The following is a 72,089-nucleotide window of genomic DNA, read 5'->3' as shown; positions in this document are numbered from 1 at the left end:
AATTCAAGTTATCAAATGCCTTTTCCATGTCCAGCTTGCAGAGAAGTCCCCTCTTTTTCTGTTTAAAGTAGTAATCGACTATTTCATTGGCTATTAAAGAGGCATCCAGAATTTACCAATCTTCTAAATTGGCATGCTGAGGTTGATTAATGACTCCTCCCTACACTTTTCTTAGTCTCCTAGCAAGTACCTTAGCCAGCAATTTATATAGACTTCCAAGCAAACTGATCGGTCTGAACTCCGTGATGTCATAGGTACCCACTTTCTTCGCAATCATAATTTATTAATACTATTGAACTCATTCCCTATAGCTGTGGTGAATAATTAGTTGAAAATATGTTTTCATAAAAAAGATTGCTGAATGTGAAACTTGTTAGAGAACTGATCAGTTGAGGTGCTCAGGAAATGACGGACTAGATGAAACCGTTAACACGTATCCTTTGACAGAATGTTAATCATTGAACCTTGAAGTATCTTGAAAGCAATGGAAGTTAGTCCCATGGTAATACTGGTCTATCTAGCAACCAATAGAATGGACCTAGATTGAAGACGATGATGCACATGTGCTTGCTCCACACAAGTTTTCAAAAATGATCTTGCCATCCTTACATGGGCATTCAGCTATTGATAATATTGAGAACGTTAAAAAGTGCATGGACAGATGTCCAATAAAGATAGTCAATGATTGAAGGGGCAGCAGTGAAGAAGAGTATATTGGTTACGAGAACATACTGGTTATAATGTTTAAGAAGTGATTCACCATCTTCCAGTTAAGCCTTTAACTCCCAATATTTTTTCATTCACTAGAACTATATGATCCGCTAACAACGAACTTGTCTGCTTACACTAATTTTACAAAGAACTTAAACCTTTCAATTACCTAAGTCAATTCTAAGTTACATTTCCAATCCAGATGAATTTTTCCTTTGAGATCTGGATACTATACAATGGTACATCACCAAATGAACAAATTATCAAATATGTGTGTTAGAATATATGAGGGTATTTGAGTCATTGTACATGTATTTAGAATATACTGGATTGTATTTAGGGCTGTAAGTGAGTTTGGTGTGAGGGATGAAATAAAAAAAAAGATTTTCAGACATAGTTTCTCTCGTATCATGGTATCGGAGCCAACGGTGCCGATCGCGATTGTGCCTTGGTGGTCGCAAGTAAGTTTCTGTTAGATGGTTTTGGTTTTCTTCTTCGTTCTGGTCTGGTAGCGTTGAAGAACTCACGGTCTTGGTTCTCTTCTTTGTTCGGATCTGGAAGTGTTGCAGAAATTACCTTCTCTCTTCTTGGTTCTGTTTCTGGGTTCTGGTTTCTGTTTCCAGCTGTGGGTTCGACTCAGATTCAGTGCCTAGTGCGACTGATCTGGTTGTGTATTTGTCTGCGCAGTTGCGCGAACTTATTGTGCGAATTTTTGTGTGTTCTGTTTCTCGGCTTTGTTCGGGTGTGTGAGCAGATATTTGTGCTGGTGATTTCTGTGTGCATTTCTGTGGGTTAGTGAGAGTGTTTGCAAGTCAGCATCAAAGTTGGTGAATTGATTTCTGGTTGTTCTGGTTGCTTTATTACACGAACTATTGTTTTCTTTGATTTGTTTGTAATGGCTGGTCCTAGTGAGACAAAGACATTTACTGAGATTATTACCACTGGGCGTCGAATTACTGATAGGAAACTAAATGGTGCCAATTATAGTCAATGGAAAAGGGTGATTAGAAGATATCTTTCAGGCATTGATATGGAGAACCACTTGACTGAAAACCCACCAACAGAGCCTATAGCAAGGGCTCAATGGCATAAAGAAGATGATAAATTGTTTACTATGATTCAGCACACTATCGAACACTCTGTTGATGACATGGTAGGTCATTGTGATACTGTCTGTGAGTTGTGGCAATATTTGGAGTCCCTATATTCCAGCAAGCAGAACTTGTCCCATGTTCATGATTTGTTATCTGGTTTATATCGTGCTGATCAGAAGGGGCGAACATTGGTTGAATATTATACTGATTTTAAGCGAATGTTTGAGGAGAAGAGGACCTTATATCCCATAATAGCTGATGTGAAGAAAATGCAAGAACAAGAGGAGGAGATCATGGTTCAGTGCTTCCTTGCAGGGTTGGAATCCGAGTATGATGTGGCTCGGTCTCAAATCCTTACAGGCTCTACTCTTCCGTCACTAGCTGAGGTGTTCTCTCGGCTGCGCAAAGTTTGTAAGGATGGTAAAGAATCTGGAGTATCTGCTGGTTCTGGTGATACCTCTGCTTTATTGGGTTGGACACCACCAGCTGGTGGTAATAGAGGTGGTCGTAGTAGTGGTCGAGGAGTACGTGGTGGTGGTCGTGACAATGGGGGACGTGGAGGTCCCAGGACATGCTATCATTGTGGAGAGCAGGGTCATTTGAAGAAAAATTGTTGGAAATTGAATGGTAAACCATCTCCGCGGTTTGCCAATGCTGCTACCCAGGAGGGTCTTATGCCCACTCCTACCGGGGCTGTGTCTTCTTCCATAGCACCTAGACCTGATGGTCATATCATGATTTCAGCTGATGAGTATGCTCGGTTTGCTCAGTTTCAAGCTACCCAATCTACTGCCAACCTTGTTCAGTCAGGTAATCCAACTGCATGTCTTTCTTCGTCCTCCGGTGCTTGGGTCATTGACTCTGGAGCCACCGATCACATGACTAGCAATGCAGGTATCCTTTCTTCATTTCAATCTTCTGGTAATAGAGGTGGTCGTAGTAGTGGTCGAGGAGTACGAGGTGGTGGTCGTGACAATGGGGGACGTGGAGGTCCCAGGACATGCTATCATTGTGGAGAGCAGGGTCATTTGAAGAAAAATTGTTGGAAATTGAATGGTAAACCATCTCCGCGGTTTGCCAATGCTGCTACCCAGGAGGGTTGTAACACCCCAAATTCTTCACCATAGGTAGTTACACGGCACGGTAACTATTCGTGTATTCCCAGATACTCGGGTCCACACAATTAGCATACCGTAAGCCTTAATTATCGGATTACATCATCCTAACATCAAAGTTTCCAAATTTCTTAATAATCCATACAATCGTCCCATAGCAAATACGTACTTATGGACCTAATACCGATAAAAGTTCTTACATCCGTTTATGAGGTTCTAAATTTATTACAAAACCATGAACCGTATTATGCCTGGATCCCTTCACTTAGCACTTCCGAATATCTACATGTATGAAAGACATGTAGGAGGGTTAGCCAAGCTAATCATAGAACATATATATATAGTCATTTAATTTCTTTAACTTTCGAGAAATTTTAACAATTATATAAGATCACTCATAATAGGAAGAACCAAATCAATATGCATATAGTCTAACAGGAAACAACATAATATAAAAGACGAAATGTCATTTTATAGAAACGTAACTCAAATTCACAAGTCATGAAAAAAAAACATTCCCCGTCTGACATTCCAATTGTATAGTAATTCACGTATTCCCAAGTACGATTTTCCCGGATTCGTCAATTCGGTTAGTAAATGGGAACTCCACCGGTATGCTTTCCCGTCGGAAAGATCGTGGCGAAATGTTTCAAGGGTGTGGGAGTATAATCGCTCCAACCACACCATCCTAGTCGCACCACGGGACTAGTTGCAAACCCACAACCGAGCCAAGGTTGAGGTGGCCATGTGCACAGGCATGCAATGCTTATATCCGTTAATTCCGAGTAACGAGGAACGCAGTACAGGGAGTTTGAAATCATTTTGTCACTAGTATCAATCAAAGGATTTAATGACATTCAACACCTCATAAATTTCTTAGCACAACATCCCTTTTAATCAAAGCATGGCATGCAGGTGCATTCACAACTCAATTCATTTGTAACTCTAATTACGAAATCGTCAATCTATACAAGCTTGGATTCAAATTCTGAAATGTCGTGCACATATAAAGATATGTATAGCGAAATTTCGTATCATTTTTTTTCATGGTTCTCAATCGGCATCTATGACACATAATAATTGGACACATATCAAATAGTGTATTTCCGTATAATCATAATAGGAAAAACTTGCAAATCACGTCAAAATATTTTAGACATAGTAGCGACGACAAACCTTACATAATCACATCAAGTAGTAAATATATTCACTTAAAATCTTTTTAATATTTTAGCAACGGCAACCCTCACCTTTGCCGACAATTCAAGTTTGAGCAGGGCCTTTCCCTTTTCTTTTATCGTAAACAAGGCTTGGTCCAACGTCTTCCGTTCCTAGTCAAATCATTTGCTTTTACTTCAACAAGTGCACAAGCTTAATGAACATATTAAGTATATTGCTACTTGTATGATATGAGTTTATTAAGCTTTAAGATTTTGGTTCAGTGACCGTATATTCCTAGTTTTGAAAACAACGAATTTCGCCTGACTTGACTATATCATGATCTTAAGCCAAATCTTGTTATACTCGGTTTACCACACATTTATATCCAAAATAGATAGAGCTATGTTAGTCAACATTTTTATATACTAATAGTATATCATTCATCATATCTATATTTCCTATTCCCGTTTATGCAGGTTATTGGGTACAAGGCTTCTAGATTATTTCATGCATGTGATAATTTGTTTAAGGTCACATGATTCATGAAATACATGTATGCAAATACCAATAATCAGTGTCTCCATTTATGATCGTTACTCTTAAAGAGACATCACTTCATCCTGACTAGTATTCTATAACCTCCAAATTTTATCATGCATCTTGGGACCCACACATTCCCTCAAAAAAATCAACATGCAGGTTCAGTTACTTGGTTTCTAACTCATATTTCGGTTAAACTACTTGAAAGATGATCAAGTCCTTGGTTTCCTGCACGATTTCTTCGTGTATTTCATTATATAAGAATTAGTTTGATATTCTAAATTCCTCGGCAGTCCTGCATGCAATCCTTATCTCCATCCGGTCTACACATGCATGCCATGATCCCATCTAAATGCATCATGTCCCTATATTGATTCGTATAACATCAATGATTTTGAGTGTCTTTACCTTTAACCTCTCGCTTTCTCCTTGTGCACGAACTCCTCTTCGTTCACTGGGTTCTCCTAACCAGAGATTGTATTAATACTTATCAGAGCCTCGGTTGTAAGCTCCTAACTAACCAAAACAGGAATGGACTCTTTCTTACCTTGATTGTTTTTCTTCTTTTCTTTTCTTCTTTTTTTTTTTCTCTCAGTAATACGCTTGAGTTCTTCCAAATCCTAGCAAGGAAATATCTTACACCTTCAGTGGCTCATCCACATTATTTTTATCAAATTTTTAACAGGAAAGAAACTTACCTGCACTCCTGAGTATTACTGCAACTTGACTCTTCTTCTTCTCGGGTGTTGCTTTCACTCTTACTCTTACTCTATCTTTCTTTCATTCTCTCTCTCTTGCTAGGTCTCATATGCTTGTGTACGAATGGGTATCTCACTTCCTCTTCTCCTTTTTAATCTCTATTTGGTCTTCGTCCAAGTGACGGTTGGCGATCATGCAGCCTCCTAATCGATTACCCTGTGTAATTTCACTTCTCTATACACGGCAACCCACTCTCCCATATCTATCACTTAGATTTTTTTCTTATTTTTGGTCTTATCCCCATTTGTCCTCATGTGAGGCTTACTAATTTGTCTTATTAGGGACTAGTTACCTATAACATTCCTTTATGCAAATCCAAAGTCTATATTTGCTACCATTATTTTTCGTAACCTTATATGTTCATGCATGCATTTATTATATAAGCTTAACGTACATTTTTAATTTATTGTCATACATGCATGATAACATACTCCTAATTTAATTATTCAATTATCAATATTATATATGTGCATATATTTTCGACACGTATGTAAGATTCTTTTTTTTTTTTTTTTTTTTTTTACACGTACTTGGTAAAAATTTCCATATGTTACAAGGGTCTTTTGCCCACTCCTACCGGGGCTGTGTCTTCTTCCATAGCACCTAGACATGATGGTCATATCATGATTTCAGCTGATGAGTATGCTCGGTTTGCTCAGTTTCAAGCTACCCAATCTACTGCCAACCTTGTTCAGTCAGGTAATCCAACTGCATGTCTTTCTTCGTCCTCCGGTGCTTGGGTCATTGACTCTGGAGCCACCGATCACATGACTAGCAATGCAGGTATCCTTTCTTCATTTCAATCTTCTCCCACTCTGCCAAATGTTACTCTAGCTGATGGTTCTAATGTTCCTGTACTTGGTAGTGGTACAGCCTCACCTACTTCCACCTTATCTCTATCGTCTGTTTTGTGCTTGCCTCATTTTCCTTTTAATCTATTATCAGTGAGTAGAATCACTCATGCTTTACATTGTTCTGTTCATTTCTTTCCTGATCATTGTGTGTTTCAGGATCTGGTGACGAAGAAGATTATTGGTAAAGGTCATGTGTCTAACGGTCTGTACGTTCTTGCTGCTGATTGTTCACCAGTGCCCCGACCGGTTGCTTCCATTAGTGCTACCTCATTCTATCAGTTGCATTGTCAATTTGGTCATCCTTCGTTAAATGTTTTAAAGCGTCTTTGTCCGTCTTTAGGTTCGGTGTCTCCATTAGAGTGTGAGGCGTGTCAGTTTGCTAAACATCATAGGGCGTCTTACATTCCTCGAGTCAATAAACGGGCTGCGTCCCCATTTGAACTAGTTCATTCAGATATTTGGGGTCCTTGTCCAGTTGTGTCTCAATCTGGATTTCGTTATTTTGTTACGTTTGTTGATGATTTTACCCGAGTAACTTGGTTATATTTAATGAAAAAACGTTCTGAGTTATATTCTATATTTTGTGCCTTTCATGCTGAAGTTAAAACTCAAAATAATGCTTCACTTCGCATTCTACGTAGTGACAATGCCAAAGAGTATTTCTCTGAGTCTCTTTCTTCTTATCTTGCTCAGAATGGTATTGTTCATCAGTCATCATGTGTTGTCACTCCACAACAAAATGGAGTGGCCGAAAGGAAAAATCGTCATTTGATGGAAGTTGCCAGGGCCTTATTATTTCATATGAAAGTTTCTAAGATTTTTTGGGCTGATGCTGTTCATACTGCATGTTATTTAATCAATCGTATGCCCTCTTCGGTTCTAGACGGTCATATACCTTATGCTGTTCTGGTTCCCTCTCAGCCTCTATTTTGTCTTCCCCCACGTATATTTGGTTGTGTGTGTTTTGTGCAGGATGTCCGACCTACGGTTACTAAACTTGACCCGCGTTCTCTGAAATGTATCTTCTTGGGATACTCTCGTCATCAAAAAGGGTATCGTTGTTTCTCTCCTGATCTAGGTCGATGCTTAATTTCAGCTGATGTTACCTTCTTTGAATCTACCCCTTATGTCAGTGGTACTTCTGCATCCTTTTTTACTCCTGAGGATGATTTTCTTGTCTACCGTGTATCTGGACAACATTCTCTTCCTGAGTCTTCTCGTCCTCCCATCACTCAAACATATTCTCGACATAGCTGGCATCGTCCTGTGGCACCACCTATAGTGAATTCTCCAATGGCACCTACGGCAGACCTTGACACTCAGCCTTCACCTGCATCTTCTTCTCCAGATCCAAATCCTCCTGCTCCTGATGCTAGTCTTGATTTACCTATTGCTCTTCGTAAAGGTAAACGTTCTTGTACCTATCCTATCTCTTCATTTGTTTCTTATAACAGTCTATCTCTTGTCTCCCAGTCTACTATTTCTTCTCTCGATTCTACTCCTGTTCCTAAGTCTGTTTCAGAGGCTCTTGATCATTCTGGGTGGCGGCAGGCAATGGAGGATGAGATGTTTGCTCTTAAGGAAAATGGTACTTGGAATCTTGTTTCTCTTCCCAAAGACAAACATGCTATTGGTTGTAAGTGGGTTTTCACTGTTAAAGTGAATCCCGATGGTTCTGTGGCCCGTTTGAAGGCTCGGTTAGTGGCAAAAGGCTATGCTCAGACATATGGCGTTGATTATTTGGAGACTTTTTCTCCGGTTGCCAAGATTGCTTCTACTCGCTTATTTATTTCCCTTGCTGCTATCTATCACTGGCCTTTACATCAGTTAGATGTTAAGAATGCCTTTCTGCATGGTGATTTGGTTGAAGAGGTGTACATGGAGCAACCACCTGGGTTTGTTGCTCAGGGGGAGTCTGGGAAAGTATGTTTTCTTCAGAAATCATTATATGGATTGAAACAGTCTCCCCGTGCTTGGTTTGGGAGATTCAGTGAAGTGGTCATTGAGTTTGGGATGTGCAAAAGTGCTCTTGATCACTCTGTCTTCTACAGACAATCTGAGTTAGGGTGTATTCTTCTGGTAGTTTATGTGGATGATATTGTGATTACTGGGAGTGATAGTATGGGTATTAGTGCTCTTAAGTCCTTTCTTCACACTAAATTTCAAACAAAGGATCTTGGACCTCTCAGATACTTCTTGGGCATTGAAGTGTCACGTAGCAAGAAAGGTATCTTCCTATCTCAGAGGAAATATGTACTTGATATACTTAGTGAGACAGGTTTGACTGATGTTAAACCGTGTGAGGCACCTATGGTGCCGAATGTGAAACTGGCTGCTGAAGATGGTGTTCTATTTGTTGATCCAGAACAATATAGGCGATTAGTTGGGAAACATAATTACCTTACAGTGACGCGTCCAGACATTGCTTTCCCAGTAAGTGTGGTTAGTCAGTTTATGTCATCTCCTCGAACATCTCACTGGGATGCAGTTATTCATATTTTGAAGTATCTTAAGGGTGCTCCAGGTCGCGGTATTGTTTATAGGAATCATGGTCACAGTAGAGTGGAAGGAACAGGTTGTGGTGTTCTTTATAAAGATCATGATAATCTTGAAGTAGAAGGATTCTCTGATGCTGATTGGGCGGGATGTCCTATAGACAGGCGGTCTACTACAGGTTATTGTGTCTTTATTGGAGGAAATTTGATATCATGGAAAAGTAAGAAACAGAATGTAGTTGCACGGTCGAGTGCTGAGTCTGAATATAGAGCCATGGCTCAATCTATTTGTGAACTTATGTGGGTGCGTCACTTGCTTGAGGAAATTGGTATGAAAGACTCGACTCCCATGCAATTGTGGTGTGATAATCAAGCAGCTATTCATATTGCTTCTAACTCAGTGTTTCATGAGCGTACAAAACATATCGAGGTTGATTGTCACTTTATTCGAGAGAAACTCCAACAAGGAATGGTCCGGCTTAACCATGTTAGAACTGGGGATCAAATAGCCGATATATTTACTAAAGCTCTACCAGGGAGCCGAATAACTGATATTTGTAACAAGTTGGGCATGATTAACATCTATGCTCCAACTTGAAGGGGGGTGTTAGAATATATGAGGGTATTTGAGTCATTGTACATGTATTTAGAATATACTGGATTGTATTTAGGGCTGTAAGTGAGTTTGGTGTGAGGGATGAAATAAAAAAAAAAGATTTTCAGACATAGTTTCTCTCGTATCAATGTGCAATCCATATGAAGCACTCTGTTTTGGGGCCGGGCACATTCTATTCTTTGTGAGCAGAAACTGCAAAAAAATAAATAAATCAATAATGGTCTCCAGGTTTGGATCTTTAGTACGCTATAGCTAAGGGTCAGGCATGAATCTTGGTTGAGGAGCCCTGTGTTGAGTAATATTTGCATCAACCAGGGGGAAGAATTAACAACACATTAGTTATATAACACTTTAGCTTAGTTGAAGTGATGGCAACTTGTTTGCAATTTATTTGCTTGTATATAAACACTTAAGCGTATGTGGTTGAAGTGATGACAATTTTATAACTATAATTTGATTGATAATGTATCTTAGGTCGAAGATCTTACCCACAAATGCCAGCATCTTGAAGCCAAACTTGAAAGAACATCGAAGCAATTGAAGGTGGTCAGTGCTATAGCAACAGATGAAGCTGAGAAATGCAAATCTGCAAAGGAAGTTATAAAGTCTCTGACTGCTCAGGTTAGATGATTTTTCTTTGTCCTATAGCTTTTGATCTTATTATAACAGTATTTCTAGATAAGATTTTGATGTTATAAGTATAACTTATAAGAATAATCTTATTTGGCTTTGGAAAAACTTCACATTTTGCTTCAAAGAAAAGACTATTTCTTTTATTATAAGGAATATTTAATTCTTGAAGTGGCACATCTAAAATTATATAAAATATACTAGCATGAAAATAATGTAATTCATCATATTTGGAGCTCTCCTATTTTTTTGTCCATGTGATTTGTGACCGTTAAAGATCAAGAAATTGTAAAAAAAAAATGGTAGCAAAAGAGCATGCCTGCTCAAGCGGGATAGAGTACCCCGTACAATAAGACAAAGATTCCTCGGAGAAGAGACATGAGTCTCTTTGTGAACCAACTGATTAGAGGGAGAGGAAAAGATGACTTAGATTTGTTGGGCGAAGATATTGCCTTTTTTCAAACAAGCTAATAAAGCAAAGTTGAGATGGACAAACTTGTCAGATGGATTTTCAAGAGGGTGAAGGAAGAAATTTGAGATGTGAATTTTGATTTTTATGAGGGCTTTTTTTAAGGGTGTTAACCGGCCCCTCAAACGTACTTTGGCCTTTATGTTTTCTTGGATATAGAGAAGTTAGCATTTTATCCTCATCATTCTAATTTAATAACTGGAAGATTACACGGAGAAATTATGAGAATAGATGATGTGGTGAAACATCACAATTGATGGACACATCGACCTTTTCTTTCTTGAATGTGCTCTTCTGTTGTTAGCATGTTGAGAACATCATACTTGCTAACATGGAAAGATGACAAGATATTCTTTTTCTCATTGTACCTATTAAGATTAGTTAATTTGTCATTCAACCCTAGAACCACTCCCACATAAGGTCCTCACTTGGGGCTACAATAAACAAACACAAGGGCTCACACTTAGGGCAACAACAAATGGGAATTTAAATTGCAAAAGCTAAGGTTTGAATACAAAACCTCGCTCTGATATCATATTAAGATTAGTCACTTTGCCATTCAACCCAACAAGCTAACTTGTTGGGTTGTTGCATTTCACATCGTTTTATACATATTCTAACAGTACCCATATAGTCTTCTCCATCAAATATCCTACTTAGTCACAATTGTTTAGTTTCTACTTTATTTTTTTATTAGTTTCCTTTGTTTGTTTAGGCATGATCATTATCTTCTTCTAATAGAATATCAACAATTATCATTATGTACGGATCATCATGCATTATATTCAGACAATGGATGGATTTTAGAATTTCACATTAATAATGAGAAATAAATTGAACGTCATCTAGTGAATTTGCGGGGTGATATTATCTAACCACTCAGAAATTAGACGAACTTATTCAAATGTTACCGAAATTATATACTAGTTTTCAAAATATCTGACATGAATGAAATCGTGTATCTCAAGTTTTCGTCCTTGGAAATCATTCATGGCAGAATCCTTAATGCATGTATGTATGCCTTTTTGTCTGACTAACGCTTTCTATAGTTTTAGACAAGTGATTTGTGATAATGGTTTACTTTATTTAGACCTTCAGACTGGCAAAATAATATTTCTAATGGTGTCAATTTCTTATATATGACATATATTTTATATATATTTATGCATGTGTGTCCTTGTCATGTCTGTGTCCTACAAATTTTAAAATTTTCATGTTGGAGTGTCCCATGTCCGTGATAGTGTCCATGCTTCCTAGACCTTATGAAATGGAAATGGAGTGTTTTATTTTTATTTTTTTTAAAGTAGGATTGGGAAATTAAAATGTTGTGTGATTGATATTTTCCTTCCAGATTGTGAGAATGATTTTCGTCTGCCTCTCTCTCTCTCTTATTTCCTACCTTCAAAATTGATACTTTGATATTACTTTCTGCAATTATCTCCCTTGATTAGGATAGAATTTTAGTATTTATGATGGTTGATTGGTCTTACAGTTGAAGGAGATGGCTAAAAGAATGCCAGATTCTCGATGGTTTAGATTTTGATACTAAACATGCATCCTGTTGAGAGTGTATACTAAAAGCCCGGATTTTATGTATACATTAACTATTTGATTTTATGAATAAAATGTTTAGTTGTATTTTCAATTGAGAATGATGAATGACATATGTGTCTATTATTTAATATAGTATATGAATTGGTATGTAGAGCTATATGCGTGCATACAGAAGATAAATTGATAGGTTCTTATTAAATATGAGATTAGGTCACAACTTAGATGGAGTTGGACACACCATCGGTATAGTTGTGGTGCGATATTGGAGATGGCTTATCTTGGTGACAGAAAGCGAGAATTGTTTTACCCTATCGTAGTAGTACACTTTATGTGTATTGACCGGACCAAATATAAATCAATTGTTCTAACTGACTGTATGAACAATTGTACATTTGTATATTTGTTATTGAATTGTTTACGCTCTTAATTTATTGATGATTATCATTGTGTGTGCATATGGTGTATGAGACTTTGATTTTACCAATGGATGGGGTCTAAATTAAAGGCCAATAATTCCAGGAAAGTTGGGTCACCGCATTATATGTATGATGGAAGGTAGTTAGTCAATTGAATTTACGTCCCTATCGGGATTGCAAATACCCTCTTGAGGTGGCTTATAGGGTTTGGATTTGTGCATAAACTTTGCAAGCGGATTTTAATTAATCCGGTACAAGCAAACGAGTTAGCGGATTTGCTCAAGGATTATAGATATCGGTTAAATATATGATGTCAGTGACATGTATTTAATTGATGGGTATTTGGTACTTAACGTGAGGAGGTGAATTAAACAATTATAACTTGAGAGACTCAAATTGTAATTTGAGACAATATGGGAAGTTACTCAACATTAGTTTTTTGGTGGAAAATACTAATAGTCATATTTAAAAGTATAACCTTGTATGATGGGTTTGGACTTTTAAATATGGTGTAGCCCCATATATTATTTCCCTTGTAGTTCCCCTACTTAGTCCAAAATAAGAATTGAGTTGGATCAAATATGTTATGAACTAAATAAGAGAGAATTGAGCTTGTTGTATTGCACAAGCTTATGACCGGCCCACTCGAGTAAACCTTAGAGTGGGGGTCCGTCAAGGGTATTATAAATACCAAGCTTGGCCGGCCATACAAGAGAGACAAGAGAAAAATTCTTCCAAGCTATTCTCTCATTTTAGTTCATTAATTTGTGCCAGGTAGCTTACCAAAGTCTCTGGATCTAATCTGTTTGGATCAGATATTAGGGTTTCTGTCTAAGCTTCTCAAGCATTTATCAAAACCATTGATGCTTCCCTTTTTTCTACTCAGGTATCACATCCTTTTATCACTGTTAATATACGCTTTAGTGGACTTGATTCGCCAGTATTATCCAAGTAAATTTGGATTGATGTGCTAAGACTTTGCAATTTTCTACACCTAGGTACAAAGAGAGACCTTTGGAGGTGGGTTCAGAGAGAAAGAGAGTAGAGTTTGTAAGACAAATGTCCTACATCATTGTTGACCTCCGCCTACATCGTTGCTTCGGTGCATGAATCTTCGAAATTCTGGGACAAAGACAGGAGTGGGGTTGAGTTTGATGTTTTATACTAATTATCATCAATAATCTGCCTTACAGTTTTCCCATGGTTCTATGCATATTTTTGTTTCTCATATATTCTCTAATGTCGATCTTTCTTCTTTGTATGTTTGTTTCTTTCATCATTTTTGTTACATAGTCAGATCGATGACTATCCTCAGTCGAGAATCGAGATCTACGCCTGAATCAGTGACGCTAGCCATGACATGGTAAGTTTGTTTGAGTTGCCTGAATCTTTTCTCTCTGTTCCTTGGTGCTATTTTGATGTTTAGTCTGGTGTACTTTGCTATTTAAAACATATTGCAATTGAGGTTGAATTCTGTTATATGTGCTATTTGCTTTTTCGTTCCTATTTTACAGCCTACTTGAATACGTGCCCTATCGATGTAAGATGGCATTCCTATGCATATGACATAGCGGAGAATCGAATGGCCATGTAAATGGATGACCAATCTGTCTGATTCAAGCCTCCAAGCAATCACCTATGGTTCGAATATGATCTCATGTTCTTCCACCTGAGGGAGAGTTGCGTTGAAATCCATCTCTCAACCTAGAGATTGATATTGTTTGCCACAGTTTGATGATTTTTTTTTTGTGCAGAGAAAGACAACAGTATACAACAAATATTACACTTATGACAAGGGTAGAGAATTTCAAGAATGGAGCTTAATATCACATGTTTAGTATACACTTATGTAGTCATGGGATAATTTTTGCATGGATTTTTAGTTTGTAATTTTTATCGGATGGTTAATGTATCATTAAAGCGAGTTTAATTGAAAGGAGATTTATTTTTTGCATCTTTATTCAAGTAGATTGTAGCTGATCGTTGATGAAAATCTTTGCAGGAACATTTTTTATCGCGACTGAACATAATGATGAGTTCTTTACCGAAAAACATGGGAGAAGCAGGACAAGAACAAACAGCTTTGGTAGGATACAGGGAGAAGTATCCAACGGTGAAGTTATAAACATGAGAGTCACTTTCAAGCCAACGGCAACAATCGGAGTATGTTTTGATATCTTAACTGCTATTCCCCTGCCCATTTTCCTTTCTCACACATGCAGACTGATTTATTTTTAACTTTGACTCAAGTCTCGGTTTGCTGAATTTTTCTGGATTTGTAAGGGAAAATTGATCTTCAGTATTGATAATTTAATTTAGTGATAATGATGTCTGATGGGTATTATAATTTCAAGAAGACTGATGATGTTTCAAAGGAAGTTTGTGGCCCACCTTAGTGGAGAGTAAATGCAGATTTCTTTTAGAAATAATCTTCTTAGGTACCTTTGGATGTTGAGGAATTTATAGTCTCGCAAAATGATGGACTGCTTCCATCAGTTGATTTTTCCTGTGTTATTTTCATAACAATTTGTACTCCCCACGAAAAATAATAACAAACCCACAGCAAGGCAAAACCCAGAAAAACCATGCCCGCATCAAAGCATGGGTCACGCACTAGTATAGATATAAATCAGATATAAGATATTAACATAAACAAATAGTTGTCTGTTGTATCAATATTACAATAAAATCCAAACACAAAGTCAAAATAGAATTAGAAATCTCACTACTTGTGTATTGCAAAAGATAACTCCACTGTGCGCATAAAAATGCTACATTAAGCATGGATTTTTAAATAAGCTATATTTTTAGTTGTTCTAATAATTTTTTTATTCATTTATTTTTGTAATTGAGTTTCAGTGGGCTAAAACTTTAAAAATATAAAAATAACTGATTTGGGAAACATATTTGCAATTAAAATATTTTTTACTTTGCTGTAAATGTGTGGACAAGTTTTATCTTCTTTTGAAACATTCAGCATAAATAACATGTATATTTGTCTATTGCTGTGTCCGGGAAGTGTCAAAGTCGTGTCCTGGTCATGTCATACTGCACCGTCCTGGCTATTTTGTCATAATTTATTGCGGTCATCTGTAACCTCTTATAAGTTACTTATGTCCTACTTCAACTTTATTTATTTTCTTTCCTTCTAATCTGTCTGAATGTCCTCAACACAACTACGTTAATAAGTTAAAGGTCAGCCTGCATTGGAATGTGGAATGAACAATCGGTGAATGAGTAAAAATTCCAAATTGTGATGTGATGGGTTCAGAGGATGATCACATTTCCAGTTTTTGTTCTCACCTATAGATTTTCCCCTTGCTCCTGCACCTTTGATGAACACAGTTGGGTGGGCAGTTGGGCCCAGATGTCATCCTGATAAGAACCGATTAGTCTCCAATAGATATATTCACAAATACTAGCAGGAAAATTAACACAGTAACCAGATTTCACTGTAATACTCACTAGATCTATTACAACTTGCTAAAGAAACGACAAATCACGCTAACAAAGATAGTAGCAACTTCGAGGGTGCTAAGGCCTCCAAAACACACTTCTCCGTAATTGTCTTCCTCCCCCTTTTCCGAATGATCCCTCCCAACAGAAACCCTATCCAACCTTCATTCAGAACCCTTCGATCACATAACAAAGAGTGGTTCAGATCGGTTCCCTCGAATCCAGCACTTCTCCAACTCTGGGCTTGGGCTTCTTTGTTTCATACTGAATAGATATGGGTCTGCGTTTATCAATACTCCCCCCTAGAGCTTTAACCTTGTCCCCAAGGTTAAAATCTGGAAACTATTCTTCAATATCAACCACTGCCTCCCAAGAACTCTCATAGTCTGGTAACTCATGCCAACGGATTAACACTTCCTGCTGCCCATTCATTAACTGGCGCACATCCAGCACCTTGGCAGGAGTCACCAACAGTTCCAAATCGGAATTTATACCTGCCGGTAAAGGTTGGCTATCCGTAGTATCCGACAAACATAATTTCAACTGTGAGACATGAAACACTGGATGAATGAGTGATCCCGGAGGCAACTCCAAACGATAAGCAACTGCTCCAATTTTTTCAACTATCGGGTAAGGCCCATAAAATCGAGCACTCAATTTCTGGTAGGGACGCCGAGCCAAAGACATGAACTTATATGGCTGCATTTTAAGAAAAACTCTATCACCTACTTGGAAATTCACCTCTCGCCTCTTCTTGTTGGCATGTTGCCGCATCCTAAGTTGGGCTTTTGACAAAATTTCTTTAAGATCCTCCAAAGCGGAATTTCTTGCCCTAAGGAGAACATTCAAATCCTCTATGACAGCCCCATCATCCACAAATTTCAGCAACGTTGGAGGTGGCCTCCCATATAAAGCCTGAAAAGGTGTCATGCCAATGGTGCAATGATAGGTAGTATTATACCAATACTCAGCCCATGCCAACCATTTAATCCATTGCTGCGGTCGTGCACTCACAAAGCATTGTAAATATTCTTCCAAACATCTATTCACAACTTCGGTTTGGCCATCGGTCTCCGGATGATAAGAGGAAGAAAAATGCAATTGGGTGCCGGACAAGGAGAAAAGTTCCTTCCAGAAATTGCTGAGAAACACGCGATCTCGGTCTGAAACAATTGACTTGGGAAACCCATGTAAACGAACAATTTCTGTCACAAATAATTCAGCTACCTCCTTCGCCCCTAAAGGATGCCCTAGGAGAAGAAAATGAGCATATTTGGTCAAGCGATCCACCACTACCATGATCGTATCTTTTCCTTTGACGCGAGGCAAACCTCCAACAAAATCCATAGAAATATCCTCCCAAACAGCGTTGGGGATAGGTAAAGGTTGCAATAACCCTTGCGGTTGCAAGGTGGAATATTTGTGTCGCTGACATATTTCACATTTCGCTACAAAATCTTTGACAGTTGTCCGCATACCCTGCCAATAAACAATGTAAGAGAGCCTCTTAAGAGTCCGAAAATAGCCCGAATGACCTCCTTGAGGGGTGGAGTGAAATTCCCGTAGAAGAACTGGAATTCGAGGAGAGGCACGAGGTAACACCAGCCTGCCATGATGCATCAAACACCCTCCTTTGAGTAAATAAGGTGGCCTACTAGTAGGATCTAACAACAGAGATTGCACAATGTTGTTGAGCATCGGATCAGTCAACACCTCCTCATTTAAATCTTCAAAATCTGCATAAATAGGAGATGAAATTGCAGAAAAATGCAAAGGCTGTAGCTGCTGGTTTTCCTCGCCAGAATTAATATTTTGAGATGTTGGCAGTGAACTAACAATTGGTTGCCAAGAATCTCCTTCTGCCAACGGCAATTTCTCCTTCCGCGACAATGCATCCGCTGCTTTGTTCTCCAAACCAGGTTTATATTGTATCTCAAAGTCAAAGCCCATGAGCTTGGTAATCCATTTGTGTTGGCCTTCTAACAACAAGCGTTATTCCATGAGGAAACGTAGACTCCGTTGATCAGTTCGGACTATGAATTTTCGACCCAATAGATAATGCCGCCATTTGTTGGTGGCAAAAACAATTGCCATGAGTTCCCTCTCATAAACAGATTTTGCTTGAGCTCTAGTAGATAAATGCTGACTGAGAAAAGCGATGGGATGCCCCTCTTGCATTAATACTGCCCCCAAACCAATCCCACTTGCATCGGTTTCTATGATGAATTGTTTTGAAAAATCCAGAAGAGCCAAAACAGGAACAGTGACCATGGCTTCTTTCAGCTGCTCAAAAGCAGCTTGAGCTTCAGCATGCCACCTAAAAGAATTTTTCTTTAACAAGGCTGTGAGAGGGGCTACGATTTTCCCATAGTTACGAACAAAACGGCGATAATAACCCGTCAACCCCAAGAACCCTCTCAAGGACTTCACCGATTGAGGGGGAGGCCAATCCTGCATGTGTTGGATCTTTGCAGGGTCAACCGCAACACCTTGAGCTGAAATCACATGGCCCAAGTACTCAACATGATGTTGAAGAAATGCACACTTTCACCAATTCATAGGCGTCAAACTTGAAATTTTCAACTACTCACTATTAATAGTATCAAATGACTAATTTCACACTCAGCATTCTACAAATAGACTCATGAATGGTAAGGATTCATTCATGTCGGTTCTTCTTGTTCTAGGAAACTCATCTTGACCCTTACCAAGGCGACTCCATTTTCAATAATATTGAATTATACTCACTCCCACTGCGCCCAAGTCGCATTTTGAGCATTGTAATTCAAATAGTCTCATCTCTACTCGCCCTCCTAGCGCTAGAGGCGGTTGCTCGTGTGAGTAAGCCAATCTATGTCTATTGACACACTTCATAAATTATACTATCAATACTCACAGTGTATTCCATAAATAAATGTTGAATAATTTAATGGCATTCAAATATTATTCAACAGTTGCAAGTATTTACATGGTCCATATAACATATAACATTCTATATCACATTCTACGTAAGCCTAGGGATCTCACATGTTTAACAAATGCGTCCCTAGCTATTGGTTTGGTAAGTGGGTCAGCCACCATATCATGTGTAGAAATGTGTTGGAGGACCACTTTCTGTTCAGCAATTGCATCTCTAATATAATGATATCTCATCCTGATGTGTTTGCTCTTTCCATGGTATTTGGGATCCTTAATTACAGCCAATGCAGCGGTGTTATCGCAGAAAATTGTCACAGGTTCTGACCTTGATTTGACAATTTCTAAATGCTGCAGGAAACTCCTTAACCAAACTGCATCTTGTGTTGCTGCGGAACAAGCTACGTACTCAGCCTCCATCGTGGACAGGGCTATACAGGATTGCTTCTTGCTACTCCATAGTATTGCACTACCATTAAGCAAGAAAGTATATCCTGAAATTGATTTAGACTAATCTATTTCTCCTCCCCAATCAACATCAGAATAACCGATCAGTCGCAAATCCTCCTTTCCTTGGTAACATAGCATGTAATCTAAAGTCCCTTTTAGATATTGCAAAATCCTTTTGACTGCTATCCAGTGCTTTTGACCAGGGTTTCGATTGAATCAACTAACCAACCCAACAGCATACCATATGTCGAGACGTGTACACATCATTGCATACATCAAACTATTGGCAGCACTGGCATATGATACTCTGGACATTTTTTCTCTCTCTTCTGGAGTCTTGGGACACATATCACGACTTAGGCTCAAGTTCTTATCAACAGGAGTATCCATCGGCTTGCTATCTTGCATGTGATAGTGCTCTAACATTAGCATCATCTCTTATGATCTTCACACCTAGCACGTAGCTAGCCTCACCCATGTCTTTCATTTCAAAGTTCAATGATCACCATTTCTTAGTGGCATCAATCAATTCTTTGTTATTCCCAGCCAACAAAATGTCATCGACATATAAGGACAAAATTATGAAACCATTACTTGAACATTTTAAATACACACAATGGTCTTCTTCCATCATCGTAAAGTCATCCCTTTGGATTGCTTGATGAAACTTGATGTTCCATTGCCTAGATGCTTGTTTAAGACCATATATGAATCTATTTAGCTTGCAAACTTTGCACTCTGTCCTTTAGACTGAAAGCATAAAGGTTGATCCATATAGATTTCCTCATCTAGTTCCCCATTGAGAAATGCAGTTTTCACGTCCATCTGGTATAATTCTAAGTCCATGAGTGCGACTATTGCTAGGATGAGACGAGTTGAAGTTATTCTCACAACTGGTGAGAAAGTATCGTCATAATCAATTCCCTCTTCTTGAATGTATCCTTTTGCTACTAACCGAGCCTTATATCGATCTATTGACCCATCCGCCCTTCGTTTAATTTTTAGAATCAATTTACTTCCAATGGATTTTTGACCTGGCGGTAAATCAACCAAGTCCCAGACTTGATTAGTTTTCATAGACTCCATCTTTTCTTCCATAGCTTTAATCAATTCCTTTGCTTTAGGACCAGATAAAGCCTCATTGACTAATTTAGGCTCTTCATCATCCTGTGGAGTAATCATGAATATTTCCCCCTCAATCTCAAATCGACGACGTGGCACTCGTTCACGAAGACTTCGATGAGGTTGAGATTGCTCGTGATCTTGCTCTGTACGAGTTTGATCAGGCACTATGTCGCTCCCACTTTCCCCAAGAGGATTAAGAGTTTCCTTTAATCCCTCTACTGGCATAGGTGCGCCATTTTCTAGATTTTCCATTTCATAAAATTGGAAATCTTTGTCAATCTCACCTTTCACAGGAAAGTCCTCTTCTAAGAATACAACATCACGGGACTCAATTTCTGTCACCTTCCCATCAACTTCTTCACCAATAAATACGAATCCTTTAGAGTGAGAAGAGTATCGAATGAAGATACATTTTTTCCCTCTAGGACCAAGTTACACTTTTTCCCTCTAGGATGAAGTTTCCCGTGGTGATGGGAATTATTGTGAACACAAGCTGCACACCCCCAAGGATGCAAATTTCCTAAATTAGATTTTTCACCATTCCATAGCTCATATGGGGTGGAGGGGACAGATTTAGAGGGCACACGGTTAAGAATGTAGGCAGCAATCAATATTGCATCTCCCCAAAAGGAAATTGATAAATTGGTTTGCGCCATCATTGACCTAACCATGTCTAATAGGGTCCTATTCCTTCTTTTTGCTATGCCGTTTTGTTGCGGAGTATAAGCAATAGTTAGCTGTCGAGCTATACTCTTTTCATCACAAAATTTTTTGAATTGGTCAGACAGATATTCACGACCTCGATCGGTCCTTAAAGCTTTAATCTTTGTGTTTAATTGATTCTCCACCAAATTGGTGTATTGTTTGAAGCAGTCCAATGCTTCAGACTTGTGTGAAATCAAATAAACATGATCAAAACGTGTGAAATCATCTATAAAAGTGATGAAATATACGACACTATGCCTAGCCCTTACATTCATTGGTCCACATTCATAGACTCCATCTTTTCTTCCATAGCTTTAATCAATTCCTTTGCTTTAGGACCAGATAAAGCCTCATTGACTGTTTTAGGCTCTTCATCATCCTGTGGAGTAATCATGAATATTTCCCCCTCAATCTCAAATCGACGACGTGGCACTCGTTCACGAAGACTTCGATGAGGTTGAGATTGCTCGTGATCTTGCTCTGTACGAGTTTGATCAGGCACTATGTCGCTCCCACTTTCCCCAAGAGGATTAAGAGTTTCCTTTAATCCCTCTACTAGCATAGGTGCGCCATTTTCTAGATTTTCCATTTCATAAAATTGGAAATCTTTGTCAATCTCACCTTCACAGGAAAGTCCTCTTCTAAGAATACAACATCACGGGACTCAATTTCTGTCACCTTCCCATCAACTTCTTCACCAATAAATACGAATCCTTTAGAGTGAGAAGAGTATCGAATGAAGATACACTTTTTCCCTCTAGGACCAAGTTACACTTTTTCCCTCTAGGATGAAGTTTCCCGTGGTGATGGGAATTATTGTGAACACAAGCTGCACACCCCCAAGGATGCAAATTTCCTAAATTAGATTTTTCACCATTCCATAGCTCATATGGGGTGGAGGGGACAGATTTAGAGGGCACATGATAGGTATGATAATACCTATTGTTTTTGGTAGAAATATCCCCCTCTTAAGCTTTCTTTTGATAAATAATAAGTGTATTTATGTGTTGATTTGTATTTTGATAGGTTGATTGCGGTTTGGATGAAAAGCGACGGAAAAAGGGCTGAATTGAAGAAAATGTCCACCGACCTTCGTGTGTTCAAATAGTCATCACTTTCTGTCACATTATTGGAATTGAGCGCAACAAAAGGAATTGGAAACTAGACATCTCAAGCTTTCCGTAGAATCTAAATTCATGCAAATCGGAGGTCATATGGAGAAGTTATGGTCATTTGAATAATGTGCCTAGGGGTAACGCGCCTAGGCGCGCGCCTAGGCGCACAAATTGTGCACGCCCAGGATCACTCCTGCACGCCCAGTCTAGAGAGTTGGACTTGAATTTTAAGTTGTGCACGCCTAGGATTGCGCCTAGGCGTGCGCCTAGGCGTGGTGCGCCTAGGCGTGAAAACAACGCACCTAGGCGTGAAAAGCAATTTTCTGGGGTGTTTTAAGTCGCGATTTGTCCGAGCTGCGAGGCTTTTTGGACCTAGAACTGATATTCTGGGAAGCGAAACCAGAGGGGGAAGGCGATTCTTGGAGCTAGGAGGAGAGATTCTTCAGCTCAACTTGGATCTACTCAACTAATTGGGTTTATTCATGATTTTCTCATCTCTCCTTTTGTGTTTTTCTCTCATTATGTGTAACTAAATCTCTTGTGCCAAGGCTAGGATGAAGCCTTGGGTTTGATGACTTTGTTTATGACTTGATTTACATACATATGAGTTGATTTGAGTATAAATCTTGTGTTTCTATGTTTGATTGCAATTTCTTCATGCTTTTGGTGTTTGGCCAACACTTTAGGTTTTTGGATGAAATTGTTTGGAGAATTTGCTTAGACAATAATATGTCAAGTAGATTATGCTTCTTGAAACACTTGATTATGAATGTGTCTCCCTTTAATTAGGTGACAATTTGTATGAATCCTAATCTCCATAGAACTCCATGAATTCCTATGCATGTTTAGACCAATAAGATGGCTAGAATGTATTTAGGAATATCCGACCTAGACCAATAAGATGGCTAGTAATCGATTTTAGGGAGATTTGACTTAGATGCGCTAAAACCGACTTAGGTACGGATTCGTTATGCCCGAATTAGGAAATGTGTGTGTGAATTTGTGTCATCGCAAGTTATTTCCCAAGGGGGATTCCAAAGCCTTGGTGTTTATCTCATTTGCATTAGTTACATCCTTATTCAAAGAAAATACCAAAAATACTTTACTATTTGCTTGTTTTAGTTTAATTACCCAACCAAACAATCTTGAGTTGAACTTTACTTTTGTTTGCATTGTCCATACGTAAATACAAGTATAAATTTGGATTAGATATAACACCGTCCCTGTGGATTCGACCCTTGCTTATCATTGTGCTGTAGTCGCCGACTAGTACACTTGCTAGTAAGGTTAATTTAGACCCAACAAGTTTATGGCGCCGTTGCCGGGGATGGTTGCTTATATTTGATCCATTCGTGTTTATATACATAGATACTTACATACTTAGTTTAGCGCTTTATTACTTGATAATTAGTGATCCTTATACTTTTCTTTCTTGTTTGTAGTTCATGCAAGGAAGGCGTTCTCAAGATACAGAAATTCTTCCTGTTGATCTAGACTTGGAACGTGCACGAAGGAACAAGAGAGACAAGGATCTTCTTGAGGAGAAATCTTCCTCTCGTTCTATTTCTCCTACATCCTGCTCTAGTTCGTCTAGTGACAAAAATTTGGGGGAACATTCTGAACAAGCGAGCATGGCTGAAAATCGTGAAGAAGTTGACAATAATGCCAACAATGCAAATGCTCCTGTCACCATAATGGACTACTCTATGCCACAATTCTCTACTAGACAATCTTGCATCGTATTACCAACCATTCCGCCAAATCTCTCTTATGAGCTTAAATGCCATGTGATTAACATGCTCCCATCATTCTCAAGAGCGGAAAATCAAGATGCTAGTGATCACATTGATAATTTTCTGGAGATTTGTGGCACTCAAAAAATTCAGGGCATATCTGAAGAGTTCATACGGTTGAAGCTATTTCCTTTTTCTCTTAAGGAAGGTGCTAAGATCTGGTTCAAGACTTTGCCACCAAATTCTATCACTTCTTGGGATCAACTTTCTGCTAAGTTTATTCAGAAATTCTATACTCAGTCAAGGACACAGAGGCTTAGAGATCAGATTTTCCATTTCAGGCAGAACAAGGGAGAACCACTTTTTAAGGCTTGGGAGCGATATAAAACTTTATTGATTGGTTGCCCACATCATCAATTCTTGCCATGGCAGATTATATCATACTTTTACCAACATCTGGCTGATGAATGCCGCCATAGGTTAGATGCAGCTGCTGGAGGAAATATTATGGCTAAGGAACCGACTGAGGCCAATGAAATTATTGAGACTGTGGTGGCAAATTCCTCACAATGGGATAATCGTGATCTTGATGCTCCTAGACACGTGGTTTATGAGGCTAGTGCTTCAAATTCAGAGATGGCATCTGTGGCTAGGAAATTGGATGCGGTAGTGACTTTGCTGAGTAGAAATCTGGAGCCTTGTGGCATTTGTGGAGGCACCGATCATCCTACTCATGTATGTTCTAGAAGTGGGACATTTCCTGAAGCGGAAGTTAATGCAGTTCAACCTTTTCATAGGTAGCAGAATGATCCCTTTTCTCACACATATAACCCAGGATGGAAGAATCACCCCAATTTCTCCTATGCTTCACCCCAGAATTTCAATCAAGGGCCCAGACCTTGGCAAGCTCCACGACAAGAACCACCTTCTCAAGATGCAAGGAAGTTTACTATGGAGGACCTTATTTCCCAACTTGCTCAATCACAAGTCACAATGCAACATTCCCAAGCAGAGATGAGCAAGTCAATGACTCAGTTGCAACAAACTGTTTCCAGTAATACTCAATCTATCGCAAAGCTTGAAATGCAAGTAGGACAACTTGCTCATGCCTTGAGTGAAAGACAGCCAGGAAAGCTACCGAGTCAACCTGAGGTAAATCCTAAGCAGTATGAGGATGCTAATGCTATTACTATTTTGCGAAGTGGGAAAAATGTGGATAACAAGATTGAGTATAAAAAGCTTGAAGGTGAGAATCATGATGAGCCTATAGTGGTGGAGCCAAGTGCCTCCAAAATACCTCACGTTGAGAAGGAAAAGCCGGAAGTAGAAGAGTATGTTCCAAAAGTGCCTTTTCCATCTCGTCTTGCCCCAGCTAAGAAAAGCAAGTATAATCGGGATATTTTTGAAGTTTTGAAGAAAGTGGAGATTAATATTCCACTCATTGAGGCAATTAAGTCTATTCCCGCATATGCAAAATTTTTGAAGGAGTTGTGCACTAACAAAAGGAAGATAGGTGATCATGAAGAAGTATTTCTCTCCGAAGAAACGAGTGCTATTTTACAAAAGAAGCTCCCGCCCAAATTAAAAGATCCGGGTAGCTTTACCATTCCTTGTATTATTGGAGAGAAAGAAATTGAAAAGGCCTTGATGGATCTTGGTGCAAGTATAAATATCATGCCTTATTCTGTTTACACTACTTTGAAGATAGGTGAGTTGAAACCAACTTCAGTCACTCTCCAACTAGCTGATCGCTCTTTAGTGCATCCTTTTGGGTTAGTTGAAGATGTTTTAGTAAAGGTGGGTGATTTTGTTATTCCGGTGGATTTTCTGGTGCTTGATATGGAGGGTGAACCTAATCCGACAAGAGATGTACCACTCATTCTAGGCCGTGGTTTCATGGCTACCACAAAGACCATTATAGATGTGGAAAAGGGCATGCTCACAATGACAGTCTTTGACAAGACCATTGAGTTCAAAATCTTTAAGGCTATCAAGAGTCCGGATGTCATTAGAGAATGCCTTCATGTTGATATGGTAGGCAATGAGAGAGTGAATTTATTGACAAAAACAGCTTCAAGTGATGAGGTTGTGGAATATGTGGTTGGTGATAGCATTGAAAGCAAAAGGACTCCATCATCGCCAATATCCAACGAGCTCTTGGCTACTTCCCTTTTTACTAGCAAGCTATCTCCAACTTTGAAAGGCGTGCGGACAAGAGCAAGGAAGTTGAAAAAGGCACGGTCCAAAACAATGTTGAGAGGTAAAACAAGTGCTCCTTTTGAGACATTGAAATTGTCTATCCATGGTACTTTCACAATAACGAATTCTAAGATAGAAAAAGGGTGGAAATTTGTGGCTCGCCAACTTGAATTCTGTGGGCCAAATGTTTCGGGGATTCTGAATGGAAAGTATCCTATGCACCATCCTCCTTGATTTGTTTCCCAAGAATTGTTGTGAAGGTGTTGAGGCTTGTGGTGATTTCTCCAAATCAGTACAACTACGTCTGGCTGAAGACATTAAACTTAGCGCTACTTGGGAGGCAACCCAATGAAGAAAGTTTAAATTTCTGGGCATTATGTTTATAGCCAGACCATGCCTAGGCGCACCTTATACACGCCTAGGCGTGTGGGTATAAAAAAATAAAAAAAAAATAAAAAAAAAAAGGGTTCATATGCTCGAAAGGGTTCATGAAAACATTGAAGAATTGTGGCTAGGCCAGTACCCCAGTCCACTTGATGCATGACTCCAACCCCAGGTTGTATTGTTTCAACTTGTCCTCTTTTTAGTGCATTATTACATTGTTATGTTTTGCATTGAGGACAATGCATTCTTTAAAGTGTGGGGTGGTGGACTGCATATGGAGTATCTTGTGCAAAATTTCACATGATTTTTGTAGTAGCTGAATTTAAAAAAAAAAAAAAAAAAAAATTCAGTGCTTGAATCTTGCATATTTATGGGAATTTTCTGTTGAATTGAGTGCTATATTGAAATGCAGCTAATCTTGGTTTGTGGAACCCATCATATCCTTCTATATGCTTGACGTCTACTCTATTGCACAATCACTGTAATTCACCTGCACGAGAATGTGTGCTTGTGGGGTATGACTTGGGTGAATAGATGTTGGATGTGGACTTTCTCTAAGATGATCTAGAACACCGTGTTAGTTATATTCTTGGCACTAGTTAATTACATGCATGTTAAAAAAAAATGAAAAAAAAAATAAATTTGATGATGATTAAAAGCATGTTCCGCTCTTGTGATCTTGCCGAGTAACCGGGGCTCTTGTCTAACCAACTCGAGTTTCGCGTAAAAAGGTAAGACAATCATGATGAACATACTAGTCTAGCTTAACTTCGAAGCCTTTTCAACTCGAGTGATTGATCCGAGGCGTGCTTTATCACATAATGCCCTAAACCAACTGGTTGGGAGTCATTGGTTGAGAACTCGTTACATGGGTTGACTAGAAAGCTTAAAGGAGTGAGCATTGCACGGGCCTAGTAAAAAAATAATAATAATAATAATAATAATAAATAAAAAATAATAATAAGAAGAAGAAGAGAAGTATGTATATAAATAAAAGTGCCTTGGTATTACTACTTGACTGTTCTTGAAATTCTTGGAATGTGACTATGTTTGGCGCCTATGAACTCTTGGAAGCCAAATAATTATACATTTCTTCTTTGCACGCACTTAATGTAGACGAAGTGATTGAGTAGACGGATAATCTTCACTTAGTATATGTTTGGATGAAGTGTGGGATCTCCACATCTTTTTGATTGCATGGCATTGATGTATATTGTTTCGATTCTAGCGATTTCCCTCACATATGTTTGATTTGAGTTATCTTGAAACGTTTGTGGGTGTCGTTCTTGTAAGCCCTCAGGAGACAAAACTCCTCCACTAGGGACACCTAGGGGTTTAACGGCTTGTTGCATATGCTAAATGCAATCGCGATTCTTGCGTTAGTGAGTTAGGATGTTAGTTGTTAGATGTACTTTGTTTAGTTTTACTTGAGGACAAGCAAGGTTTAAGTGTGGGGTGTTTGATAGGTATGATAATACCTATTGTTTTTGGTAGAAATATCCCCCTCTTAAGCTTTCTTTTGATAAATAATGAGTGTATTTATGTGTTGATTTGTATTTTGATAGGTTGATTGCGGTTTGGATGAAAAGCGACGGAAAAAGGGCTGAATTGAAGAAAATGTCCACCGACCTTCGTGTGTTCAAATAGTCATAACTTTCTGTCACATTATTGGAATTGAGCGCAACAAAAGGCATTGGAAACTAGACATCTCAAGCTTTCCGTAGAATCTAAAATCATGCCAATCGGAGGTCATATGGAGAAGTTATGGTCATTTGAATAATGTGCCTAGGGGTAACGCGCCTAGGCGCGCGCCTAGGCGTGGCGCGCCTAGGCGCACAAATTGTGCACGCCCAGGATCACTCCTGCACGCCCAGTCCAGAGAGTTGGACTTGAATTTTAAGTTGTGCACGCCTAGGATTGCGCCTAGGCGTGCGCCTAGGCGTGTGCCTAGGCGTGGTGCGCCTAGGCGTGAAAACAACGCGCCTAGGCGTGAAAAGCAATTTTCTGGGGTGTTTTAAGTCGCGATTTGTCCGAGCTGCGAGGGTTTTTGGACCTAGAACTGATATTCTGGGAAGCGAAACCAGAGGGGGAAGGCGATTCTTGGAGCTAGGAGGAGAGATTCTTCAGCTCAACTTGGATCTACTCAACTAATTGGGTTTATTCATGATTTTCTCATCTCTCCTTTTGTGTTTTTCTCTCATTATGCGTAACTAAATCTCTTGTGCCAAGGCTAGGATGAAGCCTTGGGTTTGATGACTTTGTTTATGACTTGATTTACATACATATGAGTTGATTTGGGTATAAATCTTGTGTTTCTATGTTTGATTGCAATTTCTTCATGCTTGTGGTGTTTGGCCAACACTTTAGGTTTTTGGATGAAATTGTTTGGAGAATTTGCTTAGACAATAATATGTCAAGTAGATTATGCTTCTTGAAACACTTGATTATGAATGTGTCTCCCTTTAATTAGGTGACAATTTGTATGAATCCTAATCTCCATAGAACTCCATGAATTCCTATGCATGTTTAGACCAATAAGATGGCTAGAATGTATTTAGGAATATCCGACCTAGACCAATAAGATGGCTAGTAATCGATTTTAGGGAGATTTGACTTAGGTGCGCTAAAACCGACTTAGGTACGGATTCGTTATGCCCGAATTAGCAAATGTGTGTGTGAATTTGTGTCATCGCAAGTTATTTCCCAAGGGGGATTCCAAAGCCTTGGTGTTTATCTCATTTGCATTAGTTACATCCTTATTCAAAGAAAATACCAAAAATACTTTACTATTTGCTTGTTTTAGTTTAATTACCCAACCAAACAATCTTGAGTTGAACTTTACTTTTGTTTGCATTGTCCATACGTAAATACAAGTATAAATTTGGATTAGATATAACACCGTCCCTGTGGATTCGACCCTTGCTTATCATTGTGCTGTAGTCGCCGACTAGTACACTTGCTAGTAAGGTTAATTTAGACCCAACAGCACACGGTTAAGAATGTAGGCAGCAATCAATATTGCATCTCCCCAAAAGGAAATTGATAAATTGGTTTGTTCCATCATTGACCTAACCATGTCTAATAGGGTCCTATTCCTTCTTTTTGTTATGCCGTTTTGTTGCGGAGTATAAGCAATAGTTAGCTGTCGAGCTATACTCTTTTCATCACAAAATTTTTTGAATTGGTCAGACAGATATTCACGACCTCGATCGGTCCTTAAAGCTTTGATCGTTGTGTTTAATTGATTCTCCACCAAATTGGTGTATTGTTTGAAGCAGTCCAATGCTTCAGACTTGTGTGAAATCAAATAAACATGATCAAAACGTGTGAAATCATCTATAAAAGTGATGAAATATACGACACTATGCCTAGCCCTTACATTCATTGGTCCACATATGTTAGAATGAATAAGTTGTAATGGACTATTGGCTCTCTTGGCTTTGCCAAATGGTAATCTAGTTGCTTTTCCAGCTAGGCAATGCTCACAAGTGGGCAATTCTACTTTGGCGAGAGATCCTAAGAGACCTGCTCGAGCCAATCTATTTAATCGGTCCTGCTCAATGTGTCGTAATCTAGCATGCCATAATGCACTATTAGTATTGGGAATAGAACTGGAATTTCCAACAACAAAGATAGATGCATTGTCATTAAGTACAATATTAACAATGTCGAACTTCTGGAGCATAGAGCACATCAAGGAGATAGAGTGCGCGACCTCCCCGTAGCTCTAGCTTACAGGTACTGATCCCGAGCACATCACGGAAGCGTTGTTCCCCATGTATCTACTCCCCTTTGGAATCCGACGAAAATCTACAAAAGCTGTTCGGTCCCTTGCTACGTGGTCGGTTGCTACTGAGTCTATAGTCCAATAAGACACGGATTCAACAAGCATTAAGCAACTACTAACATACAAGTTAGAGAGACTAAAGTGGTCAAACATTACCTTTGGCTCAATGCAATCACAAGCAAAGTGACTGGGTTTGCCACAATTGAAACAATTGTTGTTTTTGCCTTTCAAACAAGTGCAAAATATTTTAGTTATTAGTTCATCTAATAACTCTCACTATTTAATGACATTTATATTCATGCACATTTATTGTAATTAAACAAAGAAATTACATAAAATAAACATGCCATTAATGAAAATATCCAATATGTACATCAAATACATAAATATGTATATATATAAGAAAGATGTACAAATAAAATAAATACAACATAAATCACATGCTAGGAACATAATCAGGATCCTTTTTCATGTCATCTTCATCTTCTTCGTTATGTTCACCAAGTTCGTGCACCTCATACCATGGAACAAATTGAGCAACAAAATCCAAATGATTTGCGCTACGACCAGTGCGTCGTATACCCATATTAGCATACTGACGTTCCCTCTCTAGCAGCAGCTCATCCACGAGAGTTTCCAAACTCAACGTGCTCAACCTTTGCTTCAATGAGTCTCGAACCATGTTCCACTCTTCCGGTAGAGAATAAAAAACAATCTGAATTTGTTGCTCGATGTAGAACTCATGAACACCCCGAATTCACAAATTTTTCATCCAATTATACATATGATATATGTGTAGATGCATGGTGTGACTAGGATTTTTTTTCTATATCCCAATAAGTGTATTTGTTGTGCTCTTGTAGCCACTACAAACACAAATAATTAAATCACATTAAAAATTAAACTTTTATCTATTTAATTATCATATGTAATGATTTTTCGGTTACCAAAAAATTACAGAAAAATAATAGAAAAATAGAAATTATTATTTTAATTAATCTGGAAAAAACAGAATGAAAATCAAACGGTGCACGCGCTCTCACGCGCCATCACAAGTTGAATGGTCTAATGATCGACGGTGCATTACACGTGCATCTGGTGCGCCTGAAACAGATTTAGCATAATCTGTTATAGGGCGCGGGTCAAACACGACCCGTATCCGCCCGACCTGCATCAGCTATTTGACTTGGTCAGTTGACTGGGCAAAGTCAACCGACGCATGAGCGCTCTGTCAAGCATGTGATCGACACACGCCACCTTCTTCGGTGTTTTTGGCCAAAATTTGTTTCCGATCTGGACAAATAGGGTGTCCCGATTTCGTTTCTGGTCTTATATTTACCATTACAATATTCTAAATTAGTGTTTGATGTTCAAACTTTAAACTCGCGACTGTAATTCGTCAATGAAAACATAAAACCAGAAAATTCAAACCAGTTTCGATTCAAATCTTTGAAAAATCATATCAATTCACATAGTTCTCCAAAACTTTCCCAAAAATATCCGTTAGAAAGCTTGTTTCAAGAGCTTTCCAACCATACCAAACTCGTTTATAGTAAAATTATATATGATACTCGATTTTGAACTCAAAATTTCAGTTTTATTCATGAATTTTGAAGAACATAAACCTGATTTACACAACTTTCAGCCATGTATATATGTTCTAATCATGCAAATCAGATTGAACATTATAGAAACAACCTATGGCTCTGCTCTGATACCAATGTAGTGTTTCTAAGGAGAAATCGAAAAACTTACTAATTTCTTGATCGGTATGAATAAACGATGATCGGTTTCCGACTTGATTACTAGAACCAAAAACTATTCCACAGTACGAACACTTTTTATTTGCTTGTAAACTTTGATTCTCCAATATCAAAGTGTATGGAAGATTTTGACGGAGAGATTCTTCTCTGTACTGTGTTCTCTCCTTTAAAGAGAGAACAACGTCAGTTACATCTTTGTAACTGACGTAGGTTACCAACAATTGTCTTAAAGACAACTACTCAATAACCCATCTAATATGGGTTGGGTTGGGTTGGGTGATCGGACCTCTAGTTTGAGGTCCTAATATCATCTAATTAGGAGGTCCTAGTGCTTATAGTAATGCATTTGTGTTAAAATAAAGTAATTTTACTCTTATACATGTTTCCCGTTGGTTTTGCAGGAAATCGGGCGTAAATGACTGAATTGATCACCTTTGGAGCTGAAAGAAGAAGCTGGGATTCAGAAAGTGTCCGGACACCTGTCCGGACACCTCAAGTGCCGTCCGGACACCCACCGCGGAACTGCAATTTTTCTGCACTAGAATTTTAAGGGTATTTGGGGTAACTCATGCTTGTAACCAATGGGGAACGACTTTATAAGGGTAGATAGGTAATTTCTATTGTAAAAAGAGGAGAAACCCCTAAGATTGGGTCTTCCTTCACACAATTCATCTCCTCCAACTTCTTGCCTCCATTGTTTTTCTCTCTCTTTCTCTCTCTAGGATTTTACTTAGTTCTTGTGATCTTGATTGTAAACATTGGTTTTCATCTATAAAATTGATGTTTATTCTCATTATCATGAGTGGGTAGTTCTCTTCTCTAGTTTCTAATCCCGAATGGTGGGTGCAAGGTTTCGATTACTCAAGGTATGCTCAAAGAATCGTAGCTTCGATTTCTCTCTTTTAATTTCGTGATAGTTGTGTGATTGGATCTATGGGAATGACATATTTGATTGTATTCTTGGATTGTCTAGTCTAGGGATTGCATCTAATGTGTTCGATTGAGAATTGTTAAACCCATTGCATGATTTCCTTAATTAATTGAGTTTTTCATTGCATAGCTATTAATTATGTGTATTGATGATGGGGTTTTGGGTTAATTTAGGAATGTGCATGGGAGAGTTATGGTTAATCGATCTTTGAGTGTGAAACTAGGGTGTTAGCCAAGCCGAGCCCCAAGGGGGAACATTAATCCATAATACTAGGTGCTTATCCCTTTGCGTTCATCGTAGATTAAGAGACCCGATGGCCTACATGTATGAATTGAAGTCTTATATCCCAATTCTCTTTGCATATACATGATTGATAGTATCACACAATGCATTGTGTATGGTTGTGTGTGTTTGCAATGATACCTTGAGTATGAGAACCGAGTAGCCACCGGGACGGACTAGAGACTAGGTTTTTTTAATTAATTGTTTTAAATCCACTTTGTGCTCACTTTGATTACAAAATCGCTTATGCTACCGAGTCATTCGGCCCATTTCTTTTACTTGCTTTTATTTGATATTCATTGTGTTTATTAGTGTTAGCTAGTCATTTGCATATCATTCACTTCAAATTTGCATTGCTTCCTCGTGGATCGATACCGGACTCACCGGTTTATTACTTGACGATACCCTACACTTGGGGTAAGTACACACACACACTTTGGTGTCGGTCAAGTTTTTGGCGCCGTTGCCGGGGAAGCGAATGTCAAAGAAGGAGCTGGGTGGCTTGTAGATGCTAGCTTTATGCTATTAAACACCATCAAATAAGGAAGGAGCACGGTCACGCTTCAAGGGAAACTTCGTTCCTCCCTTTTACTTGCTTTCTAGTGTAGTTGATTTAGTGTAGTTGCTGAAAAGAGCGGAAAAAAAGGAAAAAAATAAAATAAAATTTTGTGAGGAGAATTTGGCGGATGGGGCTAACTTAGATTCCTGTGGGCGATGGATGCCACCTTGTTTGTTGCTTGGTAGTGCTGCGTTGTTTGAGAGAGCTTTGCGCATTTTTATTTTTATCACTACTTGTTACATCTTGGTGTGTTATTGTTCCTAAGGTTGATTGTTGCTCTATTCCTATCCTTGCTCTTGTTCTTGCTTAATATTGTTCTTGGTTATTCATTAATTGAAAAAAAAATCTTGTGTTACTTGACGTGGTTGATTGCTACTTTTGTGTGCTACTTGCTATTGTTCCTTGCCATCATGTCTCAACCTAGAGATAATGTTAGTGGGCATGGGTCTAATAGAGATGGGATAGGTGGTGATATAAATGTGAGTGATGCGGGGAGTGTACGTGGGGGTGATATGAATCTTGATGCATTGCGTCGTCTTTTGCAACATGTGAATATTGATGAGTTGATGAATCCGGTGCAAGGGCAAGATGTCCAAATTGGCAATGCCCAAAATGCACCAAATGCCCAAAATTTGCAAAATGTTCAAGTTGAGCAGGCTTTGCAAAATGCACCTCAACCACTTCAACAAGACAATGCGGCGCAATTTGCCCCACAAAATGTCTACCCACCTCCCAATATGCCTCCCGCATACCATATGCCTCCCCCATATAATTATATGCATCCCATGTATTACCAAATGCCACAAGTGCCACAATATGCTCCTTTTGGGCAAAACTTTCATGCACCTCCTCCTATGGAATACCTTCATGCCCAAGCCCAAGAGCATCGCACTTTGCGGGAGCTTACACATCCCGCAAGGCAAACCCAACCTTCTTGCATCATCATGCCACCGAACCAACAACATGTGAGCCTTAAACCGTCAATGTTCCAAATGATTCCCAAATTCCATGGAATGGAATCGAAACGACCATATTCCCATGTGCGTGATTTTGAATCGGTGTGTACTACTTTTGGTGATGTCACATGCTCACAAGAAATTTTGAGACTCAAACTTTTTCCATTCTCTTTGAAGGATCATGCAAAACAATGGTTTGAGAACTTGCGCCCCCAATCCATTGCGACTTGGGCGGCAATGCAAGAAGAATTTCTCAACAAATATTTTCCTTCCCACCGTACCATCTCTTACCAAACACAAATCATGAATTTTCATTGCAAAGAACAAGAAACCTTCTTCCAAGCTTGGGAGAGGTTTAAAGATTTGTTGTTTATGTGCCCTCACCATGGATTTCAAAAATTTCAAATTGTGAATTTTTTCCACAAATCTTTGACTCCATCTTTGAAGAAATTGGTCTCCACCATGACTCAAGGTGATTTTTTGAATAGGGATGCCAATGAAGCATTCACTTTCTTTGATGGGTTGGCGGAGGAATCTCGATCTTGGGAAGCTCCTCCACTAACCCGACATGATGTTGTGCCAAACTCTAGTGGCAAGTTTGTTTTGAATGAAAATGATGATGTGCATGCTAAACTTGCTTTGTTGTCCAAGAAATTGGAGTCCTTAGAGTCACAAAAGGCCCCTATAAATGTGGTTGGTGTTGATGAACAAGTTGCTTGTACTTTGTGTGAAAGTAGGGATCATAGGACGGATGAGTGTAATGCTCTACCGGCTTGTAAGGAAGTCCTATTTGGGCAAGGTTACAATGGGAACAATTCTCAAAACTTTAGAAAGCCCTACCCTACTAATAACCAAGGCAACAATTCTTACAATGAGAATTACCCTTGGAGGAATCATCCAAACTTTGGGTGGAGGAATGATGGGAATGCTCAATCTCAATCACTCCCCCCTCCACCCCAACAACAATTGCCTCCTCCAAGTGTTACACAACCACCTCCACAACCTTACATTCCACCTCCCAAGAGGTCTCTTGAAGACACTCTCAACATTTTCATGCAAGCTCAAATTGGGGAGAATCAAAAGGCCAACAAATTTCAAGAACAAACCAATAGAGCCATTGAGGATATTAAGAGTCAAATCACTAAGGTCACCCAAGCTCTCACCACATATGAGAAGGGTAAATTCCCAGCTCAACCATATCCCAATCCATCCAAACCAGCCAATGTGGTGGAATCTACTAGTGGGGGGGTGAGTGGACATGAACAAGCCCAATCCATCCTCACTTTGAGGAATGGACGCATTGTGGATAGGCCCATACCAAATGAGAATGTTGATCAAAGTGATGGGGTGCAGAATTTTGGGGATAGTGTGGGGAGGAAGGACAAAGGAAATAGTGGAAAGGAGAATAGTTTGGAGAAAATTGTGCAGGAAAATGTTACACTTGATGCAAGTGTCCGGACACCTATTTTGGATCATCCGGACAATGCATCCAGAAATTTAGAGAAAGGTGAGAAAATACCAAGAAACGATGAGGCGAGTGAGGGACAATCACATAGGACAAGGGTAGACACGTCTAAGGATAAAGAGTGTATCCCAAGGCCACCATTTCCTCACCGATTAGGGAAGAAACCCAATGAGGCTCTACATAAAGAGATGTTTGAACTTTTCAAACAAGTGAAAGTGAACATACCTCTTCTAGATGCCATCAAACAAGTTCCCTCGTACGCAAAGTTCCTCAAGGATTTGTGTACCGTGAAACGCAAATTGAATGTGAAGGAGAAGGCTTTTCTTACGGAGCAAGCAAGCTCCATCTTACAAGCCACCACTCCACCTAAATATAAGGATCCTGGTTGCCCCACCATTCCAATAGTCATAGGGAACCATAGGATTGAGCAAGCATTGTTGGATTTAGGTGCTAGTGTTAATCTCCTTCCATACTCGGTCTATCAACAAATGGGGTTAGGTGAGCTTAAGCCTACAAGAATTACTTTGCAACTAGCCGATAGATCCGTCAAGATTCCTAGGGGAATAGTTGAAGACGTACTAGTTCAAGTGGATGAATTTTACTTCCCGGTTGACTTTGTGGTTTTAGATACTCAACCCCTCCCTAGCTTTAGCAAACCAATTTCGGTCCTTTTAGGTAGACCTTTCCTAGCAACCTCAAATGCTTTGATCAATTGTAGGAATGGTGTCATGGTGCTATCTTTTGGGAATATGACCGCGGAGATGAACATCTTTAATGTGTCTAAGCAAATGGGAGAGTTTGAAGACATTAGGGAAGTAGATTGGATCCATTCATATGTTGAGGAGAACTTCGAGAAAACTCTTGCTAGGGATTCGGTGGAAGGTGTGCTAGCTTTGAGCGAAAAATGTAGTCAATTTCTAGTTGAGGAAGAGGAAATTAATGAGGTTTTGGAGTCTTTAGCTATCCATAGCATAGGACGATTCAACCCACCTATTGAGGAATTAGAACCTTCCAAGACTAAGCTTGAATCATCTCTAGAGCATCCACCAACACCGGAAAGGAAACCCTTACCAAGTGAATTAAAATATGTGTTTTTGGGCGAGAAGGAGTCATACCCCGTTGTGATATCTTCCCTACTTACTTCTCCCCAAGAAGAGAAACTTGTTCAAGTTTTGCAAAGGTATAGAAGGGCAATAGGTTGGACAATTGCTGATTTGAAGGGGATTAGTCCTTTGGTTTGTACTCATAGGATTTACATGGAAGAGGAAGCTAAGCCCGTTAGACAAATGCAAAGACGTTTGAATCCGAACAAGAAGGAGGTAGTTAGGGGGGAGGTACTAAAATTACTTGACGCGGGGATCATTTATCCCATTGCGGATTCCAAATGGGTATCTCCTACCCAAGTGGTCCCCAAAAAGTCCGGAGTTACGGTAGTTACGAATGACAAGAATGAATTGGTGCCCACTCGAATTCAAACCGGGTGGCGTATGTGTATTGACTACCGTAGACTCAATATGGTTACTAGAAAGGACCATTTCCCCTTACCCTTCCTTGACCAAGTCCTTGAGAGAGTAGCGGGTCGAGCCTATTATTGCTTCCTTGATGGGTATTCTGGATATAATCAAATAGAGATTGCCTTAGAAGACCAAGACAAGACCACATTCACATGTCCATTCGGAACTTTTGCTTATAGACGCATGCCTTTTGGGTTATGCAATGCTCCGGCTACCTTTCAAAGGTGCATGATGAGTATCTTTAGTGACATGGTTGAGAAGATTGTGGAGGTCTTTATGGATGATTTCTCGGTTTACGGAGACACCTATGACCAATGCCTTGCTAATTTGGCAAGTGTGTTAAAAAGATGTGAGGAGAGCCACTTGGTTCTCAATTGGGAAAAGTGTCATTTCATGGTGACACATGGAATTGTATTGGGACACATTGTGTCCTCCAAAGGGATAGAGGTTGACAAGGCAAAAATTGAATTAATTCAAAAGTTACCTCCCCCTACATGTGTTAAAGATGTGAGATCTTTTTTGGGACATGCGGGTTTCTATAGAAGGTTTATTAATTCTTTTAGTGCCATTGCCAAACCTTTAAGTAACTTGCTTGCTCAAGATGTCTCTTTTGAATGGACACCACAATGTCAACAAGCTTTTGATGATTTGAAAGGTGCCCTAACCACCGCACCCATTATGCAAACTCCCGATTGGAGTATGCCCTTTGAACTCATGTGTGATGCAAGTGATGTGGCGGTTGGGGCGGTCCTAGGACAAAGAAAAGAAAAACATGCTCATGTTATATACTATGCTAGTAAGACTTTGAATGATGCTCAAGTGAATTATACCACTACCGAAAAGGAATTACTAGCTATAGTTTTTGCCTTGGACAAGTTTAGGTCCTATTTGGTTGGCTCGAAAGTCATCATCTTTACCGACCATGCAGCTTTGAAGTATCTACTTTCAAAAGCTGATGCCAAGCCTAGGTTGTTAAGATGGATTCTCTTACTTCAAGAATTTGACCTTGAAATTAAAGATAAGAAAGGAGTGGAGAATGTAATAGCCGACCATCTCTCTCGACTTCCCGGACAAAATTTGATTTCACATGGCCTACCCATCAATGAGCATTTCCTGGATGAACAACTCCTCCTCACTAATGCCATCTCTTCTAAATTGACTCCATGGTATGCGGACATTGCCAACTTTTTGGTGACCAAAAACATGCCATCTCATTGGAGTACGATTGATAGATCCAAATTTCTTCGCAATGTGCGAAACTTCTTTTGGGATGACCCATATTTGTTCAAGTATTGTTCTGATCAAGTGATTAGGAGGTGCATTCCCGATAATGAATTTGAAAGTGTCATGGCCTTTTGCCATAAATATGCTTGTGGAGGCCATTTTTCCTCCAAAAAGACCGCAGCCAAAACTCTTCAAAGTGGCTTATATTGGCCTTCTTTGCACAAAGATGTCCATGCTTATTGCCTATCTTGTGACAATTGCCAAAGGCTAGGTAATTTAGGAAAACGTGAGATGATGCCCCTCCAACCTATTAACATTTTGGAAATTTTCGATTGTTGGGCCATTGACTTCATGGGACCCTTCCCTAATTCATTTGGTTATTTGTATATCTTGGTTGGTGTGGATTATGTGTCCAAGTGGGTAGAAGCCATCCCTTCTCGAACAAATGATCACCAAGTTGTGATAAAATTTTTAAAAGAAAACATTTTCTCAAGATTTGGGATGCCTCGAGCCATCATAAGTGATGGTGGGTCTCACTTTTGCAATGCCCCGGTTAGAACTTTGATGAAACGATATGGCATTTTACACAAAGTTGGCACCCCATATCATCCACAAACAAGTGGCCAAGCGGAATTGGCAAATAGGGAGATTAAACGTATTCTTGAAAAAACGGTTGGTCCCAATAGAAAAGATTGGTCTTCAAAATTGATTGATGCTTTGTGGGCTTACCGTACTGCGTATAAGACTGCCCTTGGAATGTCTTCTTATAGACTTGTCTATGGCAAGGCTTGCCACTTGCCGGTGGAATTGGAGCACAAGGCCTATTGGGCCATTCGCACTTTGAATGACTCCACCGATCAAGTTGGGGGGCATCGCAAACTCCAAATCCAAGAGATTGAGGAGTTGAGGAATGATGCTTTTGAAAATGCTAAAATTGCTAAGCTTAAAATAAAAAGATACCATGACAAGCACATTGTGAGGAAAGTTTTTCATGAGGGACAAAAGGTTCTTTTATACAACTCCCGGTTACACTTGTTTCCCGGGAAGTTACGTACCAAATGGACCGGACCTTTTATTATCCGTAAGGTTTCCCCATATGGAAGCATTGACATTGATGATCCTAGGAGTGGAAAAACTTTTAAGGTTAATGGCCAACGTTTGAAACCATACTTGGAAAATTTTAATGAATTGGCCGAAGAATGGGACCTTGTGGATCCCACTCCTTCCTAGTGTGCGTGAAAAGAGCTCTCTTGTAAATATGTAGTGTTAAATTATTTTTTTATTCATTTTTGGTGTGTTTTTGTATGTTCACAATGCATTTCACAATTTGTTCTTGCCTTGTTTTCCATTCTTGACATTGGGGACAATGTCTCATTTAAGTTGGGGGGTGAGGGAATTGTGAATCCATTGTGAAACTTGCTTTATTTTGGTGTGCTTTTGTGAATATCAAAAATTTGAAAATTTTGAAAAAAAAAAAAAAAAAAAGTCTTGTTGTGTTATGCTTGGATAGTGTGGTTGGTATTAACTTTTTCAGGACATGCTTCGTTTCTCATGATTCCAACCACTTTTGAAGAGTATGGTATGACTTCCTACCCTTTATCTTATTGTGTTGCGCTTTGTTGTTCATACATGCTAGATGGACTTTAGGAGGGGAAGGGTAGAGGCCTTTGGGATTCACTACCAATTTGAATGTTAATTTCTTATTCTTGTTCAAACGTGCAAGTGTAAAGTAGGTTTCTTGATTTCTTTTGTAAAGTTGATACATGCAATTGAGTGGAATAATTGTAATCAATCTTTCTTGGGATGATTGGGACCTAGTTTGATATAAACTTGTGTAGTTAAGCAGACATCTTGGCATTGAAGCATTTGTATGATTGCGTTTTTGGATCCTTTTGTCTGAAAAATTACCTTTTTACCCTTCTCATTCCTTTGAGCCATTCTTCATTGATACACATTGGGTTTCGGGTGATGTTTTTCATTGATATTCATTTGACATCTTATGCGCGTGTTCTTCAGTAGCTTTGCATCCATTACATTTGATTACTGAGAAGTGTGATTTTTGTATTTTGCCACTTGCCTGTGAACTTAGGATTGAATGATTAATTAGGTTGAGAGATTTGAGCCTAGCCTATTCATTTGTGAGTGATTATAAGCCTAAATTTCTTTAAGCCTTTTTAGTTCACTTACAAGCCTTGTGTGAACCACTTCCTTAAATATTTCCCACCTTTGGTTGCAAGGTTGAGTAGGAGCTTGAAAAATAAATCAGTAGTGATATTATCCCTCCTTATTATGAAAAAAAATTATGAGGGTTGTTGTATAAATGATGTTACATTAAAAAAAAAGAAAAAGAAAAAAAAAGCATAGAAAAGAGAAGAAAAATATCAAAAAAAAAAAAAAGAAAAGAAAAGAAAAAAAGGTGTATGCAATAAAGTTAATCCTTTGTGTGTAAAGGATGAGAAGTGTTTGAAATTGTGGTACAATGGAAGGGGTGACAAAAATGAGAGTTTAGCTCACATGTTTGAACTTAACCTTGCAACTTGTTACCTAGATCCAAATTCTTCCTACATTGTCCCATGACCACATTACAACCCATTTAACCTTTTGATGAATTTGATCCAAGGTAAGCAAGTAAGTTGGTGAATGCATTAATTGCTCTTGTAGGTGATTTCTTTCTCAAAGCTATGCCCATCCAAATTATCTTTTATAAGCACATACATTTAATTCAATTGTGTAAGTCATTCACTTAGCACAATGCTTTCATGTTTTTGTGTACATTTGGGATTGGGAATTTATGAACACCAAAAGGGTCCATAACAAGGTTTTGTTTGTGTGAATATGTTGAGTTGTCTAGTTTGATTGCACATATATTTTTCATAGTATAAAATGTTCTTGGTCATTTTTAAGGGGATTGAGATTGATTTTTCAAAGATTTTGCATGTTTTTGACCAAGCAGGGGAATTGGGGGATTAGCTCTACTTCTTACATGTGAGAACTTAAGAATCATTTCTGATGCTTTCAAAGTAATGGTGGATCCCTTGGCAAGTGTTTGTGGGTATCGCTCTGATAAGCCCTCACGAGACTACAACTCGTCCACTAGGGTGACCTAGGGGTTTAAAGGCTTGTTGCATATGCTAAATGCAACCGTGATTCCTACGTTAGTGAGTTAGGTTTTTATTTTTTTTTTAGGTAGTGTTTGCATTGCTAGGAACTAGCAACGTCTAAGTTGGGGGGTGTGATCGGACCTCTAGTTTGAGGTCCTAATATCATCTAATTAGGAGGTCCTAGTGCTTATAGTAATGCATTTGTGTTAAAATAAAGTAATTTTACTCTTATACATGTTTCCCGTTGGTTTTGCAGGAAATCGGGCGTAAATGACTGAATTGATCACCTTTGGAGCTGAAAGAAGAAGCTGGGATTCAGAAAGTGTCCGGACACCTGTCCGGACACCTCAAGTGCCGTCCGGACACCCACCGCGGAACTGCAATTTTTCTGCACTAGAATTTTAAGGGTATTTGGGGTAACTCATGCTTGTAACCAATGGGGAACGACTTTATAAGGGTAGATAGGTAATTTCTATTTTAAAAAGAGGAGAAAACCCTAAGATTGGGTCTTCCTTCACACAATTCATCTCCTCCAACTTCTTGCCTCCATTGTTTTTCTCTCTCTTTCTCTCTCTAGGATTTTACTTAGTTCTTGTGATCTTGATTGTAAACATTGGTTTTCATCTATAAAATTGATGTTTATTCTCATTATCATGAGTGGGTAGTTCTCTTCTCTAGTTTCTAATCCCGAATGGTGGGTGCAAGGTTTCGATTACTCAAGGTATGCTCAAAGAATCGTAGCTTCGATTTCTCTCTTTTAATTTCGTGATAGTTGTGTGATTGGATCTATGGGAATGACATATTTGATTGTATTCTTGGATTGTCTAGTCTAGGGATTGCATCTAATGTGTTCGATTGAGAATTGTTAAACCCATTGCATGATTTCCTTAATTAATTGAGTTTTTCATTGCATAGCTATTAATTATGTGTATTGATGATGGGGTTTTGGGTTAATTTAGGAATGTGCATGGGAGAGTTATGGTTAATCGATCTTTGAGTGTGAAACTAGGGTGTTAGCCAAGCCGAGCCCCAAGGGGGAACATTAATCCATAATACTAGGTGCTTATCCCTTTGCGTTCATCGTAGATTAAGAGACCCGATGGCCTACATGTATGAATTGAAGTCTTATATCCCAATTCTCTTTGCATATACATGATTGATAGTATCACACAATGCATTGTGTATGGTTGTGTGTGTTTGCAATGATACCTTGAGTATGAGAACCGAGTAGCCACCGGGACGGACTAGAGACTAGGTTTTTTTTAATTAATTGTTTTAAATCCACTTTGTGCTCACTTTGATTACAAAATCGCTTATGCTACCGAGTCATTCGGCCCATTTCTTTTACTTGCTTTTATTTGATATTCATTGTGTTTATTAGTATTAGCTAGTCATTTGCATATCATTCACTTCAAATTTGCATTGCTTCCTCGTGGATCGATACCGGACTCACCGGTTTATTACTTGACGATACCCTACACTTGGGGTAAGTACACACACACACTTTGGTGTCGGTCCTTGGGTCAAGCCTTCATGAGTGGTCCATATTTAAAACCCAATTTCCAACGACATATGAACATTAAAGCCATGTTTTTGAAGCAGAATTCACCTTCTGAGAATAAGCTTTAGAAGGGCATGGAGCGAAGCTTAAAACACAAGGATTTTCAATTATTTATTTAAAGTATAAGAACAGAAGCCCTATGCCAAATGATATAAAAGCTTATCTGTCCCTGAAATTCCTTTTAAAAAAAGCACAAGAATAAACCTTAGAACTGCTTTATTGTTTTGTTCTTTTGAAACTACACATGCAATCCCTGACCATCCATTTCAATCATGCTCCATCCAGCCTCTTTCTTAACTGAACCATTTACAGCTTCTTTGTCTATTTCTTCTTTCATTTCCTGCATTCTAGTTCGTTCTGCCAACCTTCCAGTAATAGCGTAAGTACTGGAAAGAAGAATTGAATCGGTTGGGTGTTCCTCGTCTATTTCAACCAGCACTCTATTCACATATTCACCCAGTTCAACATTTCCGCAGACTCTGCAAGCTGCAAGCAATGCACGCCATGCTGTGGCGTCACATCTAATGGGCAGGCTATTGATAAGATCATGTGCTTCCTCTAGCATCCCGGCACGACCCAACATATCAATTAAGCATCCATAGTGTTCAACGTTAGGAGAGAATCCATATCCTCTTATCATCTTCTCGAAGCATCTCATCCCCTCCATCACCAAGCCGCCGTGGCTACAAGCAGTCAACACTGCTAAGAAAGTGACTTCATTGGGTCTATAGCATTTTTTCTCCATCCTATAGAAGAGATCGATTGCATTTCTAGCCTGCCCATGAAACCCATAACCTGAAATCATGGCAGTCCACGATTTTACATCCTTGCTCTTCATCCTCTCAAAGATGTCAATAGCATTCTCTAAAAACCCACACTTTGCATACATATCAACCAAAGCAGTTCCAAGTATCACGTCCAGTGCCAATCCCTCCTCTTTTATGTAATCTTGAAGGCACCTGCCTAGCTGTATAGATCCAGTGGCAGCACAAGCTGATAATAAGCCTGCCAAAGTCGAAGAATTAGGTTTCAATCGATCGCGTTTCATTAACTGTAGTAGAGCTACAGATTCTTCTAGCCGGCCACATTTAGCATACTTGTCAATCATACAATTCCACAAAATAACATCCTTCTTATCGACCTGATCAAAAGCTTTACGTCCTGAATCAATATGCCCAGTTTTTGCATACATATCAATCAAAACAGTGGTGATAATTAAATCCAAGGAAAAGCCAGTCTTGATGCAATGCCCATGAAGTGAGTCTCCCCCGAGTGAGTCCCCCACCTCACCAAGAGCAGAAAGGACATTCAACACTGTTGTGAGAGTGAAACGAACACAACTAGTACACATTTGCCTAAACAAATCTACGACCATAGCAGGCTTAGAAACGCTAATGTAACCATCCATCAGCGTGTTCCATGAAACTGAATCATTGTCTTGTGGAAATTCATCGAACAGCTTATGGGCGTCTCCGATTTTGCCACATTCACAGTAAAAGTGCAGGAGGGTATTCCTTAAATTGAGAAAATACACATGCCCAGATCTCAGAACAACCCCATGAATCCCTAAACCAATCTCGATAGCCAATTCTCGCGTACTAGCTTTAAGAGTGGTAATGAAAGAAAACTGGTCCAGCAAGAATCCTTGAGCCCTCAAGTTCTTGAAAAGACCAAATGCTTGCATTGGGTTCTCACTAACTGAATAGCCTCTAAGCATGGTATTGAACATGAAAAGATTTGGGTTTTCAATATGGTTAAAAATTGAGGCTGCATATTCTGTATCTCGAATGGAAGATGCAAGAAGCTTGCTCAAAGCGAACACGTCCTTGTCAATGCCAGTTTTGACCATGTAGCCGTGAATTTGAGAGACTTCATAGGTGTGTTTACAAGATGTCAGTATAGATATCAGTTTGTGGTAACGGGAGGACATAATGTTTGACAGTATTCATGAGCGAGGCTCAAAAGCAGTCGCGGCAAATTTTGAAATTTTTTTGACAGTTTGCACCAACTCTTACGAGTATGAAAGAAAAACTATAGCTCCCTCCAAGTGCTCGATTTCAGGGTGTGCCAAATTAAAAATAAGAAAAGTAAATTTTTTTTACTGGGTCCATCTAAGAGTGCTTTGTATTTTGATCAACCGATGTGAGATGTTGTCAGGTAAAAAGTTATGTCGTTGTGGTGTTGTGAGGCGAGTTTTGCAGATAAAAAGCATTTGTAGTGTCACAAAAAATTATCGTTAGGTGAGTTGATGTGCAATTTGACGTTTGGATAAACAAAATTGCAGTGAAGCCAAAACATAATGAATTTTGTTTAATTTTTATTGTAATAAATTCTAATAATTTTTTTGATATAAACTAAGCAATTATGTTTATGTTTGTATTGAATCCCTACTCAACTTTGCCAAATATTTTTAATGTAATTTAACTTATACCAAAGATTTTAAAGTAATTGTTAGTTTTTTACTATAATTTAAGTAATGCCACCAAAGATTTGCCATATTTTTGAATAAATTATTATATCTTAAATTCTACCAAATATTCGCCACATTTTATATAATTATTATGTAAATAAATTAAGTGGTTTGCAGCTCACCTTTTTAAAAAAACAAAATAAAACAAAAAGCTTCTGCCACTTACGGATGCGGTCCCTAACAATAACCAATGAGGTCAATGAAAAAACATCTACTTGTTGCTTCTCCAACAACCGGCGTCAGGTGAGGTTTCACCCCACCTCAATTGCCCACCAAACACTGTTTTGCATGTGGAATTGTGGTTTATACCCACACGGTGGGTTCATTTGGCCTCCACCCGAGTGTCAAAGGGACCCATTGTAAGCTCTATAGGTCTACAGCTCCAAGGGATTGACTTGGTGGTAAGTTTATAGGATCAACCTTATCAAAGACAAAAGGATATATGTTCACTCACATATAAGTGAATTTCAATTTATTTGGAAATGCTTTTATGGGCCAAAAGTATTTGTAATTATCTGATGCGTGTGGGACACCCTAAGAATAATGACTGAATTTTAATGTCATAAAACCTCCACAAGTATAGACCGACTTAAAATCTGAGTAGGTTATTTTTCTTCTTCCTTTAGAAGAACCCATTGAGTAGAACATTCATGCCAACATCTACTTTATGTCTTAGCTAAGTCATTAGTTGAAGTTTGGCCTAACAATACCTTATGCTTTTGAAGTTTCACATTTTCTCGTTTCTAGCTATTCATAAAGTTTAAAATGCCCCGTTTTAATTTTGATCCTCATATTGGAGATCATATCTTGATAGTGTTGTATAAAGCCATCCACAACAGATACTCTAAACAAAAACTCTAAATTTACAGTAAAGGTACACTTTCCACAGATTTACAGTTTCTCTAACATTACTACCATTCAGCAGATACTCTAAACCATATTCTAAATCATTTAAATATTCATTTATACTTTCAATTTTTATTATTTGAACTCAATTTCTTTTACATTTAAATCAATTGACATAATAATAATTCAATTGATATTTATTTATGTCAGAAATTAAATATATATTAATAATTAATTATAATAATTAAGTTAATCAATTTTTTATATATTTTAATTTTTTTTTCTGGGTAAATAATTGAGTGATTATGTAAAATGTAGTAATTGAATTCTGTGGATACGAATATAGTGGTCAAGTTGTGTGGTAACAACTGTATTTGAGTTGTGTGGCCACCAATAGAGTTTGTGAGTTATGTGGCTATCAATTGAGTTTGTTGAGTTGTATGGCTACAATTGATTTGTTGAGTTATGTGGCTATAAATGGAGTGGTTCAATTGTGTGAAAGATATTATTGTACAAAAAATCTATAAAAGCAATGCACTATATCACAACTTTATACCTAAAAACCAACATATATCATTCAATATTACTAGCAATGGATTTCTTTTCAAGGCGTAGAAAGAAGAAGAACATCAATGCCGAACCTTATGATGACGATCTGGAGGATATATTAGTCATGGGGTTAGCCATGGAGATTGAAGGATCGTCTTCTAATCATCGTCATGGAGAAGGACGTACGCCTATCAGTCGTAATACTTTGTCAGGTCATGATCGGTTGTTCAATGACTATTTTTCTGAGCATCCCGTTTACCCTGATTCTACATTTCGAAGGAGATTTCGTATGAGTCGTAATCTATTCCTTCGAATTTAGACGGCTGTAGAAGCGCATGAACCATACTTTCAACAAAGGCATAATGCCGCTGGAAAGTTAGGTTTATCTGCTCTCCAGAAGATAACAGCAGTACTACGGATGCTTGCTTATGGAGTTGCAGCAGATTTTGTGGATGAATATGTTAGAATCGGTGAGACCACGACAATAGAAAGCCTAAAAATGTTTGCAAGTTCTGTAGTTGCCATTTTCGGTGAGGAGTACTTACGTTCACCAACATCCGATGATCTCGCAAGGCTACTTGCAATAGGTGAAGCTCGTGGCTTTCCCGGAATGCTAGGGAGTATAGATTGCATGCATTGGAAGTGGAAGAACTGTCCAACTGCTTGGAAAGGTATGTTCTCTGGGCATGTACATGAACCAACTATTATTTTGGAAGCTGTTGCATCATACGACCTTTGGATATGACATGCATTCTTTGGACTACCAGGGTCTCATAACGACATTAATGTCTTAGAAAGATCTAGTGTATCCCAAATCAATTCACAATGCCCTAAATCATACCATGAATAAACAAGTTAAAAAACATGAATAAACCGGATGGCTATGAATGTTGCTGTCAATAAATTGAACACTATTGTATAAATATATACTTGTATAATATGTTGTAGATTCCTTGTCGCAGTTCTAAAATTTGAATAATTTCTTATTTAATACAAACTAATGAGATACAAACACCCATTAATAGCCAAACCAATAAAAAAAAGAAACCAAGAATGATTTTCCAAGCCAATTATCTAATTCATCCCCTTAAAATTGTCCCTGATCCCTTAATTAATTCCCCCATGCCTTCTTCTTGAAGTTACTGCTATATGAACATGAGAGAAACTCACAACATCATCACTCATAACATCACAAGAAAGCTTACACAAGAGATTAGACATATAGCTCCTCATCCCAGACCATTCCTCATGACTATTAGTAGTACTGCTAGACAACCTTGGACGAACAACATGGTCGGGGAAAGCTGTGCAGTTCATGTTAAAGATCATATGCACACCTAAATTTGATACAGTTCATAAATCACAAAATCAACATCGTGATCCCATATTCACAATTTCCACCTCCGTTTCCATCAATCAACAACCACACACACAAGGATCACTAAATTGTGTAGAAAAAATTAGAGTTTGAATACCTGAATTGAAGTTGGAGATGGTTGTTCAGAGCCCTAAATCGACGTCACGTCCTCCCTGTTTGAGAGATGGGTTTAGAGAAAGATAGCGCCTACGAGAAAGGTGATCGTGGGTTGAGAGACCACCGAGGGCAAGCAGTGAGAGCCGATCTGTCCCACACCGATGACGGCCTTAGATCGAAGATGCACTGGCTGCGTGAGAGAGGGGTACAGAGAGAACTCGATATCGCAAAAAGATATTAGGGATAAAAGACAGAAAACAAAAAATAAATTAATATTTTGATTAAAATATTGGGTCCAGTAGTCTACAGTAAAACTGGACATCTACAGTTTTACTGTTCACAATGCAGTTTTACAGTATTGGATACAGTATCTGCTGGAGTGTGTTTTTTTGTCAAATATTGTAAATGATACCCTAAATTTACAGTATATGCCATTTTGCAGTATCTGTTGGAGATGCCCTAAGAGAAGTTGCATCAATATATGTCAAAGTGGTTGAGTAGGTAAAACAGAGCATGAAAAATACAGATTTTGAAAAAAATCTCCAAGGCATTAGTGTTTGTTAAGGGTGTTCTAAAATAGAACGTGCTCCCAAAAATAGCGCATGTACAATACTTCTCACGCACGAAAAATTGTGCTCCATAATTTTTTTATTAGAATATAATATTTCCTCTCTCCTTTCTTCAAAAAGTGGTGGACATGTCATGCTAGAAATTTTTTATGTAAACAAGTAATCTATCTATATGTAATACTATAAAATAGAAGGCATATCGTTATATTTGCGGGCAAGTTGAGTTGCGGTATATTTGTGTACTTGTGTGTCTAAGTACGTTGATGAATACCCGCCACACAGGATGAGAACTCAAGTATAGCATCACAAGTTTGGGCCTAACTCTCTATTGAAAACTCAGGTTGACAATAGGAGGTTTGTCCTCCCTTATAAGCTAGACTCTAAACCCACCATCTTCCGATGTGGGATTCTCATCAATCCTCCCTCCTTGGGGAGGTTTGTCCTCCTTTATAAGCTAGACTCCAAACCTACCATCTTCCGATGTGGGATTCTCATCAATCCTCCCTCCTTGGGAGCATGCACATCCTCGTGCATGGCCCTGACTGTACCATTTCGGCAGACGACCCACTTACCGCCCCAAGTCTTGCGAGCCAGGGTCACATAGCCTTGCCAGGTCCAGTGGATCTAGGGTTTTCCCAGTTACTTTTAACGGCCTTTTTCTTTCTCTTTTTTTTTAACGGTCTTTTTCTCTTTCCCAACCCGCCCACAATGGACACGGCCCACTGTCTGCTATCCAAACTCCACAAAGGAATGGGCTCTGGGATAGGCTTGCCTATGATAGTGCTAGCCCACGGGCCTGGGCGCAGGTGCGTGCGCTCTCAATGAAAGCACCAATGATGAATACCCGCCACACGGGATGAGGGCCCAAGTCTAGCATCACAAGTTTGGGCCTAAATCTCTATTGAAAACCCAGGTTGACAATTCGAGATTTGTCCTCCCTTATAAAATAGACTCCAAACCCACCATCTTCCGATGTGGGATTCTCATCATACGTTTGTAACATTGTTTGATATTGGAAAGAAGAAAGACCCTATTGTATCAAGAAAATGGAGGACAATTTCGTAATAATATCGTAACTCTTCCTTTCGTATTGTCTCACCCTCCTATCATGTGACCAGCAAGAATGAAAAAATTCATGCATTTTGATGCCATGTCTCTTTGAATTCCTAGTGCAAATAGTTGTTCTTGACTCGATTTTGCTTGGCTCATCCAAATCAGGCTTGTTCACCATGATTTCTTAATTCGATCATGATATAGCATTGGCAGTGGTTCGCACACAAAGTGGACAAACTATCGGTAACTAAATTGTTCATCGATTCCTCTCTCTTTAGTCTTTTTGCTTTAATAGCTTGATCAATACCAAAATGTCTGTGTATTTACCCCAAGTGTAGGGTATTGACAAGTAATATACGCGGTGAGACCGAGATCGAGTCCACAATGAAGCAATATGCAAAGTTGAAGTGAATGGCATGCAAACCTAACTCTAGATTAAAAACGGAATTAATGACAAATCAATGCGAAATATGTAAAAAGTGGTTGAATGACTCGGTAGCATGAAGGATTTTGTTGTCGAAACAAACACGATTTGATGAAAACAATTAATACAAAGCTCTAGCCTCTAATCCTTCCCGATGGATGTTCAATTCTTATATTCAAGGTATTTAGCATGCAAGTACACAACCATGCACAATGAAATTGCATGCGATCAAACAATCATACAAACGCAAGGAAAATTAGGCATGAGGACTTCAATACAAGTATGGAAGCCATTGGGTTCTTTGGTCTACGATGAAAACTTAGGGGTAGTCACCTAATCTTATGTATCAATGTTCCTAACAAGACTCAGCTTTGCTAACACCCTAGTTTCACACTCAAAGACTCAAATCACCATAGCTCTACCATACTTATGGCATAAATTCCTCAATATCCATGGGCCAATTCATAGAATGAATGATCATGCAATCAGTTAATGAGTTGAGTTTTGAGGACTTCTATTGAAACATGTCAAGCCATCGGATTATCGGATTTACGATGCAAGCTTAGCACACAACACACTACATATGATGAATTAATATTCCTAGCAAGGCTTAGCTTAGTCATCGAACTAGTTCCACACTCCAAACCCTTTAAATCATAACTTTGACTTGCCCATTCTAATATACCCAACAATAACATCAATTAATCACGGAAAAGCATACATAGATTCGAATTTGAAAGTATTACCTCAAATATTCAAATATTGCATCCACCATTCGGGACTACATAGTAGAAATTAAACTTAGCCATTCATGATCTTGAAGGTAAACTTCCAATTTTATTGATCAAAACCAGTGTTTACAGCAAAATCACAAGAAAGCTCAACAAAAATTAGAGTGAAGTACAAAACCTAAGAGAGAATGAGAGAAAACTATGGAGAATTAGGGTTTTAGCCATCTTTTCTAACCTAAAAATACCTAACTACCCTTACAAAACAGTCCCTTGTTGGTTACAACTGAGATTTGCCCAAAAAGTCCCTAAAAAATCTATTCTGAAAGTGCAAGTTCGCAATAGCTGTCCAAACAACCATGTAGGGTGTTCGGATAGCTAATCTTCTTCAATTTTTCTTCTAGGTTCTTACTCTATTTTTCCTTACTGCTGTCTAGACAACTGTTGTTCAAATACCTCTTGCATGTCCTGGTCCTCTAGACCTCTCTATACCCATTTGTGCCTGTTGGTGTTTGGACACCTCCTCAGACATCGGTTCGTCCGGACAGATTCTTCTCTGTCTCCACTAGATTATAGCAGGTTCAGCTCCAAGCATCGGAAGTCTTCCAATTTAAGTCAATTTTCTACAAAACCAAAGGAAAACTCTTGTAAGTGCAAAACTAAGTTAAAAATAAAATACATTAGCTAAGTACTAAAACACCTTAATTAAGGACATTAGAACCTCAATTTAGAGGTTCGATCATAGCTTTGTATTAATTTGTGGTTTAAAATTTTGCCTTTTTTATTTGTGAAAAATCGAGAGGTGGAATTTTCATATTTGTTTTCACTGTCATTTTCATTTATGTTTTTGTTTGTATTGAAAATGACCCTCATACATTTATTGACATGTGGAAACTTGGATCCCATATTTTGCAAAGAGCGGCCAACCTGCAGCTGATACATGGCAAGAGCAGGACGATTTTATTTTTAATGTTTGTTTATTTTGTAGATTTTCTAGTGTTTTTCGTTAAGATAATATTAATTTTTAATGTTTGTTTATTTTGTTAAGATAATATTTTGTATATTTTTTGGTGTCCAAAAGTCAATGTCCAAAAGGCTACAAATGTGGAAATTATTATCCTAATGGTTTATCCTCTTTCAAATAAGTTTGTAAAGGAGAGCAGGGTTTGTAGTAGAATTATCTCAAAGGAAGTCTAGAAGAAGTGGGAGTTTGTTAGCCTTACGTTTTTGAATTTTTTCAAAAACAATTTTAGCTGGTACACGACACTAAGAAGCCAAGGTCACGTTCATTCTGTACTCTGAAGAACAAGACATTTTCCCAAGACTTTTCGTTTAGGAGTATCAACAGAATGATGACTGTTAGCCATGTTTCATAATTTCAAGCACGACGCCTACAAGCTTGGAAGGTAGAGCATATCATAGCCTCCTAGAGCACCCACATCCACCTTGAAGAAGGAGCACGACCAAAAAGATGCTATCATCATCCCCATTTCTAGGAGAAGGTTGCGGTTATGAAGACCACTAACCCAATCACTTAAGCAAGCAAGCAAAAAGAAGATAGTTTCCCATGTTTCCCCACGACATAATATGTGAGGAAAGTGCCATAAAAACAGGAGAAGAGATGTCACTATGATCATCACAAGCGCTATAAAAGGAGAAGGAAGAGAAGTTTACAAGCACCACGCGTCAAAAACAGACTTCGTGTCTACATATCTTTATTGCTTTCTTAGGCATTGACTCCGGTCACTTATGTTATTAATTAGCATGGCTTCAGCCAATTAGTTTTTAGCTTATCCCTTTACTTTTCAAAATCTTCGTGGCTATGTTTTGTTTTAGCTTGAAAAGCACGCCCTATACATTCCAGGATGTCTTCCCTTTCAATGAAATTCTTGATGCATTCCAGCAATTGTTTTTCATTTCTTTCCAATAGAAGCCCTTTCATTCTGATGATAGTTTTCTGTCTCCTGTTTTCCAGCTTGGCAAGATACGAATTTTAAGTCCTTTTCCCGAAAGGCAACCTTGAACCAGCAAGTTTTTGTTTTGAGCCTGCACATAGTCCGTTCGATGAAGAGGTTAGATTTGGTGCAAACCCCTTATCAAAATCTTTGGTCTGACAGTCCTAGCACACTTGAACACACATCATTCATAACCCAAACACTCCTATTCTTAACAACCAGATTTTGGATATCTCTTGTATAGTATAGAAGACATCGAATAGTTTTATAGATGATTTTGTTTCAATCATTGTTATCAAGAAATTGTTGATTTTAGAAGATTCAATGAACAATTGTTCGTGTAGTCTGGTGGCTGAATATGGAAGCATTTCACTTCTCTCTTATAGTTCTTCTTTCTAAAAAAATTCTACCTTTTTTTTAAAAAAAAAGGGTATATTTCGCGTCTTCTTGGTGTTTCTTGTGTGAAACCCTTAGCCTCTAATCTAGCTTATATATTGTACCACCAGACTCAGGAGAAGCATCCTCCTTTTTCTACACCCACTTGAAGCTTGCCTCCTTATCCTTGTGCAATGGGACGACATCCCAAGTATGGTTCTTCTGAAATGATTTCATCTCTTGCATAACAACCATCCAACTCTCTCCAACTGAATTTGAATAGCTTGTTTATAACAAACCGACTCATCATCCTCCAGCAAGAATGCTTATGCAACCAAATTTACCTACTCATAGCGTTTCAGAGTTTTATCTGATCCAAACTTCTGATTTGATTTAATTGTTCTCTTTGGCCTAGTGGAAGCTAAGGAATCTGTCTAATTCTACTTCTTGTGTCTCTACGTACCAATAAGTTGCTTATATTCAGCATGTTCAAGCTCATCGTTATCCATATGAGTACCCTTTTGAACCTGGTTCTGATCTATACTGTCAACAAATCTATTAATCTCAATCACTTGAGATTCGAGTTCCATACCAATATCACTAGGCATATTGGCTTTGTTCAAAGATAACATTGAAGTCTCATCGAAGGTAACATCTCCAATGATGATAAATTTATTTTCATCTAAAGACTATAGATGATAAACTTTAACTCCCTTCACATACCCCAAAAAAATGCCTTTACTTGCTTTAGCATCCAACTTGTCCTCTTTGACATGATAGTAAGTGGTGCACTCGAATACCCTTAGTCTACTATAATCTATATGATCCCCAGAAGAAACCTCATAAGGAGTCATGCAATCCAAATTGGAATGTGGAGATCGATCCACCATGTAGCAAGTTGTGGTAGCTAACTTTGCCCACCATTATCTGCCTAAACGTACATTGGAGCGCATACACTTGCCATCTCAAGCAATGTTCGATTCAATCTCTCCACGACTCCATTCTATTGTGGTGTTCCTCTAGTAGTCCAATGTAAAACAATGTCTTACTATTCACGGAACTTCACAAAAGCACCTTTAGTGTACTCTGTACCATTGTCAGAACTCAAGGTTTGTACCTTTCTACCCATTATGTTTTCAACCATTGCTCTCCACCTTTTAAACGTCTCTAACACTTCATTCTCGAACTTCAGAAAATATAACCAAGAATACCTTGAGTAATCATCAATGAATGAAATAAAGTACTGTGAACCACTCTTTGAAGTGACCTTTGCAAGTCCCCACACATCTGAATACACATAATCTAACATGTCTCCACTCCTGTGTTTGCTTGTGGAAAACTTGACTCTACACTACTTTTCATAAACACAATGCTCACAAAATTCCATGCTTGATCTTTTCATATCCTTCAGTAACCCCTGCTTTCTAAGAAAAGACAACCTCTTTTCTGACATGTGCCTAAGACGCATATGCCAAAGTCTTGTGTAATCAGAAGAATTTTCATTGTTCACTACTGCTACACTGCCTGCCACCTTAGTGCCTAAAAGAGTATACAAGCTTTCCTATATAAGGCCCTTCTTTACTACCAAAGAGCCATGAATTATCTTTAGAAATCCATCCAGCCAGTAAACTTGCAACCGCCAGAATCAAGTGAACCTAGAGAAATAAGTTTCTTCCACAGATCTAAAACATGCCTCACATCCATCAATGTTCTAACCACTCCATCATACATCTTGATTTTCACACTGCCAATCCCAATCGTTGTAGAACAAAAACATACGTGGTCACATGTGACACACTACCACGGAAAAGATCTTGAGCAATTGTTCTTGCCTCTGTAACAATAGAATGGCTCAAACAGCACTCAAGCAAAGAAAGCAGCAAGGTCAAGAACTCATGGCTATCCTGCTGGACTCCATTATCCAACTCCAATGTCGTTATAAATAGAGCTGAATCAATGAAGGACATCTTACTGGAATGCAACTGTGCAAAGAGCCGGGCTAGCTGATCCAACACCGGATGTTGTTTCAGAACATTATGTTCGACTGAGAAGAGACCTTTCCTGAAGGATTGATTCATGTACAGGCACTGGAGAATGCTGTTGGCATAACATGTTACACCAAGATTTGTCAAACCAATCGTTTTACAACCATGGTTGTTTCCCATCAATGCTTCTATAAGAAGTAAACCACTTCCTATTAGGGCACATATGGCAAGTGCAACCTGAATTAATAATTAATTTATCGGAGATTTCATCACCGTTGCTAGAAAGCGAGAAGCATTCTCCTCCATCTTCCTCTATCTTAAAGGCATAACCTGCCTCATGTTTCTCCTTATTTTTCTTGTTTTATCCTTCTTAAGACACTTTCTTGTTTGGAAATTTCTTTTATAATGTCCTAACTCTTGACATTTGTAGCATTTAATCTCCTCAAGTGGTCTAGACTTCGATCTAGATTTGTTCTTACTTGAAGAATCACCTCTCTCTTTCGACCACTCCTTTGCAACCAACCCTTGAGCTTATTTTCGCATGCCTCCATCACTAGCCAATTGATGCAGCTCATTATTTAACAATACCAGGTTTGACTTAATTCATAATAAGAATATCTTCTCAAGCTGCATGGCTTGATCCTCATCTTTCACTTTTACATCAACATCCTGCAAATTTGAAATAGCTTTCCCAAATATTGCTACATGATCTCGAATAAAAGTACCTTCCTCCATCTTAGTAGTGTACAACTTTGATTTCAAATAGAGCCGATTTGTGAGATTCTAGGTCATATACAATGACTCCAACTTTAGCCAAATACCATCTGCCGTTGTCTCCTCCTCGACTGAGTATGCAACATCTCTATCCAAGCACAAGCACATTTTCGCTCGAGTTTCCAAATCCAACTCACTCGTCCTTTGTCATTGTAGGCCTTTTCTCCTTCACAAGCAACACTTTGTGCAATTTTTCTGATATCAACACATTATTCATTTGCATCCTCCAATAGGTAAAATCATTATTCCCATTGAACTTCTATAATTCATACTTGTATACATGCATCTTAATACTTGTAGAAACCATACACATACGAGCCTTTGAATCAACCCAATCCTCTATGAACTAACTTTGAGCAATTTTGACAAACACCTTGTGCGCACAAATAACCCTAGCAATACGCCGAACAAATCTTGTTGCAAATTCAAGCCTAGAGCACAATCTCGACTTTGATTTCAATTGTTGGGGCACAACATAGCGGAACATATCACAAGATAACACCTCAAGGAACAATAACTAACAATAGACCAACTGGAAGAAATTTTTGCTAATCCAAGAACTAATAATCACGCAATAACAGAAGTAAATCAAGTAGAGAATAGAGGAGGACACAAAGATTTACGTTGTTCGGCTAAAACAAGCATACGTCCCTGAAGTTGCGAGAGTATTTCACTGGATGAAAAAACAAGCCTCATGGACACCCTCGAAGTTTGCTTAAACAAGCTTTGATCACACCTCTTAAGATTCACATAAGAAATCTCACTCTTGTTCACTCAAGAAATTGATCTCTCAAATCTCTCCCCTCTATTTTTCCTATATCACAGAAGACCTAGAGAAAAATCTAAAACAACTCTTAAACTTTATCAGGAATAAAACATCTTATAAATGATAGAGTGTGCAACTTGTTCTGACAATAGCTCTACCTGTCTGGATAGCTTGCTCTCTGCCTACTGATGCTTTCTAATAGGCTCTCTGATTACACAAATCAATGTCTGACCAGATAGCAGTTGCAACCATCTAGAAAATTGCTCTTTGACAGTATCTCTGATTACATAGATAAATGGCTCCGGGCAACTACTTCATTTGTCCAGACAATAGCTCAAGGACTAACAATTTTAGAATATTTATGAGCTCCATTTAAGTTTTCATTGTTAATTTGGAACTTATTCCCATAGAGTATATCATTAATCTGTAAAGTGATACAGACACCATATCAATTGTGGTCTTTGATTATTTTATTTTGTATTCAGGTTCCATAGCTTGAAGTCTCTATAAGATAAATTGCTTATGAAAAATAATATTATATACATGATAATGAATACTTAGATGTACTTTAGGTCCTAGAATTGATACTTGTGGATGTGTTTGTACCAAAAGTGACCTCCAATCACCAATGGACATATGGTAACGAGGAACCCACAATTGGCAATGATCAACCAATCTCCAGTGGACATGAGGCAAGGGCAAAATAACAATTGTTAGTTTTATAGGATAATTTGATGTTAAGTGAGCTGAAATCCAAGAGGCAGTTGCTAGAAAACAAGAATGTTTGAAGGTGGATGTCCGGAAGGTTTGTTGTCCTAATTGTTGTATTCCATGTTAATACAATTTGTCAAACAAAACCAGAATTTTTAGCAAGATGAACGCAAAGAATTTTAGAAGAATTCAGAGTTTGTTACTCGTACATTTCTAAAATGTCTCAAATACGTTTTCAGTACCTACACAACAACCAGAGACCCAAAGCATGTTCGTCCTACACTTTTAAGAAGAAGAAGTCCTCCCACGTTCACGAAGACATAAGCAATACCAATATGGTAACTGTTAACCATTTTACTTCAACTGAAAGCACAAGGCCTACAATCTAAGAAGGTGGAATAAGATGCAGGTTCCTAGCACTCCCACATATGTCTTGAAGAAGGAGCATGACCTTAGAATTCCCAGCACCATGCCCATTACTAGGACAAAGCTGTGGTTATGGAGAGTTATAACCTAGTTATCTTAGCAACAAGCAAGAGAATAATTCCCCATGACCTCCCATGATAGAACATGTCCAGATCGTGTCCGGAAAATAGGAGATGAAGACCACCATAATCACTATAAACACTATAAAAGGAAGAAGGAGAGAGACTTACACTCACCCCGCGTCAAACAAAGACCTCGCTTTAAACATAGACTCCATGTCTACAAACGCGTACTACTTTTTTAGGCAATTACTCCGGTCACTTATCTTTACAATTAGCATGGCTTAGGCCTACTAGTTTCTTAGATTAGCCCTTTACTTTTCAAGCCTCCGTGGCTCTAGCCTCCCCAACTATTTTTTTTAGCTTATAAAAAATGCCTTAATACATTCCAGGATGTATTCCTAGTTAATGAAATTCCTTGTGCATTCTAGCAATGTTTTGCTTTTCTTCTCATTCCAATATGAGTTCTTTCATATCGGTGTTAGTCTTCTATCTCCTACTTTTTTTTGCTTGATACTTGTTAAATTCTAAGTCCTTTTCGCACAATGTAACCTCGAACCAGCAGCCTAGTGTTCTCAAACTACACACAACTCATTTGACCCATTGAGGTCATTTTGAGCTTACCTACATTCAAAGATTCAAAAACATAAAGAGACATTAAATTAATTGATGCACCCAAATCTAATAAAGCATGTTCAAAATTTTTATTGGTTATTCAACCAGGTATAGTAAAACTCCCTGGATCCTTAAGATCCGGCGACAACTTCTTTGGTAATATGGTACTACACTCTGCAGTCCGTTGAATCGCCTCATTCTCATCCGGTTTTTTCTCTTCTTGCACAATAGATTTTTTTTCACAGGATTGAGTGGTGTAATTGTAGCTACCTTGGATGAATCCTTTTGTTCTGTACTTGTCCTTGGGGTTGTCCTTTGTAAGGATGGAGTTTCTTCTTTATAAGACTCCCTCGCAACAGTGCCAAAAACTTGATGTAATAATTCTCACAAGTGAATAAGAGTATAAATAGCACAATGTATCACAACAAGAAAACATGTTTTTTGCGCCATCACAAATTATTTAATTTTTGTCGCTAATAAGTTTTGCGACGGAAAATGGGCCATTTCAAAAAAAGCATGTCGCAAAAACTTTGCGACGGAATATTTGCAATGGAATTTTACGATAGTATTTTAGTGACCAAATTGCTTTGTGACATACATTAGCGACGGAATTTTCGTCGTAAAATAATGAATTTTAAATGAAATTTTGTTAATTAGCGATGGAAAATTTCGTTGCCAGTTTGCCACGAAATTGGCAACCGAAATTTCATCACAAATTAATAAATAAAAAATAAATTTTGGTTTATTAGAGACGGAAAATCACTATTTTGTGGCGGAATTTCGTCGTTAATTATAATATTTTTTTTGATTTTTAAATATTTAAATTTCTTAAATATATACATGAAAATTTTAAATAAGAAATAGCGATGTTATTCCGTCCTAAATATATTATTATTTTTTATTTTATAACAATAAAAATATATTATTAGTTTTGTATATTATTTTATAAATTACTTTTGAATTTTTAAATTGTGTATTATTATAGTTCCAATAGAATTATCAACTAAATAATTTTATTAAAACTATATTATCAAAATATTTAAGAAATAATATGCAATAAAAATAAATTTTATAAATAGACGGTTCAATATTTTTATAAAAAATACTACCCTCGATCTAATCCTCATCATGCATGTCCATCATCATCTCTGGGATTCGATTCCACATAGACTAGTTTAATGCAACTATTGTATCTAACTTGATGTATAAATGAGAATTGATGAAAGAATTGAGAATTAAATGATGAAAAGAAAATAAGTAAGTAAAGAGGAAAAATTCATATTTTTGTTACCATGAAGAAAGAAGAATAGGGTAATGATTTCACCTAGCAATCCTATCACAAGCATTCAATTAACAAGTACACAATTATGGTTCCAATTCATTGGTTGATTCTTTCTTATTTATGTTGGTTCGTTCGTTCGCGGTGCTAACAAATATTATTAACAATGGATTAATCATGTTAGTTCACAATCACCAACCCAAGGCCAATAACTCATTAAGATCTAAAGAATTATAACAGCCAACCAATCCCCTAAACTTTGTTCGGGACAGTCGACAATTGATTTCCTTAATTTCAATTCCGCTAAGACAAGTGAATTCTTTTCTTTCCTTACTCCTAACTATTTGAGTCTAATTGAGCTTCAATTGATAGCCAATCAATCAAATAAACAATAGACTATAAGCATGAAATTAAAGACAAGAATTATTAAACCAAATTCGTACGCTAATTAAATTGAAATACTTTCAATATTTATGTTAGGCTGTAGTACATCACAACCCAATAAAGATAATTAGCTCATAATTAAAGAAATAACCAAACACTAAAGATTGCAAGGCTAGAGAAAATTCTTTGTCTTCACAACTATTGTAGGCACTCTATCTCCAAAATTTCGTCATCCTTTTGGCTTGCAAGGAGGTATTTGTATATGTTCGAAACGCTTCTCAACCTTCTAGGGTTTCCTTCGATAATAAGAAATCATATAAACCTCAAACGAAATTTCTAAAACAAGTCAAACTTCTAATTCTCATACTCCTTATTTTGTCAGGATGCTTGAATGTCCATTGAGTGTGTATCGAGCACCTATTAAGCATCTATCGAGTGCCTGTTGTTGGCCAATCTGAGCTTGCCTACGCTTTAGCGTGTATCGGGTGGCTATTCAACATAACTCTCGGACAGGTATGATGACATCTATGCTCGAGCGTGGATTAGGCGGCTATCAAGCGTAACTCAAGCGCAAGTTCAGTTCATCAACAACAGCGTTTCAATTTCACTTGATATCCTTGATAAAATTCAATAGGAAGCTGAAGAGCACAAAAAGTAGAATCTATGCACAATCTGATCTCATTTCGATAAACAAAATATCAATTTAAACCAAAAACACAAGCAAAAAGCTATATAATAATGTGCACATCAGTGGCTAGCACTTCCTCACACATAATGGAACCCCGGAGCACACAAACCTCTGAAATTAATATAGACCATGCCACCCTGAGCAACTTTTCAGGTCCGCCATCAAGACCGCCTGAGCAACTTGCTAGGGCCTCTGCCAAAACCCCCTAAGAAACTTTTCAAGTCCATCGGCAAAGCCACCTGAGTGACGTCAAGGCTCGCAAATCTTTGTCACCCCAGCTGACACTTGCTTTGCTGTCTTGGCCAACCTCTCTTTAAAATTCGAGAGGATAAACTACTCTCTGAGCCATGCTTTGCCTAACTCAGTAAGTGGAGGACAAACTGTAATGACAAAAAAGTCACATGGTCAACTTTTGCAGTCAACACAAAGTCCAGTCTGCATACCTTGTCAAAGAAGACCCAGAATGCCTAAACTGGGGCATCACTCGCCAAAGTTCAGTTCCACCAAACCTAGGCCTGCCAAGCCCAAACCACTTACAAAGCCTATGGACAAACAAGCCCATAGATGATCAGTTAAGTCCTTTCGACGACCAATGGGTATGAATTATATCCACCTCAGGTGTAAATGCTCAACTTAGTTTTTCTACTACTGATCTTGCTCATGCATAAACTTGATCTTCCCCTCCCATTGCTTGTTTGAACCCACTATCGCTCTACTCTAACTTGCCTGCCATATGGTGACAGGCACCACAAGCTACTGTCGACTCAAGAGTCAAGACTCTAATAAACCAAACACGATCTTTTTATCCTACATGCCAAAATAGACAAGACCTTCCATCGCCACCTAACACAACACTGCCTTCTCAAACATGATCTTCCCTTCAGCCAATCACGTTATGCCACATATCCTGACACCCGCGACTACTAAAACCACCCTCCCATAATAGTTTTGTAGCCAGAATTGACGAGACTCACGTCACCTCTTGGAGGGCATGTTGAATCTTACTCACTCAAACAATCTAAACGCTCTGAAGTCTCTTTCCTGGCCTTCAACCAAATTTGTTGCATTCCATCCTACATCTAACTCACTTTTTAACCTTGTCTGAATTCACTTTCAATTACTAATTTGACCGTCAAAGTTTCTTTTCCAGGCATCTCACTAGTAACCAAGTCTTTTCATCTTGAATCCTCTTTTTCTTTTTAGGATTGCAGGTTGCTCAAGCCAAATTTTATTGACTATTCAATGATTATAGATTCAGACATCTACAGTATTACTCTGGAATATTAATGTTTCTAGTCTTTATAAGAAAAATATATTAGTGGTCATGCTGAGGGAGGACATATATATTAACTGGGAATTGTTTGTGCTTGAACCCTTTATAATTTGTAATGGTGGAATTGGATTTTATCTTTCATATGATATGTGCAAAACCTTATCTCATTAGTAGATATGAAATGTCCACCCGGCACAAATCATAGAAAATGATATTTGTATATGAAATATTGCTCTCGTGTATGTATTTATAATATATTCATTCATATTCATATATGACCGGACCTCTATTTTGAGGTCCTAATACTATCTAATTAGGAGGTTCTAGTGCTTATAGTGATTCATTTGTGTTTAAATAAAGTAATTTTACCCTTATACATGTTTCCCGTTGGTTCTGCAGGAAATCGGGCTTAAATGACTGAATTTGGCACTTTTTGCTGTGAGGTGTCGGGACTTAGATTATGAAGATATTCTTGAAGACTACAAGCTCCAACGGTACACTAATCTATGGCCGATATTGAATTGTTTTATGAATGGATTAGATTACAACAATACTTGAAGGGTTAAGATGATCATTTAAAGGTGAATCCAATGGTTGTGCATAAGACAACATTCTTGCTTGCAATTTTTGACTTAAAAGAATATCTTACTTGATTTTTGAGTCAAAGATGGCTGCAAGTTGCCACACATTTAAAAGGAAATTGTTGGAGATACCAATGCCAAGATTTGGTGCAAGTTTGATCAAATGGTCAAAGATGGCTGCAAGTGCACATGACAACTCAAATCTTGCAAAGCTAGACTTGGAAAATAATGCAAGTGCAACGGCTACATATTGCAAGGTTGAGATTTAATTTTATTCATTGACTTCTCCAAGAGGAAGCCACCATAGGAGTATTGTTTTTTTCTCTCTATTTATCTCTCTAAGTTTTTCTTGGTTTCTGGTGATTTCGTGTGTAGACATTGATTTTCATCTATAAAATTGATGTTTATGTCCATTATGATAAGTGGCTAAGTTCTCTTTCTAGTTTCTAGTCCCAAACGGTGGGTGCTCGGTTTCGATTACTTAAGGTATGCTCAAAGAATCGTAGCTTCGATTTCTCTCTTTTAATTTCGTGATAGTTGTGTGATTGGATCTATGGGAATGACATATTTGCTTGTATTCTTGGATTGTCTAGTCTAGGGATTGCATCTAATGCGTTCGATTGAGAATTGTTAAACCCATTGCATGATTTCCTTAATTAATTGAGTTTTTCATTGCATAGCTATTAATTATGTGTATTGATGATGGGGTTTTGGGTTAAATTAGGAATGTGCATGGGAGAGTTATGGTTAATTGATCTTTGAGTGTGAAACTAGGGTGTTAGCCAAGCCAAGCCCCAAGGGGGAATATTAATTCATAATATTAGGTGCTTATCCCTTTGCGTTCATCGTAGATTAAGAGACCCGATGGCCTACATGTATGAATTGAAGTCTTATAACCCAATTCTCTTTGCATATGCATGATTGATAGTATCACACAATGCATTGTGTATGGTTGTGTGTGTTTGCAATGATACCTTGAGTATGAGAACCGAGTAGTCACCGGGACGGATTAGAGACTAGGTTTTTAATTAATTGTTTTAAATCCAATTTGTGCTTACTTTGATTACAAAATCGCTCATGCTACCGAGTCATTCGGCCCATTTCTTTTACTTGCTTTAATTTGATATTCATTGTGTTTATTAGTGTTAGCTAGTCATTTGCATATCATTCACTTCAAATTTGCATTGCTTCCTCGTGGATCGATACCGGACTCACCGGTTTATTACTTGACGATACCCTACACTTGGGGTAAGTACACACACACTTTGGTGTCGGTCAATATATAAATTCTAAAATAAGTGAAAATCATCCGTAATTGAGATTTTTTTTTTGTAATAATTTTTTTAGTGGCAAGAGAAACAAGACAAAGAAGACAACACGTTTATGTAGTTTCTTAAAGATAACAAAAGAAGCTCAACTTATGATGAAGACACAGCCATATAACACTTCTCTCCTCATAGTCATTAGAGCAAAGAAGGCAACACATTTATTTCTTGAAGATAACAAAAGAAGCTCAACTTATACTGGAAGACACTACCATGACACTTCTCACCTCATAGTCATGAGAACTATCAATCCAAGCATACGATCCATATGAATAATCCCCATGAACTTTTAGCAGTGCCAATTGGAGCCACTTTAATTTCGAAACTTTTCTTTTGTCCAAGATGATCAAACTTCAAAATTTCAGGAGACGCTCTCACCATGAACCCAAATGGCGCACTAACACGAAAGACATAGATGCTATTAGGGTTTCCAACATTGGTGACAATCCTCTACACCGTTGTAGTGCCATCAATATTTGGAAGTGCTAGTAACGGATGGTTGAGATTGATAGATTGTATAATGGGATTAATGTATCCGGACAATCGAATTTTTTGTCAACTTTTCTTATTTTATCAATTTTCTTCTATCCTCCGCTACAAAGGTATATAAGATAGTTTGTATAAGAGATATCATACACTAATCATGGATCTATTGCCTTTTCTGGCCTGAGGTGACCAGACCCATATGCAAAGGGACTTGCAAGACGTCCATTGTAATCGGTTATTAGGGGACCCTTGTTATTTCTCTGCGTGGCTGATGATGAAATACATATTAAATGTTTTGAAGAGTTTCATTTGTTAGGTTAGAATATATAACACTAATTAAGTACCTGTAGTCATGAGAGCTGATTATATAGCAACACTACTCCAGGTTGGATGTATTGCTTTAAGAAGGGTAGTTACAGTAGTCAAGTGAGGGACAGCCACAGAAGACCCAGAACGAATATTAGACTTGATGTTTCGTTGGTCGTCAAATTCATTGGTAGGAGATGATGCTTCACTCCATGCTCGAAATATATTTAGACGTGAAGCTATAATATCAAGCTTAAGAAAGAAACAAGTATTGTTAGCGGTAGAAGTCTTAGCAAGTTCAAAAAGAAAACTTAGAATTATACTTGAGAAAGAAATGTAATCACCTTAAGAATGTAAGGGTCGATGATATTTGGACCTCTACTTGAGAAACCACACACTGACGGTGCTGGTCGGTTGTGTATCACCGTGCTTACTTTTTTAACAGTTGCCTTAGGATTCTCAACAGAGTTGATGTACTCCAAGACATTCGTCACATCAGAAGCACTCAATACAATGGTTGGAAGAAGATGGGCGTCCACTTGAAAATCCTTCTTGCCCATTGCTTCACTATATTGAAGAATGAGACCAACACCCCGAGCCTTTTTTACCTCCATAGCTTTTTTGGTTCTTCGTCACTTTCCAGTATTGCATAAAACTATTTTTCCTTCAACGTTTTCGGGTGAAAGAGAGCCATCAAGGCGTTGTCTAAAACCACAATAAAAATAGTGAGTAACACTATAAATGATTTAAAAATAAATATCAAAAATTTCTATGTATATCCCAAAAAATTAATCTTATTGCTTAGCTTTGAACATATCAATATTAACTATTAGATCCATAAAATAAACTATTAGATGAACCGCGTTTTTCTTAAATAATAATTACCCTTTTTCATCGGACACAACATCAAAATTTTCGACATCTATCGCTCGTACTAACGGGTGCATATTCACTAGCTCATAAGGTGTCACTGATTGCCCCTATTATTTGATCATGAAACAACAAATCATAATAGGAAAAAAATTATTATGTAACAAATTAAGATTGACAATAAAATATATCAGCTGATGCATAGTGAAAAAGTCTTCATATAACGAAAGCTAAAAGGGTATATGTATTCTTTCTTGAAAAAACATCTTTTGTAGCTTCGACTTTTATTGCTAAATAGAAATAAATAAAAAAAACAAAATTTTTCCGAGTAAATATATTTGTACCATGTTTTGCGAGCCATTATCAAATATTAAAGGCCCTAAAAACATTCGATCCATGCTGCTAGCGCCCACAGTAAAGATCCAAGGTGCCGCATTCTTCCTGTCTTCGAGTCTGGGCCATTGTTCCCTGCAGAAGACACCGGGCCATTGTTCCCTGCAGAAGACACCACAACAATATTGTTTTGCATGGCATGAAATGCAGCAATGGATATAGTCTCCATCATAAGAAAGTGGTTTTTGTGCCCCAGTAGAAATGCTTAGAACGTTGACGCCATCTGCAATAGCGTCATCAACAGCTGCTAGAATATCAGCTGGAAAGCACAAGGAACCGCCAGCTTTTGGTTTATTAGGTAGAACCCAACACACTTTGTATATTGCAAGGTATGCCATTGGAGCTCCACCAGAAGCAGTCCCATGCGCAAATCCTCCCGAGGCCTCTGCACCTGGCAAATTTTGGCCTGTCACGATTGAGGCTGTGAGAGTTCCATGGCCATCTATGTCACGTGGTGATTTAGTGTTCTCTGTGGCATCTATTGGACCAAATTGTTTCTCAAAGTTCTTAGGATAATATCGAGCACCACTGATTTTCCTAAACACATAAGCAAAATCCAGCTATAAGATCTATTCAATATTTATGTTATACTTCTTCACCTCTTTGGGTTTCTATGATTGGTATATGCATGCACAAATGTACTGAAAAAGAATATCACAACCTTAAAAATAAGAAATAATCTCACTTGTTACAATGCGAGGAGTCAAAATCATCTGCAATTTGACACTTTCCATTCCACAATTCAGGATTAATAAGGTCTATTCCCTCATCTCTAAAGGCCGTTGATTCTGGCCATATACCAAATCATCAAAAACAATATATATAGTTACCATAGAGAAGCTCTTATCATATAATAGTGGCATGTCTCATCATAATTGTAGTGATTCTAAGAAGAAATCGAAAACTTATTGATTTCTTGATCGGTACGAATAAACGAGGATCGGTTTCCAACTTGATTTCTATAACCAAGAACTATTCCACAATACGAACACTTTTTATTTGCTTGTAAACTTCGATTCTCCAAGATCAAAGTGTACGGAAAATTTTTGACAGAGTTCACTTTCTCTGTATTGTGTTCTCTCTTTTAAAGAGAGAACAACGTCAGTTATGTAACTGACGTAGGTTACCAGCAGTTGTCTTGGAGACAACTGCTCAATAACCAACCTAATATGGGTTGGGTTGGATCAAGCCCTCATGGGCGGCCCATATTTAAAACTCAATTTCCAACATCTCCCACTCGCTTGTGTAGGGCTGAGCCCCTTTTAATGTAAATTTTAAATTTATACAAGCAAATTCATACAAGTGAATGGACCGTGTGACCTGAAGTACACGAACAATGGGAGCTCCAATATAGAAACCTTACATAGGCCATATAGGAGACATCAACCTTTTTGACAAATTATTACTTCCGAGTATGTACTTTTATACCCCAAATATTTTCAGTTACACATGATTTTAGTATTATCCAATCCCTCACAAATTCTATACTCAATCCATCCTTACAATTACAAGTATTCTAAATCAAATCAAACTCTTTTGAATGAGATGATTCTGGTCGGTGAATACCAGTAACAGGTGTAAAACCAATAAATACTTTTCTTTTCGCCCTCATATCACTCAGATCTGAATCAACATGCTTTCCTAGGAGTGTTCTTTTATGTCGAATCATTCCATGATCATAGGTGACACTCTTAAAGTAGCAAAAAATAATTCATCACATCATGACATAGTCAAAAGTTGCAAAGGATAACAAAAATTTAAGATCTCTAGGACTCACATAGTAAAGACGCAGAGATCCATTATTTACTTCCTGAATGGTCACTTGCACATGTAGTATGAAATACATGCTATGGTGGAGCTTCTCTTTTTTTATCCTCAGATAAAGAGCGTATGTCATTGCTCTCCTCGTAAGAGGAAATACACCATACAATTCTGAGTCTTATCACCAATTCGCAGGCGTCAAACTTGAAATTCTCATCTACTCACTATCAACAGTGCCAGATGACTAATTTCACACTCGACATTCTACAAACAGACTCATGAATGGTGAGGATTCATTCATGTCGGTTCTTCTTGTTATAAGAAACTCATCTTGGCCCTAACAAAGGCGACTCCATTTTTAATAAAATTGAATTATACTCGCTCCCACTGTGCCCAAGTCGCATTCTGAGCGTTTTAATTCAAATAGTCTCATCCCTACTCGCCCTACTAGCGCAAGAGGCGATTGCTCGTGTGAGTGAGCCAATCAATGTCTATTGACACACTTCATAAATTGTACTATCAATACTCACAGTGTATGCCATAAATAAATGTTGAATAATTTAATGGCATTCAAATATTATTCAACAATTGCAAGTATTTATATGGTCCGCATAACATATAACATTCTAAATCACATTCTACGTAAGCCTAGGGATCTCACATGTTTAACAAATGCGTCCCTAGCTATTGGTTTGGTAAGTGGGCCAGCCACCATATCATGTGTAGAAATGTGTTTGAGGACCACTTCCTGTTCAGCAATTGCGTCTCTAATATAGTGATATATCATCCTAATGTGTTTGGCCTTTCCATGGTATTTGGGATCCTTGGCTACGGCCAATGCAGCAATGTTATCACAGAAAATTGTCACTGGTTCTGACGCTGATTTGACAACTTCTAAATGCTGTAGAAAAATCCTTAACCAAACTGTATCCTGTGTTGCTACGAAACAAGCTACATACTCAGCCTCCATCGTGGATAGGGCTATATAGGATTGCTTCTTGCTACTCCATAGTATTGCACTACCATTAAGCAAGCAAGTATATCCTGAAGTTGATTTAGACTGATCTATTTCTCCTCCCCAATCAGCATCAAAATAACAAATCAGTCGCAATTCCTCTTTTCCTTGGTAACATAACATGTAATCTGAAGTCCCTTTCAGATATCGCAGAATCCTTTTGACTGTTATCCAGTGCTTTTGACCGGGGTTCGATTGAAATCGACTAACCAACCCAACAGCATAACATATGTCGGGACGTGTACACATCATTGCATACATCAGACTATCGACAGCACTAGCATATGGTACTCTGGACATTTTTTCTATCTCTTCTGGAGTCTTGGGACACATATCATGACTTAGGCTCAAGTTCTTATCAACAGGGGTATCCATCGGCTTGCTATCTTGCATGTGATAGCGCTCTAATATCTTTTTGATGTAAGTCTCTTGAAAAATTTCCAAAAGCCTTCTAGCGCGATCTCTTATGATCTTCACACCTAGCACGTAGCTAGCCTCACCCATGTCTTTCATTTCAAAGTTTGATGATAACCATTTCTTAGTGGCATCAATCAATTCTTTGTTATTGCCAACCAACAAAATGTCGTCGACATACAAGGATAAAATTATGAAACCATTACTCAAACGTTTTAAATACACGTAATGATCTTCTTCCATTCATCGTAAAACCATCCCTTTGGATTGCTTGATGAAACTTGATGTTCCATTGCCTAGATGCTTGTTTAAGACCATATATGGATCTATTTAGCTTACAAACTTTGCGCTCTTGTCCTTTAGACTCAAAGCATAAAGGTTGATCCATATAGATTTCCTCATCTAGTTCCCCATTGAGAAATGCAGTTTTAACATCCATCTGGTATAATTCTAAGTCCATGTGTGCGACTATTGCTAGGACGAGACGAACTGAAGTTATTCTCACAACTGGTGAGAAAGTATCTTCATAATCAATTCCCTCTTCTTGAGTGTATCCTTTTAGGGTTTAGGGTTTTAGGGGCTTCACGTCCCCGTGAAGGAACCCACCCAGTCTCGTAATGATGGGCTTCGATACCATCTGTAATGACCTGGCCCATAACACTTATCAACCCCCCAACCGCTATGGCCCACGTCCACTCGCGCACGGGGGCTGTCCGCAGGAACATGTGGGACCACCGGTTGTCTTTTGGTGGCTCCGCAGGAATATGTAGGATTCAGGAATTGACCCCCTCACTCCGGTACCAGGGTTGCAGATCAGGAGGAGCATGCGTGACATGGATAGGCCCCTAGAGAGTAATAGGACTAGATGGTTCTAGAATTTGATTATGTTACTAGTATTTTGTCATACTTGTTTTTCTTGTTTGAGACATGTTGTGTGATACCTCAATTCGATGTTTGGATGGACAGTTAGGAGGGTGCTTCGTGTGATCGGGACTCCAGAACTAGGTTTGTGGACTTCGTGTCCTGATAATTGATTATGCATGCAGGATTGCTCTTTACATTGGTTGTTTGATTATACATGTTATTGTGTGTGGAAATTTATATGTGATTATTAGGTGGCCTGAGACCCTGCTTAGATTTGATAATTTATTGATGATATGATTTGTTAGGTGGCCTAAGGCCCTGCTTAGATTTTAGAATTTATTTGTGATATGAATTGTTAGATGGCCTGAGGCCCTACCTAGGATTGGGAATGTAATTGTGATATTTGCTACGCATTGATTCCAGGTTGGCATCCTCCGTAATAGGGGAGGTGCTGTCCAAATTTTTGGTGACTTAATGATTGAATTAATTAGAAGATTGATTAAGATGATACCAAAGGTAACGCATTCCGGGTCGGGGCATTACATTTTGGTATCAGAGCTAGGTTCTGTGTCTTAGGGACCTAAGGTTATGGGTAGTGAGACTCCAAGACATATCACGACCTCCACTAATCTGGTATGTTTCTTGATTCCCGTAAATCCTTGTATAACTTATGTTGATAAGTTTTTGTGTTTGTGTATTTGTGTGATATAAATGTATACATGTAAAAGTTTTTGCTTAGATCAGTCCCGTTGTGGGGGACGCGGTGGAAGACGAGGCTCAGTGAGTGCTTAGTCATTCGAGAAGGATAGGGATAAGGATTGATGTTGATTCAGTAGTGGGGGATACATCCAGTTTTATAGTGCATAGGATATCGAGGGTCGACGATGACATGTTTCCAAGGTTCAATATTGTGAAAAATTGTGGTTGTCAAAAGGCAATATAAATGGGTAATCTTGGATATGATTGTTTTGAAATAAGAAAAGAGGGTAACCATGAAATTGAAAGGATATTGAATGTAGCTCTAAGCGAAA

At 38.3% G+C, this 72,089-nt stretch overlaps 1 protein-coding gene, 1 non-coding gene and 2 pseudogenes across 2 annotated transcripts; 1 reads left to right on the top strand and 3 right to left on the bottom strand.

Moving 5' to 3' along the window:
• Positions 1 to 24,226: 24,226 nt before the first annotated feature.
• LOC120008308 lies at positions 24,227 to 24,333 on the bottom strand. The gene has a single exon (XR_005470435.1). It is a non-coding gene; the product is annotated as a small nucleolar RNA R71 (small nucleolar RNA).
• Positions 24,334 to 35,067: 10,734 nt separating this feature from the next.
• LOC120008318 lies at positions 35,068 to 35,167 on the bottom strand (annotated as a pseudogene).
• An 8,567-nt stretch (positions 35,168 to 43,734) lies between these two features.
• Positions 43,735 to 45,657, bottom strand: LOC120007510 (pentatricopeptide repeat-containing protein At1g26900, mitochondrial). The gene has a single exon (XM_038857777.1). It carries the CDS (start codon positions 45,568 to 45,570, stop codon positions 43,879 to 43,881), a length of 1,692 nt encoding a protein of 563 aa, XP_038713705.1. The 5' UTR covers positions 45,571 to 45,657; the 3' UTR covers positions 43,735 to 43,878.
• A 1,891-nt stretch (positions 45,658 to 47,548) lies between these two features.
• On the top strand, positions 47,549 to 48,355 carry LOC120007306 (annotated as a pseudogene).
• Positions 48,356 to 72,089: the final 23,734 nt, after the last annotated feature.

This window comes from Tripterygium wilfordii, chromosome 10 (genome assembly GCF_013401445.1).
Source record: "Tripterygium wilfordii isolate XIE 37 chromosome 10, ASM1340144v1, whole genome shotgun sequence".
Lineage (NCBI taxonomy): Eukaryota > Viridiplantae > Streptophyta > Magnoliopsida > Celastrales > Celastraceae > Tripterygium > Tripterygium wilfordii.
This window is presented reverse-complemented; position numbering and strand designations above follow the sequence as displayed.

Bases quoted from the DNA above. Each gene is read 5' to 3' on its own strand.
- LOC120007510 (XM_038857777.1), bottom strand. From the start codon at position 45,570: ATGTCCTCCCGTTACCACAAACTGATATCTATACTGACATCTTGTAAA.